Raw genomic sequence first — 72089 nt, 5'->3', positions numbered from 1 at the left:
ATGCTGGCAGCAATGGGGGTAATTTGGTATTGGGCAGGGCTTCATCAAATGGGTGCGGGTGATATACACACAACCTGAGGCTAGAGTGAAGACAGGGAAATGGGTCTCTGAGTGCTGGATAGTCCAGAGGGGCACACAAAAGGGATGCCACCTGTCACCCATGTTATATATCCTGGCTCTTAAACTATTGGCTGTGTAACTTAGACAAGAGTTCTTAGAGGCGGGTGTGAGGGTGGGTGAAACGACCCACCTAATCTCGCTGTATGCCGACGACTTCCTGTTATATGTGAGCGAGCCAGAATATAACCTGGCAATACTGATGTAAGTGTTAGGCAACTTAACTAGGCTTACAGGTATATCATTCAATCAGCAGAAATCGTTCCTGATTCTGCTGGCAGGACTGAGGCACTGCGATCCCAGGGACTTGCTGGAACTTGGGCTTCAATGGGAATGCGTAGCTTTCCGATATCTTGGAATCCACATAGCACATTTTCCTGAGAGAATGCACGCACGAAACACAGAGCAGACTATGGAGGGGATAAAACGATCTATGCAGTTTTGGGGGAAATTGCCACTGTCGCAAATAGGAAGGGCTGCATTGATTAAATTGTGCTGCAGAGATTGCTTTATCAATTTTCCAATTTGTGCCATTATATGCCAGCGGTGTTTTTCCATAGATTGTATTCACTGCTCGGGGTTCTTGTGTGGTAGCGGCAGACAGAAAATAGCCTTGAAGACGTTATGTATGCAGCATGAGAATAGTGGGATGCGGTTGCCACGATTTTAAAAATTATTTCTTGGCCGCGCAATTGCAATTTATGACGTCCTGGCTGTGCGACGATGCCACGCCAGAGACGCAATTATTACAGACTTCAGATATACCAGTCCCACTAAAAGAAATGATCTGGTCAGGTAGACGATTGTCGGACAGCAATGTGTTCCTCATAGAGGTGGGGAGAAAGGTTTGGAAGATGGCGACAAAAATGTTGAAGATACTTAACTCATATTCTTTGCTAGCCCCTGTGGCGCTGTATGCCTGTACTGGAGCTGGAGTTGATTGTGGCTAGGAAATGGGAGGATTCGGACTTAGTGCTAGGGGAGATATCAGTGGCGTAACACAAAATGGGGGGGCCCCCCTGCGAGACCTCCCAATGGGGGCTCCCTAAACTCCGCCCCAACATAGGTATGCCCCGCCCACCAGTTTAGACCATGCCCACCACGATATGCTCCGCCCATACCCATTTGCTCCACTCGTATATTTACGAGCCATTCGTCCCACTCATACCTTGACGAGCATCTGCACTCAAGTACAATGTTCTCACTCTTATTTCTCCCTCTCCCCGTTTTTCTCCTTCTCACTCTCTCTCTTCTCTTTCCCTCCCTCGCTCTCTCTCCCCCACCCACTCTCTCTCGGTTTCCCTTTCTCTCTTGCTGTCTTTCTATCAGGCCAAGAGGTGCCTTTCCGGTGCACCTCGTCAGCCGGTTCTAAACTGCACACCCAGACTAGATGTTCTAGTAGTCAACCCCACCAGAGGAATCAGGCCGGTAAATAAATGAAGAAACACGTCACATGCGCAAAACTAGCAGTCCCATGATTACATGATTGTCTTTTGAACTTTAGCGCGTGCCTGCTCTTCTCTGCGCTTGGCTTTGTCGGTATACCTACCCTCTGCTACACGTAGCTCTGCTTCATCAACTTCTACCGTCCACACACCCCACCCTACCCTATACGTCATATAAGGTAAAAAACAAAGAACATCTTGTTTTCTAGCAACGAACCCATTCACATGTGTATCAAGTCAAGTCATAAAAATTAAAGTGGGGGACTGATCAACAAATGAAATAGGAGGTGATGTCACCAGAAATTAGCATATCAAGGTGAAATATGCACATTTCATTAAATTGGCTTTGCATAACCACCCAAATTAAACAGGACAAATGGCATTTGTCTTTCATAAAATCAACAAACACACAAAAGTTATGAGGGGATATTTTCTTCGAATAGTGTTTTTGAAAATTTTAAAAGGTGTGAATGTTTTAAACTTCAAGAACCAATAAAAATGTTTTCCCTGGGACTTGCAGTACCGAAATGAAACATTTCATCTTTATTTCTTTGCCATTTTTCATCAAGTTATATAGTGCAGTGGTGAAGTGTCTGGCCTACAAACCTGACAACTGTGGTGTGATCACTAATGTCGGATTTAATTCATGAATTCAAAGAGGACATTCAATAGCTGGGGGGGACTGAGTACACCACCTGAATAAAGTGGGTGGACTCCGTCCCCCATAGTGGTTTTTAAAACTTTAAATGGTGTGCATGTTTTAAACTTCAAGAACCAATACAAATGTTTTCCCTGGGACTTGCAGTACCGAAATGAAACATTTCATCTTTATTTCTTTGCCATTTTTCATCAAGTTATATAGTGCAGTGGTGAAGTGTCTGGCCTACAAACCTGACAACTGTGGTGTGATCACTAATGTCGGATTTAATTCATGAATTCAAAGAGGACATTCAATAGCTGGGGGGACTGAGTACACCACCTGAATAAAGTGGGTGGACTCCGTCCCCCATAGTGGTTTTTAAAACTTTAAATGGTGTGCATGTTTTAAACTTCAAGAACCAATACAAATGTTTTCCCTGGGACTTGCAGAACCGAAATAAAACATTTCACCTTTAGTTGTTTGTCATTTTTCATCAAGTTATAAAGTGCAGTGGTGAAGTGTCTGGCCTACAAACATAATTAACAAAACTGATTAAGTGCGTGCAGCATGTCCTTTGCAATGATTTGCAAAACGTTTTTTTGGGGGGTGACGTTTCCCCCTGTAAAACGTTTTTGTGAATCAGGGCAGGGCAGCAGGCCCATAATATTTTACACTCTCAACCAATAAAAAGCACCATTTCCAACAGGCTTACGTTACACATGTATAGTAGACATGGTTGTCCCTTAACTCAATGTACAATCATAATTTACCACCACACGTAGGAGTACCTTTTGCATGGCACCTGTAACAGGCTAATTTCAAATGACGCTCTCAATAGCACGACGCAGACTGCCTTTGTGACCACGTTTGTCTTCACCGCCTGCTCAACCGCATATGAGGTATTTTCTGGGTGGTGTGGAAAAATGCATGCGACTATGTGCTATTTGTAGCTCCCTGTCCCTTTTTAACTGCCTCGGTCAGAAAATACTCCTCGGTCACTGCGTGCAATCAGTAACGACGGCCTTCATGTGGGAATATGGCGCCAATATTGCGCCCCTCCTTACAGGGATTCCTGATGGATTATCAAAGGCAGTGAGAATTCCGTAGGCATTCAAGCCTCTCCACATTCACCAAAATAGATGGGATATACATGCTGTTGCTTGAGGAAACCCAAAGAGCGTATTTCCCACTCTTATCCCATCAGAGAAAGCTTAAACAAAATGGCTCTGATCATCGAAAATGTGTACCCGCGTTTTTTTACTGATCCCTGCAATTTTAAAGCACTATTGAGAATGTTAATTTAAAATGAGGCTATACATCCTTACCTTTGCCAACCATAGCCATGAAGTCCGTGAATATCGTCGTCAACTAAGGTAAGTTATTTTTTTATTTTAACTTAGCAGCAGGGGCAGCCTTACTATGATGGTGCATGCGTGACTCTATTGGCTGGGCTAGGATAGGTAGGGGTGCTCGCAAGCACGTCCACGTTTCTCTGCCACAGCACAAGTCACAACAGCACATTCCGACATGCAGTGTTTTGCTGAGGCCTATGACCTGTCTGAAATGGGGTTTATTTTACATTTCCTTCGATGTTGTTCCAAATCCATAGGCCTAATGTGGAATTTCACGGGGTCGTCCTTTTAATCTTGCGTGATTTTAAATAACGCTCCACGGTTAGCAGAGCACGCCAGAGCAGCTCATGTTAATTCATCCGTTTGAAAACTCAACTGATCTTACGCTGTTGATGCTGTACATTATTCGGTCTGTGCGCTTCTGAATGTGTGCAATTATCAATAGCTGCTTGAGAAATATTACCTCCCGTAACTAAATGCCATTAGAATATGAAACCAGAAAACCATTAAAAATAAAAAAGAAAGTGCAGGCCCTGCAGAGAAAAGTACCTTGGCAACACCTATTCGAAGGAGATGCATTAACACTCTTCATTATTCCTCACGCATTATCTAAATTCGATCCGAGATTATCCTTTTTTTTAAATCACCATTACCATGCATCCGCCTATGTTTACGTGATTATATAGCGAATGACGTGTGGTTGTCAAATAGGAGACCCGCAACAATATTCACGGACTTCATGGCTATGGTTGGCAAAGGTAAGGATGTATAGCCTCATTTTAAATTAACATTCTCAATAGTGCTTTAAAATTGCAGGGATCAGTAAAAAAACGCGGGTACACCTTTTCGGTGCATTTTCGATGATCAGAGCCATTTTGTTTAAGCTTTCTCTGATGGGATAAGAGTGGGAAATACGCTCTCTGGGTTTCCTCAAGCAACAGCATGTATATCCCATCTATTTTGGTGAATGTGGAGAGGCTTGAATGCCTACGGAATTCTCACTGCCTTTGATAATCCATCAGGAATCCCTGTAAGGATGGGCGCAATATTGGCGCCATATTCCCACATGAAGGCCGTCGTTACTGATTGCACGCAGTGACCGAGGAGTATTTTCTGACCGAGGCAGTTAAAAAGGGACAGGGAGCTACAAATAGCACATAGTCGCATGCATTTTTCCACACCACCCAGAAAATACCTCATATGCGGTTGAGCAGGCGGTGAAGACAAACGTGGTCACAAAGGCAGTCTGCGTCGTGCTATTGAGAGCGTCATTTGAAATTAGCCTGTTACAGGTGCCATGCAAAAGCTACTCCTACGTGTGGTAGTAAATTATGACTGTACATTGAGTTAAGGGACAACCATGTCTACTATACATGTGTAACGTAAGCCTGTTGGAAATGGTGCTTTTTATTGGTTGAGAGTGTAAAATATTATGGGCCTGCTGCCCTGCCCCGATTCACAAAAACGTTTTACAGGGGGAAACGTCACCCCCCCAAAAAAACGTTTTGCAAATCATTGCAAAGGACATGCTGCACGCACTTAATCAGTTTTGTTAATTATGTTTGTAGGCCAGACACTTCACCACTGCACTATATAACTTGATGAAAAATGGCAAAGAAATAAAGATGAAATGTTTCATTTCGGTACTGCAAGTCCCAGGGAAAACATTTTTATTGGTTCTTGAAGTTTAAAACATTCACACCTTTTAAAATTTTCAAAAACACTATTCGAAGAAAATATCCCCGCATAACTTTTGTGTGTTTGTTGATTTTATGAAAGACAAATGCCATTTGTCCTGTTTAATTTGGGTGGTTATGCAAAGCCAATTTAATGAAATGTGCATATTTCACCTTGATATGCTAATTTCTGGTGACATCACCTCCTATTTCATTTGTTGATCAGTCCCCCACTTTAATTTTTAGGACTTGACTTGATACACATGTGAAAGGGTTCGTTGCTAGAAAACAAGATGTTCTTTATTTTTTACCTTATATGACGTATATGGTAGGGTGGGGTGTGTGGACGGTAGAAGTTGATGAAGCAGAGCTACGTGTAGCAGAGGGTAGGTATACCGACAAAGCCAAGCGCAGAGAAGAGCAGGCACGCGCTAAAGTTCAAAAGACAATCATGTAATCATGGGACTGCTAGTTTTGCGCATGTGACGTGTTTCTTCATTTATTTACCGGCCTGATTCCTCTGGTGGGGTTGACTACTAGAACATCTAGTCTGGGTGTGCAGTTTAGAACCGGCTGACGAGGTGCACCGGAAAGGCACCTCTTGGCCTGATAGAAAGACAGCAAGAGAGAAAGGGAAACCGAGAGAGAGTGGGTGGGGGAGAGAGAGCGAGGGAGGGAAAGAGAAGAGAGGGAGTGAGAAGGAGAAAAACGGGGAGAGGGAGAAGTGCAGGGAGAAATAAGAGTGAGAACATTGTACTTGAGTGCAGATGCTCGTCAAGGTATGAGTGGGACAAATGGCTCGTAAATATACGAGTGGAGCAAATGTGTATGGGCGGAGCATATCGTGGTGGGCATAGTCTAAACTGGTGGGCGGGGCATACCTATGTTTTGGCGGAGTTTAGGGGGCCCCCATTGGGAGGTCTCGCAGGGGGGCCCCCACATTTTGTGTTACGCCACTGGAGGGGTCCACTCCCTTATAATTTATTTACTGGACTTCTAAAGCCCAAGCTGGATTGCGGCTATTTTGAAACATTGTTTAGCAGAACTTGAATTCTTTCTGAGCTGCTTGGGGAAAGATCTTTGCTCCCCCCGCCCTCCATGGCACTTTAGCTCACAACTTAAGAGCAGGCACCTTATTCTGAATTAGCTCTTGTTAAGATGGATTTATGAACTCTGGCCTGGAGGGGCAGAGGTTCAGAAGGCCAGCCTAGTTTCTTGGAACAGGGTAACCTCTTGTCAAGCCAGACCAATCAGGGTAGCGATGGTGGCGGTCAAGACTAAGTCTCAAGAGGCGTGAGGGTGACTGAAAGACCTCAATTAGCACACAAAGCAAGGACACTTATAAATTACTCCAGACAGGTGTTATATTAAAAATATAGACACATTTATTACAAGGCCTTTGTAACAACGACCATAGCAAAGAATCACAATAATACTAAAGTAAACCAACACATCACAATCAATACAATATATATACAAGACCGAGGGGTCTAAGGAGTTAGAAGCACGAAATATGTAGACCACCTAGATGTGGAGGAAAACAGGCAGTGCAAGTAATCGTTAGACCCAGTTCAACATCAGAAATACACCTAACTAGGAGGCAGTCCAAGCCCTACGAAGAGAGGAGCCTTGTGCTCAATAGTACATGCACGCGCTTGTGCCAATGGACAGAATAGGGTCTCTTCAAGGGTCTCTGACAGTTCAGGAAGGTGAATGAAGCGATGAAGAACAAGTCCCCACTACTCAAGCAAGACCTCCACTTGCGGGCAGAGGCAGGGTGAGAGTGCGGGATGGATCCGCTATTTCGCAACAGCGGTAGAAAAGAAATGGGTTCCTACGCTAGGGGCCACCGGTTGGGGTATGGACTACTCACCGGTCCCCGACGCAGGCAGACCCAGACTTCGCCAGTTCACGTTGCTGGCAGGTTCGGATGCGACAAGCAGGACGTCTCGATACCGTGTAAATTCCGCGGTAGCAAGATTCAGGGTCGAGGGGGTCAGAAATGCAGCAAACGTGCACAGGTCGTTGTCACAGCAGGGCAACACGGCAACCGCGTTTACTCTGGTCTGGGCGCACTCGTCTCACTTCAGACCTGGGAATGCCAAGTGTACGAAATTCGGTGTGAGGGTGCCGTGGACACAGACCTAGTGGTAGGCCAAGTTTCGAGGGCTTCCCCGAAACAGCGGTGGTGACCGAGCAAAGCGTCCCGCGTAAGCTGGTCAGCCCACTGGTTGGCCCAGGGACACTTCCGAAGAGGCTTACTTGCAGGGTCTGATGACGGTGCCGAGAATAGTTGGTCCCACTATTCCAATGGGTCGAAGCGCCTCCGCAGGCCTTCTAGAACGATCAGATGTAGAGGGGTCTTGCAGGACGACAGTGGGCTCAGGGTGCCAAACCTTCCAGCGGATCACCAGCGGTTCCTCGACTCGACTTCTTGTTGCAGGATACTTGGCTCCTTATCCCTTGTTCGTTGTGAACTCAGGAGATCGACCTGGTAGTGGTGTTTTCGGCCTCCTCTTATCCAAAGTTCCCTCTGCGCCAAAACGGAGAGGACCCAATGGGAGATCTGCTCACAAACACTCACTCCATACGTGGACCAATCACGGACCACGGTGGTCCCAGGCATTCAGGACACTCTAGACTCTCTGGCACCCAGGATGTGTATTGGGAACAGACATCCCAGCCCACATCCTGGAGGCACACACCCAAGGCATGCAGAAGCCAGCGAAAGCGTTGGGTTTCGCGGGAGAGTGCATGACCAAATAAGGACTGACACGTGTCGGCTCGACCTGGGGAAGGTGAAGGGGCAAGATGGCCAAAGGACAGGACAAAGAACTGCGTGGCATGGCCATTTTGGAGCCAGGCCACCTATTCGTGCCAAACGCGGTAAGCGCGGATAACATGGCAAAAAAGGGTTCAAAACATAAGATAAACGATAGCTTCCACCAGTCCTGTCCGTGACACATCTGCACAGTTCATGATAAGTCCAGCGAGAGTTTCTAGGGCCTTTGGAATGATTAGAGACCCAAGAGTGCGGTAAAGTAAGTTACATTGCACTCTTGTTACATGTTGCACAAAAGCTGCAACATGAGGAAAGGACTAAGGGAAACAAAGTCTCCCAGTACTGTCTGTCTTAAGGGCATGTCAGTTTCCCCATAAGAATTGAGCGAAAGCCCAGAGGAGTGTGGCGGAGGGCTGCGCTTCTCTGGCAAAGGTTAGATCAGGGTGTAAAACAGCAGCAAAAAAGTTTGGGGGTTGCCACATGGAGGGAAAATTACATTCAAATATGAAATCTTTCCTAACAGCTCTATGTTGACACCTGCAGGTCCTATGGACATTTGATTCTTTTTGAAGCATTTTATCATACTTTTGATGCATTTCTGATGAAAAGCTCATGATGTAGTAAGTGATAGGTGGCTTTTTGGATTTTTGTCAAATGTTATAATTTTTTCAATTTTTCCTTGAATTTTGCATTTTCCCAGGCATCCAATCCTGTCCTGCCCTCATCCCTCTATACTCTACAGTTAGTATGTAGTGTTTTGTTTTGCCCTTCATTTGATATTGCATTGAGAAAGTTTATTTAGGTATTGATTGAAGCAGATGCTTCTATGAGATTACGTATAATGATTTGGTGAGGCAGGTGCTAGGTTGACTAGCATGATTTGTGAGGTTACCTATCACAACCTGGTGAGGCAGGTACTTGGTTTTTAACCTCTTAAGTGCCATTGAGGTTCCCCCCAGTGCCAATGGATTTTTTTTTAAATCGCGGTATTCACCACCCAAACCCGCCAGCATTTCCCCACTCATTAACCCCTTAAGTGCCACCGACGAGCCGGCTCGTCGGTGGCAACCTGGAGCGTTTTTTACCGACGAGCCAGCTCGTCGCTGGCATTTAAAGGGTTAAGGTGACTAGGATTCTTGGAGAAGGTTGATCAGTCTTAGGGCCTCATTACGGGGTTCGCGGAATGGGTTTACCGGCACCAGTAATGGTGCCGGTAAACCCATTCCTTCCGATTACGAGGTTCCCTTGCAGGACCCGCATAGAACGGTCAGACCAGACGTCCTTTGCGGGTCCCGCAAGGGGACCAAGGAGCTAATAACGGGCTGTTATTAACGGGCCCGTTATTAGCTCCATCCCCATTCCCATTGAGCCCTATGGGGGCTCGAATGGGGAATGGTTTTGTGAATGAGGAATTACCGGGTCCTCCAAGGTTGGAATGACCCGGTAATTCCTCATTCACAGACCCCGGATACGATTTTGGAGGCAGCCATGGCGCTAAATGATTTGAGGTAGAGGCAATGACAATGAGTTCAGCCTTTTCATTAATAACTTTGTGCATATTAAGTGTGTAGTGTATAGTGACGACAATAATGGTTATGTTTCTTTATCATCAATTACTCATAATTAAATTATATCTTTTTTTACATAAGAGTGTAAGAAACATTCATTGAGTGTTCATTACCAAGTGACATGTATTTGAACATGAATATTAAGTGTGGGGCATATATTTTAACTACTGTGTATTGATGTATTATATATGGTACATGTCTTTTAATACACAAATGAAGGGTTACTAGATGGTGTGAGTAGTGGACTATCAATACAAATGTGTGACATTGGTAAACCTCTCCTGTGTTGTCAATTGAGAGCAGCCGCCTACTGCAGGGGTTGTTGCCTGCTCTCTTTACTGATGCACAGTGACAGGTACATGCTTTTCTCTACCCCTACTCCTTCCACAGCCCCTGCTGCGGGGTTCATGAACACTCCCCTGAGGGTGGAGGGAAGGCTCTGGAGGTAGGTGTGATAATAATCATGTTACTTTGGCACACCAGGTGGGACCTTGCTCACCTTTCCTACACCCTAGCAATATTCTCCCCACCCGGCTACTAAAGAGGGGTCAGGGGGTTGCTGCATGCTTGCCGATACAAAGAATAAAATACAAACCAGTGAAGAGCAGGGTGTCTTTTCAAGCAAGTCCTGTAGACAGCTATCAAGCTAGGAGGCATTAAAACACTGTAGTGAAGAGCTGGGTGTCTAAAAAATTGCTTAAAGCACTCGAGTGAAGAGCAGGGTGCAAGCAAATACTCTTGACAGCTATCTAGCTAAAAGGTGTTACAATGGCTTTCCCGCATGATAATGTCCCTATACAGGTGAACTGCCGCCATGCAGTAATCCGGTAGTTACAGGAAAGAGGTGTTAGGAATGTCAACACCAACTTTGCAGTGGCAGTGCCTGGAGGATTTCCAGGGGAAACCCTGTTTACATACATGAGCACACCTGGTATCAAGCCAGGAGACATGTTTGAGACCCTACACATTATGAAGGATCTAAAGCAAATACAATACACACCCTTTGGGTATCCTGAAGTAGCATTACAGCAGGTAGACTATCAGAACTGGTTTGAAGGGGGCTTAACAAACCCCACCACAAAGTCTAGTCATGGTCCTTTTACTATTGAAGGGTTAACCTTAGAACACATCCTTAGGTTTCACCCAAATTGGTGGGGGGGGGAGAATGGCCCATATACCCTGGATCACTGACATTCTGGTGAGGCATTTTGACACTGTCCATGCTCCAGCTATAGAATATAGAGTCTTGGGAGCTGCTCCAGCAGAAGTCAGACCAATACTAGTGGAGGAGGAAGGTACACTTCCATTCCGGACCCTTAAAGCCTTACTGGGCACTTTCTCCACAAGGCAAGAGGACATCCCTAGATGTATTACAGTTTACGGAGCCAGCTAGAGGCAGCATATCCTCGGGTCACTCCTCAGCAGAGGAAGTTAGCAATCATAATGCCAACAGGTTGTAATCCACCCATGGAAAACTGTGATAGTTGGGTTTCAGTGTATAGTGTGTTGTACCTTCTTTAATTGGGACACCTTCAATTATAGCACTAACCTCTAGTCTGAAAGAGCTCTCAGGGAGCAGAAACAGCAATGAGTTTAAGTCTGGCAATAGCTGGGGGCAATTATTCCATGGTAGGAGGAGTACTTATGCTCCTTATAAAGCGTGAACCAGTAAGACTAGAAGTCGTCAGACATCTAGAATCACTTCCCAGTCACCAAGAAAGGAAACTCCAGTTTGGTCAGAGATACCTACAGGTCCCTAGGTAGGGCAACCTGGATAAAACCCCTGAAGAAGAGCAAAGGAGGGAATTGGGTGAGAATAAGCACTCTAAAAGAACATCACTTACTGGTAGCACTGGTAACAGACAGGAACCAGGCAGCCATACCTTCTCAGCTAGAGGCAGAAATGAAAGGACTTGGGCTTCCAGTATGGCCCCTGCCAAAGAAGAAAGGGAGACCTTATGCAGCAGAACACTATTTGTAGAAAGTGATAGCAACAGTCCCAGGCAACAAGTTGGTTGGGATAATAGACCCTTTCAGGGCAGAATTGGTGAAAAAACATCTATCAGTTAAGAGACATGGTACAGCTTAGGCAGCCACAAAGATACAGAGATGAAGACTATCCTTCTCCTTCACAGAAAGAGAAGAAACAGGGCTGGGCACCCAAGTGAGAGTAGACGCCCGCCAGGAGGAAGAAGAAAAGACGCAAATTACACCTTTGGGAATGGACAATGGCAACAATGGTGGAAATTCGAAACCTGACTCATAGGATAATACCAGTGACTAAAGATCCAAGGGATTGGTTAGTGGTACAATTGGACTCGACACAAGTCTCCATATACAAAGAAAGACACAAGAAGCTTTTACACCATTTACCTACTAATCAAACAATAAAGGTTAGTGCCCCCACAGGAGAAGTGGTGGTTTAGGAGAATAATGTGCATACAGTCACAATTCATCTTGAAGGGGAACATCAAAGGAAATAGAAGGTTTAAGTTACTTACCTGTAACTATTTGTTCTCCAGCATGGGTCTGGCATGGACTCACATGCTCATAAATATTTCCTGTCAGGCTGGGAATCCTCGGTAAAAGAAAAAACAGTGTCACTTTCACTTAAAAACTGTATTTCGAATGGATTGTGTCCTCCCACGTATTCCTCATCTTAGATATATCCTTAACTTGAGCTTTGCTGCTTCGGAAATTTTTTCTCTCTCTCTCCACCAGAGGGCGCTCCCTCAAGGCCGTGGAGTCGATGTCCCTCGGCGGCATCCGTCGAGCACCAATGTCATCCACTGTATAAATGCCTCGAGCGCGCCCATTTTAGCTTCAGTTCCATTTTTCCGTTAGCTTCGCTTCTGATCGTTACAAACGGCGCTTCAGTTTTTCCTGAGAAAAATGTCATCTTCATCGAGCCCTTCCACACTGAAGACGGGATTCAAGAAATGTCAAAAACGTAGAAAGAAAATGTCTTTAACTGATCCACACAAAAATTGCCTCTGGTGCCTCGGTTCCGACCACGGTATTGAAGACTGAAGTTCGTGCCAGTCGATGACCCATAAGGCCTTAAAACAACATAGAGGTAAACTGGCGATGGGGGAGGGTTCACTGGCGATGGGGGAGGGTTCATCGAAGTCTTCTTCGAAAAGGAGGAAAGACTTGGCTGAGTCTTCGGTGAAGCACCATAAAAAATATAGATCGAGGAACAGATCCGGGAAGTCTTCTTCTTCGTCCTCCAAAAAGACAAAGAAAAGACGGCACCGATATCCCTCTTCCTCTTCTTCCTCGGCATCATCTGAGGAAGTGATAACATGCCCTTCGAAACATGACTCCCCGAGTAAATGGGAAGCATTTAGAGTTTCCATGTTATAAAATGTTGAGAACGCGGCCCAGACACCCTCAAAAAAGTCTAAAGAAGACCATGCCCTATTCACGAGAAACGTGACAGGGGAAGATCTAAAACAAGAAAGTCCGACAAAAAGTTGTCGAGGGTGTCACCCAGGGACTCTTCCCGGTCACCTCATGAAAAAAACCTACCGGTGCAAAAACCGGAGGTAGAAGGAAACAAGATGGCGTCAGGATCTCATGCGTCATCGAGGTCGACATCGAAAACGCCCTCAAAGTCATTGAAGGCACTCGAGTACAAGGGGTCGACAACTCATTCTAAAAAGATCACGTCAAGTATACAGTCGACATCTTCAAAGGCTCCTTCGACAGTGTCCATGGTTTCCACAATTTCCTCGACGATTCCTTCGAAGACATCGAAGGCTACCTCGACAACATCGAAGGTTGTTGTGACAGCATCAACGCCATCGATGTTTTTGTCGACGCCCAAGCATATACCAAGGGAAAAACCTGCATTACCTAAAAAGGTTTTTCATCCTGAAAGTAGACATGATTTTTTTAGGACCATGTCATCAATTCATGAGGGAGAGTCATCAGCAGATGAAGAAATTACCTCTGCTGGTGTTAAATTTGGCACAAGACCTGTTCCTGAGGATTTAGTTGATCCTCAATCTAAAATACAAGATTTACAGGAATACTTACAATCAGCAAGTGGTCTGGATACCTCTCCAGAGTACGAATTTGATAAACCAGACCCAGCAGAACATGCTGATGCGGGCTACAGAAAATTAATTAATAGAGTCGTTGAATTTATGGGATGGGGTAGAAATTCACCAGTCTATCAAAATGATGATATGACTGATATCCGAGCACCTCAGCAAGACCCCATACTTCCATTTCATATTGCCTTCCAAAGGAGAGTTAATTCTGCATGGGAACACCCTGAAGCCATTCCAGCAGTTAATAAAAAGTTTGTGTCGAAATATAGACCCTGTAATTCTGACACAGAATACCTAAGCAAACACCCATCTCCAGAAAGTCTGGTAGTCCAAGCATCTACCTCCACTAGAAATGCTGCATACCCTACAATGCCTCCGGATAGGGACGATAAAAAGTTGATGCATGGTCCAGGAAGATTTTTACGTCAGGGCATATGGCTTTAAAATCCACTAATGTAACTTGCGCCCTGGCAAGGTTTACATATACCCTGTGGGACTGCATGTCAGCGGCAGCTGAACACATACCAGAAGGTGAGGAACATGATGGCTTTCTAGCCATAATAAGGGATGGAAAGGAGGCTTCGGGAGAATGCCTTCAATCAGGTTTGGACACAGCTGACAGTATCAGTAGGTCCATGGCATCTAGCACGGTGCTACATAGTTTTGCGTGGCTAAGAAAGTTGAGTTTTGCACCGGATGTGCAATACAGACTTCTTAATATGCCATTTGACGGCTCGAGGTTGTTTGGCAGCAAGGCAGATGAAAGTTTGGAGACGCTGCAGACCTCCAAAGCGGCGGCAAAATCACTGGGTGCCGTCATAAGACAACCTCAACAACGCCCCTACACAGGCTCCTCTTCCTTTTTGTTTTTATTCCTCAATTGGAAGAGGAAGAGGACAGGCCAGTCAGAGAGGCCAAAGAAAATGTCCTCGGGGCGAGGAAGAGGTGCTAGACCTGCCCCAGCAGCGGCATCTGTCCCTTCAGCTGCTGCTGCAGCTGCTGCAAAACCACTCTGAGGTTTTGTCCCACAAGACCCCAGTGGGAGGCAAGATCTCGCGGCCTCTAGAAGAATGGTGGGGCATTACTTCAGATGCTTGGGCACTGGAAACAGTATCCCAAGTTTACTGCCTTCCTTTTCAAAAGAAACCTCAGAATCACCCACCGGGATACAACTCCGTCAAACATCCGGATCCGCTCCTGTTGCAGGAAGTCTTAACCCTGCTACAGAAAGGTGCAATAGAATATGTACCTGTAGCGGAGAGGAACAAGGGTTGGTATTCCCCATATTCCCTCATCCCAAAGAAAGACGGAGGACTGAGACCCATCTTGGACTTGAGAAACGTGAACAAGTTCCTAAGGAAGGACAAGTTCAAGATGGTCACACTTTCTCAGATCCTTCAGGTTCTCCAACTCCAGGATTGGTTGGTATCATTGGACCTTCAGGTTGCTTACTTTCATGTGCCAATCCATCTCAAGCACCGAAAGTACCTGAGGTTTGCGATTGGCAATTCTCACTATCAGTTTCGAGTTCTGCCATTCGGGGTAACCTTCGCCCCAAGAATTTTCACCAAGTTGATGGCGGTAGTGGCAGTGAGTCTCAGGAGAGGGGGGATTCATGTCTACTCCTATCTGGATGATTGGATGATCAGGGCACGTTCTCCAGAACAAGCCCAAGATCATCTGTACAAGACTTGTCACTTCCTTCAAAAACTAGGGTTTTCTCTGAATTTAAAAAAGGTAAACATGATACCATCACAGAAACTCCAGTTTATTGGAACAGTCCTGGATACTTGCTCGGGTAAAGCCTCGCCTCCCGAAGAGAGAGCTCACCACATTCTGCAGATGGTAACAAAATTCCAGAATGGCCAGTATCTTCCAGCTTTCGATTTTCTCAGGTTGCTCAGCCTGATGGCATCCTGCATTTTTCTGGTGCCAGAAGCCAGATTGAGAATGAGATCCCTTCAATGGGCTCTCAGGACTCAATGGTCCCAATTCTCAGGGGAAACAACAGATCTGTTGCAGGTTCCAGCCAAAGTAGCACAGGATCTACAATGGTGGGCTTGCAGACATCATATCCTCAGAGGAGAATCTTTTTGGCAACCATGGCCGGAGATGACAGTAGTAACGGACGCCTCACTCACTGGGTGGGAAGCTCCAAACAGCGGGTTGACAATCAGCGGTCGCTGGTCTCCATTGGAGTCCAAACTACACATCAACCTTTTGGAGCTGAGGGCAATCAGATTAGCGCTGAAGGCCTTCCTGCCTTCTGTATGGGGGGGAGAATGTCCTGATAATGACGGACAACACGGTGGCCATGTACTACCTCAACAAGAGAGGAGGAGTGGGGTCACTACCACTGTGCAGAGAGGCGATGCAGCTCTGGTTCTGGGCAATACAAGAGGGGATCTCTCTATCTGCAGTTCATCTAGCCGGAGAGCAAAACACAGCGGCGGACGCTCTGAGCAGGCAGAGCACAGTCTCCCACAAGAGGGAGCTAGCTCAGGAAGTCATTCAAGAGATCTTCACCCTTTGGGGAACCCTTCAAGTGGATCTGTTCGCGACCGGTACCAACCGGAAGTGCGAACTGTGTTGCTCAAGGGAATTTCCGCCGAGAGGAGCTCTAGGGGACGCGTTTGTGGTGGATTGGGAGTTTCCACTTCTGTATGCATTCCCTCCAGTCCCTGTGATCCCTCAAGTAATAAGGAGGTTGAGAAAGTTCAGGAAAACCATGATCCTAATTGCCCCGGATTGGGCCAAGAGAACGAGAACCTAGACCTTCTGCACATGTCCATCTGCCCTCCAATACGTCTTCCAAAAAGAGAGGATCTTCTCTCGCAAGAGGAAGGTCATGTTCTCCATCCGGAGGTCAACACACTCCACCTTCACGCATGGCTTCTGAGACGTTGAGATGTAAGGATTTGAATCTTCCGGATGACGTGATGGAGATTTTGCTTTCGGCCAGAAGACCAGCAACCAAATCTCTGTATCTGTGTCGTTGGAACAAGTTCAGTAACTGGTGCAGGGAAAAGAATGTGGACCCGGTTCAATGTAATATTCCCACAATTTTATCTTTTCTATTCCTCAGAGGAAGAATCTTACTTTAAGATACCTTTTAATAATTCAATATTTAAAAGGTCTAAATAATGTGTTTCCACCAATACCTTTTCAAGTTCCTGTGTGGGATTTAAACTTAGTTCTGAAATTCCTCACGTGCATTCCATTTGAGCCTTTACACTCTTGTCTGCTAAGGCTCCTTACTTTGAAGACAATACTTCTTGTAGTATTGACATCAGCCCGCAGGGTAAGTGAGTTACAGGCGCTTTTTCTAGCGGTCCTCCTCACACCATCTTTTATAAAGACAAAATAGTACTTGGAGTTAAACCATAATTTTTGCCAAAAAAATGTCCGATTTTCACCTGTCACAAAAAATAACATTGCCTACTTTTTACCCTCCTCCTCATGCAAGTAAGGAAGAGGAACTGCTACATAGATTAGATCCCAGAAGAGCTCTTAGCTTCTGTATTTCAAGATTGGCAAAAATACATCAGTGTGATCAACTTTTTGTGGGGTACACTGGCTGCAAATTGAGACTTGCTGTAACTAAACAAACATTATCTAGATGGATAATTTTGGTTATAACAGAATGTTATAGATTGGCTGGGAAAGAACCACCAGATGGGCTGAGAGCTTGTTCGATTTGCAGCAGCCACATGCTCATCCATGCATACGTTTATAAAACATTATGCTCTAGACTCGACTACTTCTCAAGGGGGTCTGTTTGCTAAATCTGTACTCCATTCTGTACATGACTAGAAAAAATCTGTACTCCCACCTCCAAAACAAAACTGCTTTGGGAGTCTATCTAAGATGAGAAATACGTGGGAAGACACAATCCATTCGAAGAACAAGTTACTTACCAACTGTAACGTTCTTTCGATTGGATGTTCCTCACACATATTCCTCATCGACCCTCCCAGCCAACCCCACAGTACAGTTTACGTGATTTACACTCTAAATTCATTTAAGGCTTGGGTCAAAAGAGGCACGCCATTAACTACAATCCATTGGCTACAATATACGAAAAAACAGAACTGAAGCCAACAGGCGCGCTCGAGGCATTTATACAGCGGATGAAGTCGGTGCTCGACGGATGCCGCCGAGGGACATCGACGCTGCAGCCTCGAGGGGAGCGCCCTCTGGTGGAGAGAGAGAGAAAACATTTCCGAAGCAGCAAAGCTGATGGTAAGGATATATCTAAGATGAGGAATACGTGGGAGGAACATCCAATCGAAAGAACGTTAGTTGGTAAGTAACTTGTTCTTCTCCTCTAAACCAATAACTGTCCTCTGGGTCATACTGCCCCCATACAATGACAGTCCTCTCCCTAAGCCCCTCCTCTGACAGCCATCTTCAGATTCGGTAAGCACGTACAGTGGCAATATGAACAAGAAGAACCATAGAAGGGTCGGAGGGAGGGTTTCGTATGTGAATCCAAGCCAGACCCTTTCTGGAGAACAATAGTGACAGTTAAGTAACTTAAACCTTTTCCAGCATGGGGTCTGGCATGGATTTACATGCTCATGAATAACGAATACATAGCAGTACAATATTACATAGGAGGTGGCAAGGCTCAACAGAAGCAATTCAATCTTACCTTTTAGAATAGGCTCACTTCAAGTGAACAGGTCGCGTAGCACTGCTTGGCCGACTCTGGACTCCCCCCTGCAATCCCTGTCGACGCAGTAAAACTTTGTGAAGGTGTGCTGGACCTCCAAGTAGCAGCTCTGCAGATATCCAATAGGGGCACACCAGACAGGAATGCCATCGTTGCAGCCATCGCTCTGGTGGAGTGGGCTCTTGGATGGCCAACCGATGGCAGTGCGTGATGCAGCCGGAGAGCCATCTTGCAGTGGAAACCTTGAATAAGGCCTTCCCATTGTTCACAGGACCAACGTTCACGAACAGATGTGAAGTCTTCCGAAAAACCCTTTATACGTGTCACATAGAACTACAGGGCACAAGCAACGTCCAGCGAGTGCAAGGCTCTTTTCCGCCAGCGAAGAAGGTTTCGGGGGAAAGAAAACAGGTAACTCCAGGCAGGCATAGGTGTAATTCCGACAGAACCTTTGGCATGAAAGATGGGTGCGTACACATCACCACCCTCGATTCATAGAAAGTCAGGTACGGTTGCTTGCAGGACAGGGCCTGGATCTCACCTACCCTTCTGGCAGAGGTGATGGCCACAAGGAAAGCTGTTTTCCACAAGAGAAACCTGAGCGGTGCCTGATCCATATGCTCGAAGGTGGCGCCCAAGAGCCTCGTCAGAACCACGTTGAGTTCCCACACCGGTGCAGGAGCCTTCACTGGCAGGAAAGATCTGAAAAGTCCTTGGAGAAACTCCTTGACGAGTCGGTGGGATCAAAGGGAAGATCTTCCTGGTGACCTGGTGTAGCGGGAGATAGCTGCCGGATGGTTCCTAGTCATTGAATCTACTGACAAATGCCATACCATTGAAAAAAATGCATCGAAAAAAAGCATTGAATGCATTTTTTAAAAATACATTTTTTTAATGGGGGGGTGGGGGTTCACCCCCGAACCCCTTTTTTTAACCTTTAAAACCAATTTTTATTATACTAAACCCTTTACCATTTAAAAAAATGCATTTGGTGCTTTTTTCGATGCATTTTTTTCAATGGTATGGTATTCAATGGTTTGGCAGTCGATACAATGACCAGATACCCTGCCGGATGTACCTTGATGGAGGCGTGTGCTAGTCCGGCCTTGGCCATTGATAGCAAGTACAGCAGGATCTGTGGGGCCGTGACCCTCAAAGGTGTAATCTTCTGTGACCGGCACCACGTAGCGAAACGCTTTCACTTGTGTCCGTAGCACTTCAAGGTCGATGATGCCCTGGCTTTTGTGAGGATCTCCATGCAGTCCGCTGGCAACTCATACCCTCCAAACTCTAGGGCTGCAGGAGCCAAGCCCTCAGATCTTCACCCTTTAGGGACGCAGAAGTTCACCGACAATAGATCCCCGCTGTTGGCAGATGAAGAAAAGAGCACACAGACGTCTTTGAAACAAAAATACAACTTTTTCCGTCCAAACAAACATACAAATAGCTCGGAGGGCAAACCTGAGGACTCCCAAAACTGAAGCGTGCAGTAAAAATCTGAAGATCGCTGCCAGAGGAGGGGCTTAGGGTGAGGACTGCCATTGGATGGGGGCAGTATGACCTAGGGGCCAGAGATTTGTTTAGTGGAGAAATACAGTTTTTAAGTGAAAGTGAGACTGTTTTTTCTTTTACAGAGGATGCCCAGCTTGATGATAGGGAATATTCATGAGCATGTGAATCCATGCCAGACCCCATGTTGGAGAAGCACTATTTTGGTCTAATTTGCATATTTCACATGATTACCTTTTAACAGAACATGAGTGGCCCAGGTTATATGTCAGGGAAAGCCCTACAGGGGAGAAGGTAATTAAACCAACCTTGGGAAAATGTAGTGAGCTCATATGCAGCCTCATGGGCTGTTTTAGATGCAGTACAGTCTTACAAAAATAATGTAGCCATTGATTATCCTCCACATACAATGCCAAGTGTATGCAACACCAAAGCCTCAGAAACAATATCCAATCACAGCACAGCCTATACCACATTTGAAAGTAATTGCGAATCAGCTTTGTGGAACAAAGGGTTCTGATACAACAGGCAAGCTGCTACAATACAGCATTAATTACAGCATTCACACCAGGTGGTTCATATCGATTGGTATTAGATTTTAGAATCTTAAATGCTAATCCACGCACAGAGGCTGTACAGAACATGCATAGGTTGTGCCTTTGGGGTAACATACAAAGATACAAATACAAGGCTGTATTGAAAATGGGGATGAATTTATTGTACAACCTTTGGACACCTTTGTATTCAGAGAGCTATACATACATAGCTGTAACATTCAGGGGAAAACAATATGCTTCATTAGACTGCAACAGAGGTACAAAACAAGTCCTGGTCTTTTCTCTAGTACAGCACAATCCCTCTTATAAGGCACGCAAACATGCTAGACATATGTAGATGTCATATACTGTACAGATGATAACTTAGATGAACACTTATAGAAAGTGGACTTGGCCATTAGGACACTAGCAGCTAAAGGCTACATATTTCAATTTACGCTTAAGCAATTGCAGGCCATAATCTGCCTTTTTAATTTTGGCCGAACATATGTGGCAGACGATACAGCATTTGTGAAACCACTACATGACTTGTTGAAGCCCAACTTCCGTCCAACAGACTGGGAGGGAGAGCACACATGCATCCTGCACCATGTCTACCAACAGATGACTCAAAGTATTCCTCTTTAGAACAGGGACAAGGACATAGAAATGACGCTATTTCCTGGTCCAATAACTCTTACATATGTAGTATGTAATAATGGAGAGACAAAACCCATACCAAACTTTTCACATGTTTATACATTTTCTGAGCTACTCCCTGCTCCAGAAGAGTGCTGTTCTAGCCATTGGGACAAGTATTCTGCTGCCTGTGCTGCTGTAACAAGGGAGATTCAACCATAACATTGGTTTTGAACACCAGGATACACAACCAAAATACTTAGGGAATACATCAGCTCAAGTTGGTGAGTTACAAGGCCTCCGCCATGCACTAAAACAAATTGATCCACATAAGCCCACTCTAATTGTGTCTAATTCAGACTATGTAGTAAGAGGTTATAACTTTGACCTCTAATGGTGGCAAGCCAACTCATTTAGAGATTCTAAATGGAAGCCAATCTTGTGAAAAAAAAAATGTGTCAAATAATATGGGACATCTAGAAGGCTATACTCCAACGTCCCGTCCCCTTTCCTCCATACTTTTGGGACATTCCGACCATTGGGATGGGACCGGAGCACCATTGAAGCATCAAAAATAGTGTGTTGTCCTTTTTTTATTTTTATGTGGGGTCACCGCATCTGACGGTAAGCTCCGCCCTGCGCATTACCCTTCAGTCCTTTTTGCCACACGGTCGGGATCAGACGGACTGCACCGCAGGGAATTTTCTTTTTTGTTCTCTTGTCCTTCATCTTCCTGCTCCGGTTCCACTGTCTTCTTTCCTCCATCTATGCCGGAGCATCTGGGATTAGTTTCCTGTTCTTCGTGCGAATGTTGTTTCGCGAGGGCGGATCCCCATTCTTTCTGTCTGGAGTGCTTGGGTCCGGAACATCGGTGGGACTCTTGCTTCTACTGTGACTCCCTCTCCGTCCGGGCACTCCCGAGTAGGCTTGTCAGGTGGGAGGAGGTGTTCCAACGGATTCCTCCTACACTAAGAGCAGTTCATCGACGAAAAAAGAAACCGTCTGGCAAGTTCCTTCCTTTTTAGGGCACCCCAGCCAGGGGACTCCTTCCAGGGGTCTTCGGGTTCCGGGAGGGGCCCAAGTGGCGCTGGTACCAGGGTTCTCCCTGAGGCGTCTAACCTGGATTCCAGAGTTTTCTCCAAGGCCCCCTGTCAAGGGGCTGTTAGGACTGGATATTCATCCGAAGTTCCCCATCTGGGGGCTAAAGCTAAACCCTACATTTCTGGGGCATTTTGACCTGGGTTATTCCAGAGATTTCCAAGTCTGGAACTAAATGCACCAAGCCTAGTCTCGAGGTTTCCTGTACAGTGACTAAAGGTACCGGGGGTTATCTCCAAGGATCCCCGATTAGGAGCTATAACTAAAGCCGGCAAGAATGAGGGGCCTCCTTCAGGGGCTCTGGCTACGGGGTGTGACCCTAAGCCTTCCCACAAACAACCTTGTGGTTGAACAGATCCTGCTGACGGGGCAAAGAAGAAGGGCAAAGGCCCTAAGTCTTCAAGTACCGGCCCTGACGATCTTCCTTTACTGAGGGCTAATTCTTCTGTAGAATCCAAAGGGGCTCAAAAGCGCTCTAGATCTGCTAGCACAGGCTCTACCGAGGTTCCCTGTCACAAGGATAAAATGGATTAAAGAAAGCCCATGAAATCTCTGTGGTGACAATGGCCTCACTGAAACCTGTGACGCAGATCACCTCATTCAGTGATAAAATGGCGGTTCAACCCACGCGGTCTCAGGTGGCTATTTTCATGAGCTCTTTCACATCAACGTTCTAAACGGCTGGTGCAGAGGGGGGTATTTTTGGGGACAAGCAGCATTTTCCACTGAATGTGGACAACAGGAATCCCAGTCTTGCTTCCTCCCTTAGTTTATGTGGTTCCAATTGGTGCAGGGCCATCCTGACAACCAGCCTCTTTACAATCCTGGGGGTATGCCCCACCAGAGTGGCCTCTACCCACTCCTCTGCCTAGACCTTCCTCTGAGGACGCGTTTTTGGCAAATTTCAGACCCTTATGCACTATGACCCGATGAAGGCATACTTTAAGAATCTATTCAAAGAAATGTATCCTAAGCTTCTCGAGCCGCAGCCAGCTCCTATTAGTCCTCAGCAGGTTTCGGTAGTGCCTCCCTATCCTCTTCCAGAGAGGCCCCCTCCTACACTGCTACCACTTCCTCTGCTTTCACCAGTGTTTGAGACGCCAGTTGCGCAAACAAGTATGCCCACGGGGTCAGAGGTACCAGTACTGCGGATCCGTTTTCTGTTCCCGCCACTACTGACGAGGACCAAGCGGACCAGGATAGGGACGACCCACCCCACTCTGTCAGAGCCTTTTATGTCCGGGTTGTGGATATGATGGCCTTGCTGGATATTCCAATACCCGAGCCTCTGGCTCCACAAGAAGGTTCTTTCAGGAGCCTTAACTCTTACGACAAAGGAACACACAGTCCTTTTCCTTCAAAAGGATGTGCTTGCTGAAGCCTGCAATGTCTGGGAAAAACCTAATTCTGGGCAGCACATAAATAGGAAAATTGACGCTCTCTCCAAGCTACACTCGTCAGAGAACATACCTTTGACTGCATGTCCACACCCCTCATCAACAGTGGTGGCAGCAGCTACGCTCCAGTCTAAGCCATCCTCAACATCCTCTACGGCTGCCTCTCGGGTCCTGTCCAAAGAGGACAAACTTCTTGACGTCATTGGAGAAAAAAAGTATTTTCCAATTCTGGTCTTCAGCTGCCCCAGAGGAATAGTCCTTGCAGCTGCAAATGTCAAGCTGTGAAAGGAACGTTCCGAATTCCAGGAATGTAACCCTCAGGACAGGCTAGAAGATTTTAAAGAGGACCTATCCGATCCCAGAGTTCTGGCACCATGGCCCATCATGTAGTCACTTCTACTCGGGGCCTTATGGTTGGCGTAGACATCTCCCGCCAAGCGTGGTTGCATGCTACAATGTTCTCGAAGGAGGTTCAGGACAAAGTACTCGACCTTCCCTTCGAAGGTAAAAAGCTGTTCCACTCCTCCACTGATGAGGAACTCAATAAAACAAAGGCAAGCACGCCAACGGCTAAGTCTTTGCCGGTCCTTGCAAAACCTCCAGCTAAAGAGGCCTATACTCAGAGGTCAGACTCCCAGACCAGGTCCTTCTCAGGTTGTAGAGGCTTTCATGAGTGTCGAACACACTGGGCAGAAGGTTCCTCTGGTGCACCTCCGTGCAAGCAGCAACGGCAAAGTGCCCGATTTTTCTCTCAGTCATCAGCCTCCTCCTCTGCAACTGGAGGTCTTGCCCTCGATAAATCATCCCCATGATGTTTTCCACCGGTCACGCAAGACTCCGGTGGGAGGACGTATATCGTCTCATCTGGAGGCGTGGCAGACCATCAAATCAGATCAAATGGGACCACAAAGACCGGAATTTCCTCTGAGGTTCCACATCTGGGGGCTAAGACTAAGCCCAACCCTTCTGGGGCTGCTTCAACCGGGGTGATTCTTGAGGTTTCTCAGTCTGGGACTAAACATACCGAGCATAGTCTCGAGGTTTCCTGTCAAGTGACTAAAAGTACCGGGGTAAAACCCTGAGGATCCCCAATCAGGGCTTTTTCAAAGACCAGCAGGATCGACAAGCTCCATTTAGGAGCTCTGGCTACCGGGCGTTACCCTAAGTTTTACCGCAAACAATCTTGTGGTCGTACCGGTCCTGCTGTCCTGCTGAGGGGGGGAAATGAAATAGGGCAAAGAACCCAAATCTTCAAACACCGACACTGCCAAGGTTCCATCACTGAGGGCTAATTCTTCTACTGAAATCAAAAGGGCTGAAAAGCGATACACGTCTGCTAGTACCGGCTCTGCCGAGGTTCCCCGTCAGAGAGCTAAAACCGATCCAAAAGCCCCTATAATCCATGTAGTGACAATGGCCTCACTGTTTCACAGATCACTTCAGGCAGTGACAAAATGGCAGTTCAACTCATGCGGTGTCAAGCAGCCATTTTGACAAGCTCTTCTACACCAACATTCTCAACGGCTGGTACAGAGGGGCCTACCTTTGGGGTCAATGCCAGAGTTTTCCTAACAGAGGACAGAATTGTAGATTTATCAACGACAAGCTTTCTTTTCCTGAACTCCTCCCACAGGTCAGCGTTGTGGTTCCAGAGACTCCTGGGCCTGATGACTTCATGTGTTCTAGCCCTACCTCTTGCAAGACTGAAGATGAGGCGCACCCAGCTCGCGCTGCGGAGCTGCTGGTCCCACGCTTTGGACCCAGACTCCAAAATGATTCTGATATCATCCTTCATGACGGCGGATCTCCAATGGTGGTCAACCTCCAGCAACCTTTCAGTGGGAACCTCCTTTCAGAAGCCTTTCCCACAGATTACAGTTAGAACAGACTCCTCCCTCCGAGGGTGGGGAGCGACATTGGGTCACCTTGAGATGTGCGATCTGTGGACGCCCCAGGACAGAATGTCTCATATCAACTACCTAGAACTCCTGGCAGTTTTTCTGGCATTGAAATCTTTCCAGCCTTCTATCAACAGAGTGGTGTGAATTCACACAGAATACTGTAGCTTTGTTCTATGTCAACAAACGAAGGCACCAGGGCGCCTCCTCTGGTGGATCTAGCTATCCAGATTTGGAATTGGGCAGTCCAACACGATGTCTGGGGCTGCTTCAACCGGGGTTATTCCTGAGGTTTGCCAGTCTGGTTCTAAATGTACCAAGCCTAGTCTCGAATTTTCCTGTGAAGTGACTAGAAGTACCAGGGCTAAACCTGAGGATCCCCAAACAGGGCCTATAATCAAAACCAGCAGGATTGTAGTGCTCCATTTAGGGGATCTGGCTTCCGATGTGACCCTAAGCTTTCCCACAAACAATCTCGTGGTTATACAATTTCTACTGAGGGGGTAAAGAAGGAGGGCAAGGGCCCTAAGTCTTCAAGCACCAGCCCTGCTGAGGTTCCCTCAATAAAGGCTATTTCTTCTGCAGAAACTAAAGGGGCTGAAAAACACCCCAGTCTGCTAATACCGGCTCTGCCGAGGTTCCCTGTCAGAGGGCTAAAATTGATTACAAAGCCCCTACAATCCCTCTGCTGACAAGAGCCTCACTAAAACCTGTGATGCAGATCACTTCAGGCGGTCACAAAATGGCAGTTCAATCCACACACAGTCATAATGCAGGAGGCACGTAAGCCTTCTACAAGAGCGCAGTACAAAACTGAATGGCTTTCTTTTCACTGTTTCTTGTCTTTTATATCGGACCTTGCAGCCTCTGGCATCCACGTCCTAACGTGTAGAACATATCTGTAAGTCATTGCAGCTTATCTTTCTACAGATAATTGTTCTTTCTTTTTCTCTGACAAATCTAGTAATCAAAAGGCATTTCGCAGGCTTTCTGCCGGTCAAGCCTCCTCACCCAAAATGAGATTGAAATGTGGTCCTTAATGATTTGTGTCACAAGCCATTTGAACCAATGGCCACTACGGAGCTTCTCTCCTGGAAAGTGGCCTTCTTGATTGCAGTAACCTCTGCAAGAAGAATAAGCGAGTTTCAAGCTCTCTCTGTCGAACACTCGTTCTTGACCTTTCACAAGGATAAGGTTGTGCTTCGCACTCATCCTTGTTTCCTTGCAATGGTCTCAGAGTTGCACATAAATCAATTCATATCCCTACCGATTTTTATTTCCAAACCCGGTTTCGGATGCAGAAAGGGGTCTACATAACCTGGTTGTCAGAAGAGCTCTAAAGTTTACCTTGACAGAACAAGCAAACTTAGAAGTTCCTCACAACTCTTTGCTACTTTCGGGGATCCAAAAGGGAAACCGGCTTCAAACAACGTCCTACTCCTACGTCCCGTCCCCTTTCCTCCATACTTGTGGGACATTTCTCCGTCCTGTGGGATGGGACCGAGCACTTTGTAAAAAGCATCAAAATGTTTCCAAAAATGTGTCCTTCCTCTCTTTCCTGCGCGGGGCCCGGCACGCAGCCGTAACCCTGCCCACTTTGGCTCCGCCCCGCGCATCGCCCTTCAGTCCTTCAGTCCTTTTCTCAGCTCGATCGGGGCCGGACGCACTTGCATCCTCAGAAGATTTTCTTCCCTGTTTTCCTCTCTGGCTCTTACTAGCGTTCGTCTTCTAGTCTGTCTGTCTTTTAAATTAGACTTTCCAAACTGTTCTTCGTGTCATCGTCGCTTTGTGAGGGCGGATCCCCATCCTCTCCGTTTAGAGTGTTTGGGTCCGGAACACCGTTGAGACTCCTGTTTTTACTGTGACTCCCTTTCGGTCTGGGCTCTTCAACGTCGGTTGGAACGGTGGGAGGAGGTGTTCCGACGCACTCCTCCATTTCATTTTCAGGCGTTCATCGACTAGAAGAAGAAACGCCCGGTAAGTTCTTTAGTTTTCAGAGCACCCCGGCCGGGGGATACCTTCCCGGGTTCCTCTCGAGCCGGGAGGGGCATTGATCGCTCTGTCACCGGGGTTCGCCGTGAGGTGCCTGTCGGGCCTAATAATTCTACCAGAGTTTTCTCTGAGGGTCTCCGTAAGTGGCCTGTATACACCGGAGTAACTTCCAAGGTCCCTCCTGTGGGGGCTGTGTGTAGGCCTACTTCTGCTGAGTCACAGGGTGCCGGAGCTTGCTCTGAGGCCTCTCTTTCGGCTTCCCTTAAAAACAAGACCGGGGTGCGCCCCGAGGCCTTGGTTGGGCTTGTGTTTACCGAATGGATGTTCGAGGCCCGTGCCGATAAGGCTATTACCGGGCCTAGGCCCGAGGTCCCTCGTACAGAGGCTAAGGCTACCAGCAGTTCTGTGGGGCCGGGCAAGGCCCTGTCGGTGAAAGCGGTTTCTCACCGTTCCCGCTCTTGTGGTGATACCAGATCTGTTGAGGGGGCAAAGAAGCAAGGTTCTTCTTTTACCGGCAGTGCCGAGGTCCTTCCGTCGTAGGCTCTGTTGGTGGTTGGTATGTCACAGAAACATTCCAGGCCTCATAGTACCGGCTCTGCCGAGGTTCCTTATGTTAAGGCTAAAGTTAAGACCCCTGATCCATCGACGGGGACCCCTGCCTCACTTCCTCACGTGCCGCAGTTCCCCTCAGATGAAGACAAAATGGCGGCCGTTCCCGCCACGACCACGGCAGCCATTTTAGGTACTACCCCTACAACTATGCCATTGGCCTCTGGTGTAGGGTTCGTTCGGTCCTTTGGGTGAACCTAAGGTCACTTCTGCGTATCCTTACCGGCCCGTTTATGATTGGAACGCCCGGATGCCTCTTCCGCACAATGTTTTGTTGCCTGCAGGGGCGGCCCCTTTGATTTATGTGAATACGTCGGCGGAGGGCCCAGCATGGCACCCTTCTCCGTTACGTCCCTGGATTTGTCCACCTCATGAGAGGCCTCATCAGGTTCCGAAGCAATCTCCTGAGGACGCTTTTTTCGGTAAATTTCAAGCGCTTATGCACACCGACCCCATGAGGGAGTATTTCAAAGGGCTTTTTAAGGAAATTTGTCCACCAGCGCCTCCGGCTCCACCGTTCCTCTGGTGGTTCCGCTGGCACCTCCTTTGCCTGTGGTGCCTGCCCCTGCTCTTCCGCCTTTGCCACTGTTGTCCCCAGTGGACAAGGCAGTGCCTGACACGGTTCAGCAGGATCCTGACCTGTCAGATGACCCTCAAAGCGAGCAGGACAACGAGGACCTTCCCCGCTCTGTTAGAGCTTTTCATGACCGGGTACTGGACATGATGAATTTCTTAGATGTTCCGGTTCCCAAGGCACCTGCTCCTCAGGAGGGCGTGCTTTCTGGGGCGTTCACCCTGTCTCCTTTGGAGCGTACCAGCCTTTTCCTGCAGAAGGATGTTTTGGCCGAGGTCCGAAGACTCTGGGAGAAGCCACACTCAGGACTTTTTGTCAATAAAAAGATTGACGCAAGGTACAGGCTGCACTCTTCGGAGGATGTGGCTGTAACGCTCACCTGGTTCCCTCGGAGGCGCGGGTCTTGGCTGGGCGGTGAAACCGTCTTCAATGTTAGGCGTAGGGTTCGTTTGGCTCCCTGGTTTGGCCCCCTTCTCACCGAAAGCTTGATTTGGAGGGTGAGATGTCTTAAATAGGTGAATGCCGGGCTCTCCATCCTGCGTCTTGTGCAGGGGCTCTGGGTCCAGTTACTTCACTGGATTTGGGATCAGCCTCTTGATTGCAGAGGGTAAGTAGAGAGCGATGCCGCCATTAATTGCACAAGCGTATTTTGCATATATCAAAGTCCTTAATGTTCTCTTTTAACGTCCCTTTTCTGCAGGGTTCACTGAGAAGAAATGATGGCGAAAGAATGCCAAAGTTCGTGGAGGCACGTAAGTAGAATGAATGCCACAGTACTTTAATGCGCACCTTAATGTCTTTTCCTTTCAGATGGAGAATGATGAAGGCGCCGGAGATGATGCCCAGGTTTGTGCCGAAGAGTGAACAAGATGATGGAGCATATGAAGGCACGTAAGTAGAAAGTCTGTTCTAGGCCTTTAAACGCACCTTAATGTCTCTCTCTTGCCTTGCAGGTGGCGGAGTGCGGTGCGAGCTGACTTTGGAGCGTACGTCGCACAGGTAAGCCGTTCAGAAACAGAACGTTACTAACCAATGTTCTTTTGTCTTTGCAGGGCTCGATGGCGGAGAAAGAATGCGGCAAATGCCTTAAACACTCCGGTGGATCGGGTAAGTTGAAGCGCTGACCTTGACTTTGCTAATCTGTGTTTTTGTTGTTTTGCAGATGCTGCTGAAGACTGAAGATTGGATTCTCATCAGGTAAATCCGGAGATTTCGCGTTCACAGGAGCCGGAATGGAAGATTCCCTGGAGCTGACACGGTGAGCGTCCTGCTGCTGATGCAGAATAACGCGAAGCACGTTGCACCAATCGGGTGTGGTTTAAATAGGGCACAGGAGTGCTTAGGCGTCTTCTTCCACAGCCTCGCCCAGGTAAGAAAAAGAGTTCCAGTTTCCAGAAGAGTTCCAGTCCTAGGGAGTGGTGCCAGCCCCACCCAGAGGAAAAGTAGTTCCTGCCAGAAGAGGATGAAGACATCATCTTGTCGGTAAGGAAGCAGCATGGTCTGCTGCAGGTAGGTCCACCCAAGCACTTCTGTATTTGCTATGAGCCCGGCGCTTCTTGTGCCAGGGCCAGTCCCCACAATGAGCCTGGCACCACCGGTGCCAGGACAAGGCCCAAAAGGTCCCTAAAGGGACTTGCTGGCGTCTGCAATGAATGTTGTGAGCCTGCTTCCAAGGGCGTTGGGCTGCTCCTGACTCCTTGGAAGCAGTGGTCATGACAGCACCCCCCCTCAAGGCCCCTCCCAAGTTCGTCTTCTCCGGGGGTCTTGGTTTGTCGGGAAAAGTTCGATGAAACTTCTTGACCAGACGGGGTGCATGCACATGTTCCGATGGTTCCCAAGACCGTTCCTGGGGGCCATAACCTTTCCAGTCAATCAGATAGTATAGCTTTGATTTGGAAATCTTGGAGTCTAGGATGTTCTGAATTTCGAACTCCAGTTCTCCATCCACTAGGATAGGGTCTGGAGATTTTGTCAAACGGGTTCCAGGTTGCATGGGTTTTAGTAAGGAAACGTGGAAGACGGGATGAACTTTCATATGAGTAGGTAGGCCCAATTTAACTGCCACTGGATTTATTATGGCAGTGATTGGGTAAGGTCCCAGGTATCGTGGATTGAAAGTACGTGGTCCTTTTAAGGGTAAATGTTTGGTGGACAGCCAGACTTGATCTCCCACTTGATATTGGGGAGCTTCCTTTCGATGTTGGTCTGCACCCTTCTTGTAATGTTCCTTGGCTTGCTGAAGATGAGAAGTGGCTTCCTTAAAGGCTTGAGTGATTGCAGAGTGCAGGTGATCTACAGCAGGTGTTCCAAGAGTCTGAGGTGGATCGAGATTTGAGGTGCGAGGGTGGATTCCATACAAGAGGAAAAAAGGGGTTTTTCCAGTTCCAGAATGGACTGAATTATTATAAGCGTACTTCGCAATCCAGAGGATTTCTTTCCAAGTGCCTTCTGCTTGCTGCAACATGCAGCGTAGATATTGTTCCAGAGTTTGGTTGGTTCTCTCGGTCTGCCCGTCGGTCTGGGGATGATGGCTGGTTGAAAGCCTTACGTCAATTTGGGCTAAGCGACAGCAACTCCGCCAGAAGTGGGAAATAAACTGACTTCCCCTATCCGAAATTAGAACTGAAGGAAAGCCGTGCAACCGAACGATGTTCTCGAGGAATTCCCAGGCTAGAATTGAAGCTGTGGGTAACCCCTTCAATGGAATAAAATGAGCCATTTTAGAAAATAGGTCCACAATTACTAAGATCGTATTATATCCGGAGCATGGTGGTAAATCCGTGATGAAATCCATGGAGAGAGTATGCCACGGGTGAGGAGGAATGTCTATTGGATGTAAGAGGCCTGATGGTTTCTCCTTCTGACTTTTGTTTTGAGCGCACACACCACAGGAGATTACAAAATCTTTAATGTCCTTCCTCCAAGATGGCCACCAGAAATGTCTTTTTACTTTTTCAGACGTTTTAGCAATGCCGGGATGCCCTTGCATTAAGGAGTCATGGTAACATGAGATGACCTGTGATTGTAAATCCGTACATGGCAGATATAATCTACCTTGAAAGTATGGTAAGTCTTTTTCCATTGTAAAATCTTTCCCCTTGAGTTTCCAATCTTTTATTTCTGCCGGAGTTATACGTTTTTTAACTTTTGCTTCAATATCTTCAAGGGATTGTGTGTTAATTAAACCCAGGATTCTTTGTTCCGGAATTATTGGTACGGGTTCAGGACTAGTCGTGAGTTCATCTACTCCCACTCGGGAGAGGGCATCTGCTTTTCCATTCTTGTTGCCTGGTCGGTAAGTAATTACAAAGTCGAATTCGGCGAAAAATAAAGCCCAACGGAGTTGTCTAGAGGATTGAGCTTTGGCTGATTTCAAGTATTGTAAATTGCGATGATCCGTAATGACGGTGACTGTGTGTCGGGCTCCCAGGAGATAGTGCCGCCAGGCCTTAAAGGCGGACTTAATAGCTAAAAGTTCTTTATCGGTAATGGTATAGTTGATTTCGGGAGCCGAAAATTTGCGGAACCAAAAGGCCACAGGGTGCAACTGGTTTGTTTCTGGGTCCCTCTGCGAAAGCACTGCTCCCATCGCGAGACTGGAGGCATCGGTCTCAACAATATAGGGAAGTTCCAGGCGGGGATGTTTTAAAACCGGAGCTGAGATGAATTTAGTTTTCAGTTCTTGAAAGGCTTGTTCGGCCTCCGTAGACCATTCGAAACGTTTGTTTTTTCTGAGAAGGGCTGTAATGGGTTGAACTATTCGAGAGAAGTCTGGAATAAACCTACGATAAAAGTTGGCGAAGCCCAACGTGCTTTGGACTCCTTTTACTGAGGTTGGTGAGGGCCACTTAAGAATAGCGTCCACTTTTCTTGAGTCCATGTGAACACCGTTAGGTGACAAAATGAATCCCAAAAATTCGACCTCAGTAACGTGAAAAACGCATTTCTCCAACTTGGCAAAAAGTCTGTGTTGACGGAGCCTCTCCAGTACCGCTGTGACGTGTTTTCGATGATCAGCCTCAGAGGCCGAGTAGACCAGAATATCATCAATATAGACAACTACACACACATCAATGAGTTCTCTGAGGACGTCATTCATAAAGTACTGAAAAGCGGCCGGTGCATTGCATAATCCAAAGGGCATTACTTGATACTCGAATAATCCATACTTAGTACGAAAGGCCGTCTTCCATTCATCGCCCTCTTTTATTCGTACCAAATGGTAAGCTCCTCTGAGGTCCAACTTAGTATAAATACAGGCACTTTTAACGTGGTCTAGTAGTTCTGGGATCAATGGTAACGGATATCTGTTCTTGATTGTTATCTGATTCAGGGCACGGTAATCTATACATGTTCTCAGGTCTCCCTCCTTTTTTGGAACGAAGAACAGAGCTGAAGAGGCTGGGGACTTTGAAGGACGGATAAATCCATTAGCCAGGTATTGGTCCAAATATTGCCTTAGGTGAAGATTTTCTGGTTCGGTAAGGGCATAAATTCGACTGCACGGAGGAGTGGATCCCGGAATCTGGTCTATCTGACAGTCGTATGACCTGTGAGGAGGCAGGGTGTTAGCTTGATCTTTCCGAAAGACATCATGATATTCCCGGTATTCAGGAGGCAATTGTGGAGTCTCAGAGGAGGTTGCTGCCAGCTTGTTGGGAGGCTGAGGATAACAGGTGGGAGCGCATTCTGGAAACCGAATTGTCTTTGCTCGCCAGTCGATTTGAGGATTGTGCTTCTCCAACCAAGGGATTCCCAGAATAACTTGAAACTGCGGGGCCTTGATCACGTCAAACACGATCTTCTCTTGATGTCCATCTTGGCCTACCAACGTCACTTCCAAGGTGGTGTGAGTTACTGGTCCGGAAGCTATTTCCGTACTGTCCACGGTGGTAATGACGTCTCTCACCGTTTTAGGACAAAGAGGTAGATTCATCCTGGCGGCCATTTCACAATCCACGTAATTGCCGATCGCGCCACTATCAATGTATGCTTTTATGGCATGCATACGATTAGGCTGCTCTGGACTCACGAGGACCAAAGGCATGACGAAATGCGAGGTCAAAGAACTGGTTTTAACGCTCGGCAAGCGGACCTCTACACTTGTCGGGCGAGGTCGTTTTCCGACTCAGAACCTTCGGCACCTTTATCGGATGCTCCTACCATCTTCTTCTTTGGTTTCACCGGGCAATCTCGAAGAAAGTGTCCTGAATTTCCGCAATAGAGGCATAATTGCAATTGTCTTCTCCTTTCCCGTTCCTTTTGGGTTAGGGGTCCTTTCACGACCCCAATTTGCATGGGTTCCACGGAATCATTTCCTTTAGCGGAGCTCTGTGGTCTTGAAAAAACACGAGATTCAAATCTGGAACGATCGGCCTTCCGATTCTGTAGCCTGTGATCTAATTGAACCACCAGATCGATATATTCAGAACAGTCTTGTGGCGGATTTACCACCTGGGCCAGAACGTCTTTAAGTTCCCCTCGCAGGCCTCTGTAGAAAAGCGTGATTCTCTTATCTTCCGGCCATCCGGTTTCCACCACTAGTCTGTTAAATGACGCAATGTAAGCCAAGAGGTCTTGATTACCCTGTCGTAGTGAAAGAAGTTCATTATCCAAGGCCTGACCCTGGGAGTGTCGTGCGAACAATCTCTCCATACTAGCTTGAAAGTCTTGGAAGTTATGAAGAACAGGGTCATCCTGAGTCACTAAAGGTATAGACCAATCTGCGGCACTGCCACTAAGATATGAGAGCACGAAGGCCACCTTGGCCTGGTCCGTTGGGAATGCGGCGGGTCTACACAAAAAGTGCAAGCGACACTGATTGAAGAATACAGCGAATCTCTTCGGATCACCAGAAAAACGCTCTGGCGGGGCCAAAGGTACATTTCCTGGTAGATTAATCTGCACCGGATTAGTGGAAGTAGTTGGAGCATGGCTCCCTCCCGAGGCGGGCAGAGGAGTTTGTCCCGCTTGGGCTTGTAACAACTGTCTGGCAAGATCATCAGTTCGCTCCTTAGAAACAACTAACTCTCTCCTTAAGGCATTCGTTTCCTGGCGTGCTGCGTGTACTTCTGCCCTCAACTCCCCAAGCAACTGGGCCAATTGGTCTGTGTCTGAGGTTTCCATTGCGCCTGGGCGGGAAATATGCGGTAAGGCTTCGCGTTCTGTAACACTCACCTGGTTCCCTCGGAGGCGCAGGTCTTGGCTGGGCGGTGAAACCGTCTTCAATGTTAGGCGTAGGGTTCGTTTGGCTCCCTGGTTTGGCCCCCTTCTCACCGAAAGCTTGACTTGGAGGGTGAGATGTCTTAAATAGGTGAATGCCGGGCTCTCCATCCTGCGTCTTGTGCAGGGCTCTGGGTCCAGTTACTTCACTGGATTTGGGATCAGCCTCTTGATTGCAGAGGGTAAGTAGAGAGCGATGCCGCCGTTAATTGCACGAGCGTATTTTGCATATATCAAAGTCCTTAATGTTCTCTTTTAACGTCCCTTTTCTGCAGGGTTCACTGAGAAGAAATGATGGCGAAAGAATGCCAAGGTTCGTGGAGGCATGTAAGTAGAATGAATGCCACAGTACTTTAATGCGCACCTTAACGTCTTTTCCTTTCAGATGGAGAATGATGAAGGCGCCGGAGATGATGCCCAGGTTTGTGCCGAAGAGTGAACAAGATGATGGAGCATATGAAGGCACGTAAGTAGAAAGTCTGTTCTAGGCCTTTAAACGCACCTTAATGTCTCTATCTTGCCTTGCAGGTGGCGGAGTGCGGTGCGAGCTGACTTTGGAGCGTACGTCGCACAGGTAAGCCGTTCAGAAACAGAACGTTACTAACCAATGTTCTTTTGTCTTTGCAGGGCTCGATGGCGGAGAAAGAATGCGGCAAATACCTTAAACACTCCGGTGGATCGGGTAAGTTGAAGCGCTGACCTTGACTTTGCTAATCTGTGTTTTTGTTGTTTTGCAGATGCTGCTGAAGACTGAAGATTGGATTCTCATCAGGTAAATCCGGAGATTTCGCGTTCACAGGAGCCGGAATGGAAGATTCCCTGGAGCTGACACGGTGAGCGTCCTGCTGCTGACGCAGAATAACGCGAAGCACGTTGCACCAATCGGGTGTGGTTTAAATAGTGCACAGGAGTGCTTAGGCGTCTTCTTCCCCAGCCTCGCCCAGGTAAGAAAAAGAGTTCCAGTTTCCAGAAGAGTTCCAGTCCTAGGGAGTGGTGCCAGCCCCACCCAGAGGAAAAGTAGTTCCTGCCAGAAGAGGATGAAGACATCATCTTGTCGGTAAGGAAGCAGCATGGTGTGCTGCAGGTAGGTCCACCCAAGCACTTCTGTATTTGCTATGAGCCCGGCGCTTCTTGTGCCGGGACCAGTCCCCACAATGAGCCTGGCACCACCGGTGCCAGGACAAGGCCCAAAAGGTCCCTAAAGGGACTTGCTGACGTCTGCAATGAATGTTGTGAGCCTGCTTCCAAGGGCGTTGGGCTGCTCCTGACTCCTTGGAAGCAGTGGTCATGACAGTGGCCTTGTCTTCTTGTCCACCTCCCTCCTCCACAGTGGTGGCTGTGGCCACGTTGCAGTCAAGACCTGCAGCATCCTCTTCCGCGACGGCTACTCAGGTCTTGGGAAAGGAGGACAAGTCCTGGACTCCCTAGGGAGGAAAATCTTTGCCAATTCGGCCTTGCAGCTCAGGCAGGCCAATGCCAAATTGATTTTGGCGGGAGCTAACATGCGGATGTGGAAAGGTCTGTCGGAGTTTGAGGAGCACGGTCGAGAAGTTGGAAGATTTCAGAGGTGGCCTTTCCAATGCCAGGGTCTTGGCCCAGGATCTCCTGGAGGTTGTGGCTCATCACGTAGACACCTCGGCTCGGGGCATGATGCTCGGGGTTGATACCTCGAGGCAAGCGTGGTTGCATGCCACTAAGTTTTCGAAGGAAGTGCAAGACAAAGTATTGGACCTTCCATTCGATGGTAAGGAGCTTTTTCATTCTTCTACTGATGTAGAGCTCACCAAAACCAAGGATAGAACTCAGACGGCTAAATCATTGTCTGTTCTGGTTAAAGCTCCTTTCAAACCGCAGAGACTGTTATCGCAGAGTCGACCTTCTTCTGGTTTCAGGGGCTTCCTCGACCTCAAATCGCGCAGAGTGGATACTCCTGCGGGGAATAACCGCCGTAGACAACAGCGTACGCGGTATTTCTCCCGCTCCTCAGCCTCTTCATCAGGTTCAGGTGACGCCGCCACCGATAAACCTGCCAAATGAGGTTTTTCCGTGCTCGCACGAGACCCCGGAGGGAGGACGCATTGCGTCTCATTGGGAGGCGTGGCAGACCATCACAGAAGACAGATGGGTCTTGTCAGTCGCTCGGGCGGGCTTCCGCTTACCTTTACCCCCTACCCCACACCTCAACCCTCCTTTTCAGCTGTCGGGCTCACCCTCCCTCAAGGCCGAGGTTCAGAAACTTCTGCTCCTCAGAGCTGTGTAACCCGTTCCCCTTGGGGAGCGAGGGGAGGGCTTCTACTCCCGGCTGTTTACAGTGCCCAAACCCAACCAGGCTGGCCTGCGCACCATCCTAGACCTTTCCCAGTTCAATCTTTCCTTACTCCAAGAGAAATTCAAGATGATCACGCCCGGCCAGATTTGCTTCTCGTTGCAGGCGGGCGATTGGCTCGGCGTGGTGGACCTTCAGGGTGCGTACATGCATATCCTGATTTGGGCTCCACACAGGAGGTACCTCCGTTTCTCTTTGGGAGAGGAGCACTTCCACTTCGGTGATTGCGGCCTATCTTCGTCTTCAGGTTATCCATGTGTATCCTTATTTGGACAATTGGCTTTTACGCAGCCCTTGTCCGCTGGCGGCAGCGGGCAACCTCCAGTCTCTCCTTCAGCTCCTGCTCCATCTTAGGCTGTTGGTGAACTGCTGGAAATCCTCCATGACGGTCTCTCAGGACCTGATTTTTCTGGGTTTTCGTTGGAACACGATCCATTTGAATCAATCGATCTCCCTACCTGTCTTTTTTCCGAACCCCCCCCCCCCCTCTGAGGCGGAGAGGGTTCTACACTGTCTTCATGTCCAAAGAGCTCTTAAGTTCTACCTGGATAGGACTTCCGAGCTTAGAAGTTCTTCTCAACTTTTTGTGACTTTCGGCAACCCTCAAGGCAAGCAGGCGTCTAAGACAACTATTTCTAGGTGGATTGCCGCCTGCATCAGGGAGTCTTTCACTGTCCAAAAGCTGAAACCTCCTTAAGGTATTCATGCACACCTAGTGCGGGTCAAGGCAGCTGCGGTTGCTTTTCAGAAGTATGTTCCCTGGGAGTCCATCGCTAGGGCAGCTACTTGGGCCTCTCCATCTGCTTTCTGTAAGCATTACTGCCTCAATATGAGTTCTAGGGCGAATGCTCAGTTTGGTCAGGCTGTGCTGAAGAACCTTTTTCAGTAAGGGGTATTTCCATCCACCCGTAGTTCCTGTAAGGAGTGCTTGGGAATCTCCCACAAGTATGGAGGAAAGGGGACGGGACGTAGGAGTATTACCAGGTTACTCACCGTAGTGACCACCTTACTCCTAGTCCATAGTCCCCTTTCCTCCATACGCCCGCCCGCCGTCCCCTCTAATAAGGTTCCTCTGTATTGGTAATGGGTCTCTGACCCGGCAAAGAAAAGGACTGAGGGGCGATGCGCGGGGCGGAGCCAAGGTGGGCGGGGTTACGGACGCATGCCGGGCCCTGCGTAGGAAAGAGAGGAAGGAAAAATGTTCGGAAAAATGTGGATGCTTTTTACAAAGTGCTCCGGTCCCGTCCCACAGGACGAAGAGATGTCCCACAAGTATGGAGGAAAGGGGACTATGGACTAGGAGTAAGGTGGTCACTACGGTGAGTAACCTGGTAAATCTCACACTGGATCGCTTCGTGCATCTCAGCGGCTTTTACAATTCAAGGCCTTCAGCCCCAAAGGGCCTTCATGCACATTTGCTCTGTGGCAAAGCAGCTGCTGTTGCCTTCCAGAAATGCCAAGGTGCCTACGTGGGCTTCTCCCTCAGTTTTCTGCAGACACTATTATCTTGACCTGAACTCCCGGCCTGATGCCCAGTTCGGCCAGGCAGTTCTTAAGAACCTGTTCCAGTAAGAGAAATGTCCATCATTCAGTTTTTTTGGTCAGTGCTTGGGAATCTCCCAAAAGTATGGAGGAAAACAGGCGGGATGTAGGAGCCGTCCCCTCTAAAAAGTATCCTCTATTTTGCTAATGGTCCTTCGACTTTGGCAATAGAAAAGAACTGGAGGGCGCCGCGTAAAACTATACAAAGGAAAAAAGTTATTTTTGATGATTCAAAAGTGCTCCGGTCCTGTCCCAATGGACGTAATGTCCCAAAAGTATGGAGCAAAGGGGACTATGGACTAGGAGTAAGGTAGTCACTATGGTGAGTAACTTTATTAGACCTCTCATCTGGGGTATGCATACAAAAGCACACAGAACAGATACTGTGCACAGTGCAGGCAATGCGCTTGCTGATGAGACTGTAAGACAGCAGACTGCATACAAAGTGGTAGCAGCAATAACACGCTCGGCCACATACATAGAGGAGGATCTAAAAGCATGTTTAGATGAAAACAGTCCTAACCCTCAATGATTTCACCACAACTTATAACTATACTGTAAAAGAGAATACAGTGATAGTAACTATACCCAAGTCAAAAGGAGGCCCTGTTCACAGGGTACTACTGAATAAGCAGGATAGATCAAAATGAATCTTAACTGCACATGCAAGTGTTGCCTCAACCCACTTTGGGATTTTAGCTGCTCTCTTGCAGAATAGATACTGGTGGCCAGGGCTTAGTAAAGCGGTACAACAGTACATTGCAAATTGCCCAATTTGTTTATAGACAACAATGGGCAATTCCTGCAATCCACCAGTTAGCACACTAACAAGGACAACAAAGCCTTTTGATTGCATATATTTGGACCACGTAGGTCCACGGATACCCATCAACAAGTATAAATATTTGTTAGTCATGGTGGACTCGTGCACTAGGTTCACTTGGCTAATTCTTTCAGAAGAAAACAGATTGTAAAGAGGTCATAAAGGGTTTTCTGTCCTTAGTAGCTATGAAAGCACCACATTCGCTCCAAGCTGACAATGGGCCAGCCTTTTCAGGCAAAGCCTTAAGAGAGACCCTGTCAAGCTGGGGCTGTACTCTGCAAGTCTCTAAACCTGTTTTGCCCACAAGCTAATGGTGTCAGAGAGCGCCAATCGGATATTAAGGCAAGCCTTGACTAAATGCATGCTTTATTCTGGTGGTAATTGGGTGAGGTACGTTCCCATGGTGCAGTGTAGCAGAATCTACCTTGCCTTCCTCCGTGTTAGGGTAAACCATGGTATGAGTTGCTGTTTGGCACTCCAATGTATATGCCTGATTTACACAATTCTTGTAAGTTCTCTCATTAAGCCAGACCTGCTGCTCCTCATAAATATCCTAAGACTCCATCAATGCTGAAGAAGCACCATAACATCAAGACAAAGAAGTCACAGACTGACCTTGAAATCTGGGGACTAAGCCCTAGAGAAGATTCATGAAGACTCATGACAAAGAAGCACTTGGACCGTGCTACCGACCTCCTTTGAAGGTACTACGGGCCGTGTTATGTTGGTAGCACTCATATAAATAAAGTACTGAAGTGTATAGGCTCAAGAACAGCAGTCCTACTAGCCCTGCCTCCTGAGGAAGGTACTTGACAAGTGTCCGTCAACCATCTTAAGCCAGCTCCAGATGGTTCTGCCCCTGTCACCCGAGGGAGGAGAGACTCTTTCTTGAACAACCTGACAAGCAGTCAAGAATAGATGAAAATGTGAAGTTAACAAATACTCCAGAAACCTCCACATCCTATGAAAACATGTCTAGTTTTCCGGGAACTGAAGAGCCAAAAACAAGGCTAGAAACAAAGCCAAGCACGAGATCTGTCATGAAGATAAAGATTTTTTGACCATCTAAAGTGCACAAAAACGTGCAAACTTTCTGTTGAAACAGTGATCCTGTTTTACATTTTGCTGTGGATAAGCCTTCCCACCTTTTTGTCTTATTGACTTAGGGACATTTTATTTATCCCACTGGAGATCCCAATGATCAGCCAACCGTTGAACATTACAACCTTAGAAACAGCACACACTCCAAACCCAATACATAAAAGGGAGGTGCAGGCTGATGTCGGAGGAGTCTTTAACCAAATAAGCATATACCCACTAGAGTTAGAACCGTTCTGGACAAGCCCGTATAACCCTGTCATGGGCCTAATATGCAACTCTAGGTACATACACTATTGGTGATAGATGAATCTAGGCTAGTGGCCCCTACGATGCACATCACAGACACCTATAGGAACCTGTTGAGATCCAAGATAGAAGCTTTTTCTCAAGGAGCTTTGTTAATTCTCCAGCATTGGATCTTTCATGGATTCACATGCTTAGAATATTCCCCGTCGTCAGGCTGGGAACCGTTGGTATATTTATTAAGACGTTTTCCATAGGAAAAAATGTCGACACTTCTGTGTCCCATCTACGTCATTTTGGGCTGCGTACGCCTGACCCAATAGGACGTAGGGGTATAAATAGCTGCGCCCCCGTGGCTCCCTTCAGATTTCAACCGTCCAAAGTAGCGGGAGCACCTTGTGTTTGTTTCTACTTTTGTACAAGGTTGAATTCTACTCTTGAGAGTGTTTTCGTAAAAATGTCAGGAAAGGCGTTGTTCCGCCCGTGTGCCACGAGCGGACTGAAAAAAGTCTATGAAGGAGATGGGCACATGGATTGTTTGTACTGTCTACACCTACACCACTCGACGGACAGTTGTGAGATCTGCAAATGTTTCTCACAGAAAACGCTAAAAGATTGGAATAGACGTCTGGTGACGTGGCTAAATGAAGGAACTTACCCTTCATCAGAGGTAGGGTCGGCGCCCAGCCTAGCATCCAGGCCTAAGTCATCAAAGGCGGAATCCCATCGCCGGTCTGTGTCGGCAGAACCTCCGACGAAAAAAACGTGATCGATGGAGAAGCGCCCCTCAGAGAAACACCCGGCGAAAGAATCTTCGTCGAAACATGGGCAGGATCGCCATCTAGGAAAGTCTTCTTCTTCTTCTTCGTCGAAAAAAGGAAAAGATACTCTAAAGACCTCCTCCTCAGGAAACCATCACAGGTCCTCCTTGAGTAGAGACTCGACGAAGCATAGATCTTCATCAAAAAAGGCGCGATCGCCGAGAGAAGCTGCGTCACAGCCTACACCATCGTCGACTGAGACTCCGTCGTTGACGAGATCGTTACCTTCGACGCAGGTAACGCCTGCAGTGGCCCCGGTGAATACGACGGCGATGATAAATGTCTCCAAATTGACATCGTCGACGGTGGGCACTCCAAGGGCATGGCAGCCAGAGGAGTACGATGCGGTTCTGCCAGAGGCCTTATTGCAGCCGGAGGCGGCCTTCTCAATATCATCCGTGGAGGAGGATCGAGAACGGATCGCTGGTCCAGCAGATCTAGGATTGCAAGGAATTGGTTTGTCGACGGTCTCGGGAGGGCAAAGTGCCCCCGCTTCATCGTCTTTATTGAACCCTCGATCTGTACTATCCTTGCAAGTGTTGTCCACGCTACAGTCCCTTCTGAAACAGTTGGATGTGAGGCTACCCCTCGTAGGTGCACCTTCGGGGTTGCCGGCGATACCTACCGTCGATGAACCGGGTCCTTCTAAGCGGTTGACGGAGAATCCAACCTCCCGTCCAGTTAGCGAGGAACCACCACGCACAAACCCGGAGGAAGGGGAGTTACAGGATTCAGAGACAGAACCTAGAGACTTTTTTTCGGATGTTTCATCATCCCCTTCGAGGGATCCTACATGGGAGTCAGAGGCGGAGATGGAAACACCTAGAAGCCCGGCTAAACCATTGCCGCCAGACGACATCGGCACTTTTCAGTTTGGTCTGACTTCTGAAGAAGAAAAGAAGGAATGCTTCTTGTTCGACCATATGGGGAAAAGAAGGAAGTCAGTCTTCTCAGTTCCCATTCTGAACCACGTCTGGCAAAAAGTCTTGAAGACCATGCGCCACCCGTTTCAGAACCAGCAATAAAGGGCAGATTAGAAAAGAAATTCAAAGCTCCAGACTCTACGCCTAAATGCTTGACCTCTCAACCTTCTCCAGAGTCTGTAGTGTCGGCGGCAGCAGCTAGCAAGGCCATATCGCAACACAAATGTTCTACCCCTCCGGATAATGAGGCTAGGAGACAGGACGCGTTTGGCAAGAAGGTTCTGTCCATAGGAGCGACGACGGTTAAAGCAGCTAACTCGCTGGCAATTATGGCAAGGTACGACAGGGAGGTGTGGCATCGTTTGGCTCCTATCCTAGAACACCTTCCTAAGGAGCATAGAAAGTCGGCTATGTTACTGATCAGTGAGGGGGAAGAGGCATCGAACCACTCGATTAATATCGCTGTGGACTTGGCGGAGTCCGGGTTCAAACAAATAAATAACTGAGTGGTTTTGAGGAGGCAAGCCTGGCTGAAATGTACCAACTTTAGACCGGAGGTCCAGTATAAGGTGCTCGATGTGCCGTGTGAGTGAGACCAACTGTTCGGAGAGAAAGTGGATGAGGCCTTGAAAGGTATGAAAGAAGATACGGACACAGCCAGGTCGCTAGGAGCCCTGCAAAGTGGAAGAAACTTTCGATCTTTTCGTCCCTTCCACGGAGCATCAGGAAATTCCTGCTTTATCGCATCTAAAGACCGAAACTTCAGTAGGCCATCATACTCCTCCCAGAGTTATAGGCGTGCGGTCCAGGCAACGCGAAGAGGCTGAAACTACCAGGCTTTGAGAAAAAGGGGATATTCCTCGTCAGCAAAAGACAGATAGTCAAAGTCCCAGCAATGACAAGTTTCAGTACTTCCTGGGAGGAAGGGTATCCCATCGCGTCGACGAGTGGGAGAACATAACAGATCGCTGGGTATTGGACATGATAAAACTAGGCCACTCGTTGCAGTTCAAGGAAACGCCGTCACAAATTCCACCTGTGTATTCGGCGCAACCTCATCTTCGCATATTACAACAAGAAGTGGAGCTTATCCTGCAAAAAGGGGCTATAGAATTCGTCCCGGTGGCTGAGAGAGGCAGGGGAGTTTACTCTTGTTACTTTGTGGTCAAGAAACCCAATGGCAAATGGCGACCCATTCTGGAGCTTCGGGCTCTCAACAAGACCCTAACATATCTGAAGTTCAAAATGCTTACGCTTCAGGAGATCATTCGATCCGTACAGCCGGGAGATTTTCTGGTGTTGTTAGACCTTCAAGACGCATATTTTCACATTCCTATGCGTCGATGACACAAAGTTTCTGCGGTTCGTAGTCGGTCGGAGCCATTACCAGTTCAAAGTACTTCCTTTCAGACTAAAGTCGTCTCCCTGGACGTTCACAAAATGTTTGGCTCCAGTGGCAGCTTGGCTACGAAGAAAAGGTCACCACGTTTACCCTTACCTGGACGATTGGCTGATAAGGGGCTTGTCACCGACCATAACACAGGTAAGCCTACAGGCCACCATGCAACTTCTGAAATGCTTGGGTTTTACAATCAACTTCGAGAAATCCTCATTAACGCCCTCAAAGAACTTGGTATTTCTGGGCGCGGAATTCCAAACTCAATCAGGGCTAGTGAAGTCCTCCTTGGAAAGAATTCAAAAACTAACACAAAAGGTGAAAGAATGGAAAGTGGGCACCAGGGTGTCAGTCAGAAATTACATGTCACTGCTGGGGGCCTTGGCGTCCTGTATTCCGTTGGTAAACAATTGCCGTCTCTTCATGAGGCCGGTACAGGAGTTTCTGGCAGACCGATGGTCCCAGAGTCGAGGCTTGTGGTCAGACAAGTTGATCATCACCAACGACCTTCTGCGGGCACTTCAGCGGTGGCAGCTCTCTGACAATCTGATGAGAGGGATGCCCCTACAGGAACCGGATTTTCAAGCAACGGTGGTAACAGATGCATCGCTGAAAGGATGGGGAGCCCATCTAGGGACCCCACAAGTTCAAGGTCAATGGTCCACGGCAGAGTCTACTCTTCACATAAACATGCTGAAGTTAAGAGCGGTGCATTGGGCTCTGAACTCCTTTCTACCGCACATACGAGCATCGGTCATCAGAATACTAACGGACAATACAACAACGATGTTCTATCTCAGGAAACAAGGAGGTACACGTTCCAGGGCTCTCTCGAGCGAAGCTCAGAAAATATGGCATTGGGCCCTCGAACAGAATATGAACATAATGGCTTACCATCTTCCAGGGGTAAAGAATATACAAGCAGACTCGCTCAGCAGGGAAATGAATCAACTGCACAAGTGGGAACTGGACGATCCACAACTAGCAAGCATCTTCAGAAAATGAGGTCATCCATCCCTTGAGTCTGTTTGCAACCCGAGAGAACAAGAAGTGCGCACATTACGCGAGCGGGTGGCCTCAACCCGGATCAATGGGGGAAGTGCTTTCCTTCCCGTGGACGAACAGGTTCGCTTACGCTTTCCCTCCGTTTCCGCTCATTCGGCGGACACTCCAGTGGATTCACAAGTACCCATGTTGGGTAATTGTAGTGGCTCCTTACTGGGTGAGACAGTCGTGGTTCTCGGACCTTCTCCAGCTGTCGATAGCAGAACCAGTGAAGTTCCAGAAGATTCCGAACCTTCTATCTCAGGACAAAGGAGAAGTTTGGCATCACGATCCAGACTCCCTCAACCTGACAGCCTGGCTCCTGACTTCTCGAGTTTGGGGACCTGAACATTCCATGTGAGTGTCATCTAATCTTACAGGCGGCACGGGCTCCGTCCACGAACGCTTCATATGCAGGTAAATGGAAGAGGTTCTGTGTGTGGTGCAGGGATCATCCGGGGGTAGACCCCTTAAGCATCGGCACAGAGCAGATTCTTCCTTATTTGCTACACTTGGCGGAGCAAGGATTGGCTTTTTCCTCCATTAAAGTTAATTTGGCGGCCATCTCGAGATTTACTCTGAAAAGGCACTCAACGCCGCTGTTCAGTGATCGACTAGTAAAAGATTTCCTGAAAGGCCTGTTTCGGACTTTTCCTCCAGCCAAAAATGTTCCACCTAACTGGAGTCTCAATCTGTTATTGTCAGCGCTAGTGAGGGCTCCTTTCGAGCCAATGGGGGTCATTACGACCCCGGCGTTAAGGGGTTAACGGCGCCGTAAAAGGCTGCAGCGCCGTTAACCCCTTGACACCTTACTAGGAGGTCCCTTTGCGGCTCCCGACCTGAAGGGCTGGTCTGGACCAGCCGTTAAAGTAGGGACCCGCAAAGGGACCTTGATGGCAATTACGGTACCGCAATTTGCGGAACCGTAATTGCCACCTTCCCCATTCCCATTGAGCCCTGTGGGGCAAAAATGGGAATGGGGAAGGGCCATGGAGAAAGGGGGAATTACCGCCCCGCCAACCTTGGAATGGGGTGGTAATTCCCCATTTCTCCATGGCGGACTCCAGCATGGACCATGGTGTTAATAGCACCATGGTTTAGCGCCGGAGTCCTAATGAGGGCCAATGTCATCGTCATCTTTGAAGTTTTTGTCATTGAAAATGGCTTTTTTTTAGTAGCCATTACATCAGCAAGAAGACTTTCGGAATTAGAAGCATTGGTCATTGATCCACCATACTTGCGGTTCTACAAAGACAAAGTAGTATTGGCAACCAATCCTCACTTCATTCCTAAAGTCCCGACCACATTCCACAAACATTCTTCTATTGTTCTACCAACGTTCTTTGGAGCAGCCTCTTCTGTGGCAGAAAAAAACTCTCCACATGTTGGATGTAAAAAGAGCTTCGAAGTTCTATCTCAGTCGTACTCAAGGTTTTAGACGTTCGAGGCAGCTATTTGCAGCTTATAAGACTGAGATTGAAACTCTAAAGCACCTATGTGTGGGGTGTCCTAATTTGATATGTGTCAGAACTCAAGCTTTCTCTAGGATAAGGTACTCATCGGAAGAAGATTTGTGGAGGAGAATTTTAAATTGTAATGAACTAAGTTTGAGTATTCATGTTTTAGAATTTTTAAAGAACGCTGCAATACTTTTAAAAGTTTTTGTCTATTGTGGGACATTTTCTCTGTTTATGTGATTTGGTGAATTGTATGAAATGGGTATTTTGTAATGAACTGTATGATTATGCATTTCTGGTTTTATGTATACTTCTTTTTATGTAATGTGTTAAAAGTACAATTGTACTGTGGAACACAATAAAATAAATTTGTAGTTTATGGACCTTCGGTGAAGGGAAAGCAGATCTCTAAACAAGGACTACCCCTCTGGGTGTCGTCGACTATTGCTTTTTGTCACTATAAAGCAGGAAAGCCTCTGGAAAGACGCCCAAAAGCTCATTCAACAAGATCCACCTCGTCATCGGCGGCATTATGGTCTGGAATTCTTGGTGAACATCTGTCAAGCGGCATCTTGGTCGGTGCCGCACACATTTACTCTGCATTATTGCCTAGAGCAACAGAATGCAGCAGATATGCAGATGGGACGAACAGTTGTTCGGCACCTGTTTCAGTAAGGTAAAGCTCACAAAGGGTGTATGCTATTGTCAATATGCTACATATTTAGTTATTGTCAAGGTACTGTAATGGGGATTTTTAGGTATACCTAACTGCATGTGTGGCTTGGATAGTCTTGATTTGCATTGCACACCTCCAAGTTTAGGGGTACTGCTGTATAATCTATTCTAGGCATGTGAATCCATGAAAGATCCAATGCTGGAGAAGGGAGTAGTTTCTTACATGTAACTCCATTTCTCCAGCATTGGTATCTTTCCTGGATTCACATGCGCCCGCCGGCCTCCCCTGAATGCAAATTCTATATGTCCCCTCTACTTTGGGGGATAAAATCTGAAGGGAGCCGCGTGGGTGGGGCTATTTATATCCCTACGTCCTATTGGGTCGGGCGTACGCAACCCAAAACGACGTAGATGGGACACAGAAGTGTCAAAATGTTTTCCTATGGAAAACGTCTTAATAAATATACTGAGGGTTCCCAGCCTGACGACAGGGAATATTCTAAGCATGTGAATCCATGCAAGATACTGGAGAAATGGAGTTACAGGTAAGAAACTACTCCCATCCCGAAGATTATCTAGAAAGCTAGATGACATGGCAGACCATGTATGTTTTGTGAAATATTTTGACACCTTCCTTCTCTATAAGCAGAAACCTGTGCAGTGGTTATACACAACCCTCTGGATACATATTCCCCCCACCTCCTAAAGATGACCAGGCCAGTATATGTGGTCTATGATGAATCATTATATGCCACAATGACAGAAAATATATGGCAAGACACAGTTACTCTGAACACGTCATGTGGGGGGGTTACTCTTGGTAAGTGCATGGAACACACATGCTAAATGCAGCATGTAGACATCCACATATGATGTTTTATCAATCACACTAATTTTGCGGTAATGTGTAGTCCAACCCATTTACCCACGTATCTAGGTTGGGAGACCAAGGAGGGTGGCTTTTTGTGGACAACTAAAAATCCTACCTACGCAATAAAGGAAGGTAAATATGAACATATTACAAATGCCTTGGCATTGCAGTAAACTGGAATCTTGGAGGCAATGAATGTCATAAATGACACGAAGGCCTAAGCGAAGGGCCTTGCACAGCTTGGCCTTCACAAAACCTTTCACAAACCTATGCTAATTCCATAGGCAAAGCATGCCAACTAATGGCAAACCAAGAACCTTTACATGGGGTTGTTAGTGTATTAGACACAAGGGGAAAGTCGAGTAATTGGTCAGCAATGCTAGACAGGTGTCATGATCTCTGCTTCCAAAAGATCAGGACTTGCCCGACTCCCTTGGAAGCAGACCCATAACCCCGGTTCCGAGTGCCAGCCAGTCCCAATTGGGACCTTTTGGACCCTGTCCTGGCGCCAGTGGCACCAGGCTCATAAAGATGCCCAGTCCCAGCGCTGGAAGCGCCGGGCTCATAATGCTTGGGTGGACTTACCTGCAGCAGACCATGCTGCTTACTTACCTGCCAGTTGAACCCCTGATCCTCTTCTGTTTGGGACTACTTTTCCTGTTGGGTGGGGCAGGAGCCACTCCCTAGGTTCAGAACACTGGAACTCTTCTGGAAAGCAGGAACTCTTTTCTTACCTAGGCGTGGCTGTGGAAGGAGACACCTAAGCACTACAGGAGGCTATTTAAACCACACCCGATGGATGAATCTTGCTTTGCGTTATTCTGCATTCTCTGCAGCAGAACGCTCATCGTGTCTTCTGCTTCTGATCCTGGGCCTAAGGGAACAAAGGCTTACCATCCTGGAATCCAGTCTTCAGCAGCACCTGTAAAGACAAAGAAAGAACAGGTTAGCACTACGGTCTTCAGTGGCAGCGCATCTCTTACCTGGTCCATCGGCTGTCACCAACGCCTAGCGCTGCATTCCGGCATCTGAAAGACAAAAGCTTACCAGCTCTTTGCACGCTCCGGAGGCCTTCGGCGCTGCATCCCGCATCTGAAAGAGAAAAGAAGGTGCGTTTAAAGACATTGGGCAACTTTATTACTCACGTGCCATTACTCCTTCCCACGCCGAATCCAGTGGGTATTCCAGCACCCTTCAGCTTCTCTAAAGCTCCGAACTTGTACCTGCAAGATAAAAGGGACAGTTAGTGCGCATCTGGAAGCAGGCTACAAGCGCTTACTTACGTGCTTCCAGGCGCTTCTATTCCTCACGCGGGTTCGATCCTCAACTCTCATCAGCCCGCCATCCGCCATCGCCGGAACCCTGCAAAACAAGAGATATCATTACAAAAGACTTTTAAGACATTTGAAGTACCCAGAACTTACCGTTCGTGCAGTTAACGACGGACAGCAGTCCTCTGAGGTCAAGAGGCCTGCACCCTTATCCAGTGAAGAAACTGGTTACGGCACCCTGCCCCGAGGAAGATGGAGAGTTCGGCGTTCATTTACCTAAGGTGAGGGCGTTAACCTTTGGGGTTCTACAGGAGAAGAGAAAGGGAAGAGGAGAGAGGAACCCAATAACCCCAGTTCATTAATCCCATATTTTCTTTCTGCAGACATCTTACTCTTCGAGTCAGACATACAGTGCACAGAGGTCCAGCCCAAAGAGCCAACCGTGTGTTACACATCACCTTTGAAGATACGGCATTCACCCAGTCAAGACCGGTGCCTCTGCGGGAATCAGGGGAGCGTTACAGAACGCAAAGCCTACAGCAAAACTCCCACCCAGGCGCTATGGAAACCTCGGATACCGACCAGCTAGCCCAGTTACTTGGGGAACTAAGAGCAGAAGTGCATGCAGCCTGTCAGGAAACGAATGCTCTAAGAAGGGAACTGATTATTTCCAAGGAGCGAACAGACGATCTCGCTAGACAATTGCTACAGTCACAAGCCGGACAAACTCCGTTACCCGCATCAGGGGCAAATCTTCCTTCAACATCCTCTACGAACCCAGTGCAGATCAACCTACCTGGGAATGTACCTCTGGCTCCGCCCGAACGATTTTCTGGTGACCCAAAGAGGTTTGCAGTATTTATTAATCAGTGCCGGTTGCACTTCTTATGCCGGCCAGCAGCCTTTCCAACTGATCAAGCTAAGGTAGCTTTCGTGCTTTCGTACCTTAGTGGCAATGCGGCAGACTGGTCGATCCCTCTAGTTAATCAAGATGATCCGGTTCTCCATGATTTTCAAGCTTTTCAGCTCAGTATGGAAAAACTGTTTGCAGAACATTCACAGGGGCAGGCCTTGGACAATGAGCTCCTTTCATTGAGACAGGGTAATCAAGACCTTTTGGCTTATATTGCGTCTTTCAACAGACTGATAGTGGAAACTCGATGGCCTGAGGACAAAAGGATTACGCTGTTTTATAGAGGTCTACGTGGAGAGCTCAAAGATGTGTTAGCCCAAGTAGTGAATCCCCCGCAAGACTGTTCGGACTATATTGACTTAGTCGTTCAAATTGACCACAGACTGCAGAACATGAAGGCCGATCGTTCCAAGTTTGATGCTCGAGTATTTTCGAAACCACCAACTCCTACCAAAGGAGTAGACTCCGGGGAACCCATGCAAATAGGGGGCCTGAAAGGACCACTAACACAAAAGGAGCGGGAAAGGAGAAAACGGCTGCAATTATGCCTCTATTGCGGAAACTCGGGGCACTTTCTTCGAGACTGTCCGGTGAAACCAGCCAAGAAGGCAGTAGGAGCTGCAGTTACCAGGGTCACAAACTCTGAGCAGGGAAACGACCTCGCCCGACAAGAATAGAGGTCCTCTTGCCGAGCGTTAAAACCAGTTCCGGGACCTCGCATTTCGTGATACCTATGGTCCTCATTAGCCCTGAACATCCGGATCGATTACATGCGATTGAAGCTTACGTCGACAGCGGTGCCATCGGCAATTATGTGGATCATGAAATGGTTTTGAGGATGAATCTGACTCTTTGTCCAAAGGCTGTAAAGGACATCATTACTACGGTGGATGGTACGGAGATAGCCTCCGGACCAGTAACGCATACCACCCAAGAAGTGACGCTAGTTAGTCAAGATGGACACCATGAGAAGATCGTGTTCGATGTGATCAAGGCCCCTCAGTTCCAGATTATTCTAGGAATTCCTTGGTTAGAGAAGCACAATCCTCAGATCGATTGGCGAGCAAGAACGGTTCAGTTTCCAGAATGTGTCTCTACTTGTCACCCTCGACCTGGTGTTGCACTGGCAGCAATTTCCTCGGAGGCTCCCCAGTTACCTCCTGAATACCTAGAATTCCAAGATGTTTTCCGGAAGGATCAGGCTAACTCTCTACCTCCTCATAGGTCTTATGACTGCCAGATAGACCTGATACCTGGATCTACTCCTCTTTGTAGTAGAATTTATGCCCTCATCGAGCCTGAGAATCTTCACCTCCGACAATACCTGGATCAATACCTAGCGAATGGGTTTATTCGTCCTTCCAAGTCCCCTGCTTCCTCAGCTTTGTTCTTCGTTCCAAAAAAAAAAGGGGACCTTAGAACTTGTATAGATTATTGCGCCCTGAACCACATCACCGTTAAGAATAGATATCCGTTACCTTTGATCCCTGAACTCCTGGACCAAGTCAGAAAAGCATGCATATATACAAAGCTGGATCTTAGAGGAGCCTACCACTTGGTACGAGTAAAAGAGGGCAATGAATGGAAGACGGCCTTCCGCACCAAGTATGGGCTATTTGAATATCAGGTCATGCCCTTCGGACTTTGCAATGCCCCGGCCGCCTTTCAATATTTTATGAACGATGTCCTCAGAGAGCTCATGGATGTGTGTGTTGTTGTTTACATTGACGACATCCTCGTTTATTCTTCATCGGAAACTGAACATCGGAAACACGTGAAAATGGTCCTCGAGAGATTGCGTCAACACAAACTTTTCGCTAATTTGGAAAAATGTGTTTTCAACGTGACTGAAGTTGAATTCTTGGGATTTATATTATCACCTAGCGGAGTGCGTATGGATTCAAAGAAGGTCGATGCAATTCTCAAATGGCCATCGCCATCCTCCGTAAAAGGTGTTCAAAGCATGTTAGGCTTCGCTAACCTTTACCGCAGGTTTATCCCCGAATTCTCTCGAATAGTCCAGCCCATCACCGCCTTGTTAAAGAAAAACAAACGTTTTGAATGGTCTACCGAGGCGGAACAAGCTTTCCAGGATATGAAGACTAGATTTATCTCTGCACCGATCTTAAAACATCCTCGCCCAGAACTCCCCTACATCGTTGAAACTGATGCTTCGAGCCTTGCCATGGGGGCAGTTGTATCACAAAAGGACCCAGTAACCAATCAGTTGCATCCCGTGGCATTTTGGTCCCGCAAATTCTCGCCTCCTGAAATCAATTACACTATTACTGATAAGGAACTTCTAGCTATCCAGTCCGCCTTTAAGGCTTGGCGGCATTATCTTCTGGGGGCCCGACACACCGTTACTGTGATTACAGATCGCCGAAACCTGCAATATTTGAAAACCGCAAAAGCTCAATCCTCTAGGCAACTCCGTTGGGCACTATTCTTTGCCGAGTTTGACTTCATAATTACCTATCGACCTGGTACAAAAAACGGTAAAGCTGATGCCCTTTCTCGGATGGGAGTGGAAGAACATTTGATCAATCCTAAACCTGTACCTATCATTCCCGAACAAAGAATTCTAGGTGTAATCGCCACACAATCCATAGAGGAAGTTAAGGATAAAGCCAGGCTACTGGTAACTCCAGCAGACATACAGAATTGGCATCTGCAGGGAAAGGACTTTACGGTGAAGGACAACCTATTATATTTCCAGGAACGGTTATACCTGCCCAGCACAGATTTACAGAAAAAGGTAATCTCTTGTTATCACGATTCTTTAATGGAAGGACATCCCGGTATGACCAAGACCTCGGAAAAGATCAAGCGCTACTTCTGGTGGCCGTCTTGGAAAAAAGATATCAGAGACTTTATAATGTCCTGTGGAGTATGCGCCCAAAACAAGAGTCAAAAGGAAAAACCAGCCGGCCTCTTACGCCCTATTGACATGCCGCCTCGCCCTTGGCATACGCTTTCTATTCACTTCATCACCGATCTACCTCCATGCTCCGGATACAATACGATCCTAGTAATCGTGGACCTATTCTCCAAGATGGCGCATTTCATTCCACTCAAAGGCTTACCAACAGCAGCAACTCTGGCCCGAGAATTTCTCGAAAACATCGTCCGACTGCACGGTTTTCCTTCAGTTCTAATTTCGGATCGAGGTAGTCAATTTATTTCTCATTTTTGGCGAAGTTGCTGTCGGTCGGCTCAAATTGATGTGAGACTTTCGACCAGCCACCACCCTCAAACCGACGGACAAACCGAGAGGACCAATCAAACTCTGGAACAGTATTTGCGCTGCATGCTACAACAAACTGAAAAAACTTGGAAAGATATCCTTTGGATAGCCGAATATGCCTACAATAACTCTGTCCACTCGGGAACTGGGAAGACCCCGTTTTTTCTTTTATACGGTAGTCACCCTCGAACCTCGGAGTTGGATCCACTCCAAGATCTTGGAACACCAGCAGTAGACCACCTGCATTCTACAATCACCCAAGCCTTTAAGGAAGCTGTTTCTCACCTTCAAAGGGCTAAAGAACTATACAAGAAAGGAGCAGACCAGCATCGGAAGGAAGCACCCCAATATCAAGTAGGAGATCAAGTCTGGTTATCCACCAAATATCTACCTCTAAAAGGACCACGCACATTCAACCCAAGATACCTTGGTCCCTATTCCATCACTACCATAGTAAATCCAGTAGCGGTCAAGTTGGACTTGCCCCCTCACATGAAGATACATCCGGTCTTCCACGTCTCTCTATTAAAACCCGTGCAACCTCAAACCCGACTAACTACATCTCCAAAACCTATTCTAGTTGATGGAGAACTCGAGTTTGAAGTCAAAAGCATCCTGGATTCCAAGATCTCCAAATCTAAACTATTTTACCTGATTGACTGGAAAGGCTCGGGAACTGGGAACAAGAAAGATCCTGGGAACCTGCAGAATATGTCCACGCGCCTCGTCTAATCAAAAGATTTCATCGAACATTTCCTAACAAGCCCAAACCCCCGGAGAAGCCCGGTTTGGGAGGGGCCTTGAGGGGGGTGCTGTCATGATCTCTGCTTCCAAAAGATCAGGACTTGCCCGACTCCCTTGGAAGCAGACCCATAACCCCGGTTCCGAGTGCCAGCCAGTCCCAATTGGGACCTTTTGGACCCTGTCCTGGCGCCAGTGGCACCAGGCTCATAAAGATGCCCAGTCCCAGCACTGGAAGCGCCGGGCTCATAATGCTTGGGTGGACTTACCTGCAGCAGACCATGCTGCTTACTTACCTGCCAGTTGAACCCCTGATCCTCTTCTGTTTGGGACTACTTTTCCTGTTGGGTGGGGCAGGAGCCACTCCCTAGGTTCAGAACACTGGAACTCTTCTGGAAAGTAGGATCTCTTTTCTTACCTAGGCGTGGCTGTGGAAGGAGACACCTAAGCACTACAGGAGGCTATTTAAACCACACCCGATGGATGAATCTTGCTTTGCGTTATTCTGCATTCTCTGCAGCAGAACGCTCATCGTGTCTTCTGCTTCTGATCCTGGGCCTAAGGGAACAAAGGCTTACCATCCTGGAATCCAGTCTTCAGCAGCACCTGTAAAGACAAAGAAAGAACAGGTTAGCACTACGGTCTTCAGTGGCAGCGCATCTCTTACCTGGTCCATCAGCTGTCACCAACGCCTAGCGCTGCATTCCGGCATCTGAAAGACAAAGGCTTACCTACTCTTCGCATGCTCCGGAGGTCTTCGCACTGCATTCCGGCATCTGAAAGACAAAAGCTTACCAGCTCTTTGCACGCTCCGGAGGCCTTCGGCGCTGCATCCCGCATCTGAAAGACAAAAGAAGGTGCGTTTAAAGACATTGGGCAACTTTATTACTCACGTGCCATTACTCCTTCCCACGCCGAATCCAGTGGGTATTCCAGCACCCTTCAGCTTCTCTAAAGCTCCGAACTTGTACCTGCAAGATAAAAGGGACAGTTAGTGCGCATCGTGAAGCAGGCTACAAGCGCTTACTTACGTGCTTCCAGGCGCTTCTATTCCTCACGCGGGTTCGATCCTCAACTCTCATCAGCCCGCCATCCGCCATCGCCGGAACCCTGCAAAACAAGAGATATCATTACAAAAGACTTTTAAGACATTTGAAGTAACCAGAACTTACCGTTCGTGCAGTTAACGACGGACAGCAGTCCTCTGAGGTCAAGAGGCCTGCACCCTTATCCAGTGAAGAAATTGGTTACGGCACCCTGCCCCGAGGCAGGTGGAGAGCTCGGTGTTCATTTACCTAAGGTGAGGGCGTTAACCTTTGGGGTTCTACAGGAGAAGAGAAAGGGAAGAGGAGAGAGGCACCCAATAACCCCAGTTCATTAATCCCATATTTTCTATCTGCAGACATCTTACTCTTCGAGTCAGACATACAGTGCACAGAGGTCCAGCCCAAAGAGCCAACCGTGTGTTACACATCACCTTTGAAGATACGGCATTCACCCAGTCAAGACCGGCGCCTCTGCGGGAATTAGGTGAGCGTTACAACAGGTCACCTAGAGAAGGCTAGGGCCAAATAGGACGTGAAAGAAGCTGAATTTACCTGGAAGAAAATTGTCCTGGAAATCCAAGGACTGGCTAGACTGCCCATCGAGATGAGTCATTTTTCAGCCAATGACAACTTCATTCCATTGCAGCAGGGAATCTACAAGCTAAAGAGATGTGGTAGTAGATAGGATGAACAACGAGCAATGTTTGATCTTCTGAAGATCATACACACTCTCTACAGGTGTTCCAGCCTGGTCTATCAAAATATGGCCAGAGCAACTGACAGAACTGAATCTGTCAAGACAAGCTCAGCGACAGACCATTTCAGGGTCCATCTACACTTTGCGGAGTGTACTCAAGAAGGCATTCTATGGTGTATCAGCATGGGACAAAGACTCATTGTCATGGACACTGCATGGGATCCTGAATATTCCTATGCCAGCATAAACACCTATATTGTGTGAAGAACTGCAGTCCTGGGGCACCATGCATCAAGTAGAGAAGCAATGGATTCAAACTCTCTATGGGGTGCTTGCGTGAATCATGAGGACTCTACAGTAGAATTATATTCCCTGAACACCTGTATTGCTCTTCCCCAAAAAGTGCACGGAACAACCATAAATCACCAATGCAATTATAGAGCAAATACTTCAACCCATAAACAGAGAGAGACAATAACTCACAGCCACGCACTCTTTAGAAGATAATCAGCTCTTTACGGCTATTTATTCAAAGATTACAAGTACATAAAAATAACTCATAAAAATAATAAGAACATAGATCACAGAAAAAGCAAAAGTCAAAAAGAAATACATCACTGTGAGCGTAACAGAATTCCTCATCTCGCCCAGCAGCGGCTGGAAGACCCCGGGAACAGCCAGGCCGAGAGTACCACAGCTCACAGGAAGGCCAGACGTAATCGTCCTTCTCTGGCTGAAGTCTCACCTGACCCCCTCCGGGCTTCCGCATATATACACACTCCACAAAGGGGAGTTAATTCTCGAACATTCTGGAAATTGCACTTGCGCAGTTGAGGAACAGCCGTCGGTTGCCAGCTGGGTCAATCGAGAGCTCCTCCCAAGAAGCGCAGTGCCTCCCTTCTCTAAAAACATGCTCCACGGAGAACAGTAGCAAACCATAACAACGTTAACTTTCCCAGCAGAAATGGCCTTGACCGCATACCAGGTTTAGAAAAGCATGTTTGTCTCAGCACTGTGAATCTAACACTCAGCAAAATGTGTGCAGCGTTTCACTACGGTATATGAAGTAAATATCCAACATGGCTCCGAGCGCTCCCAGAATGCATTGGGCACCTGCGCCATTTTGGATCAAGCATAAAGCAAGCATAACAATTCCACCCTTTGGATATTTATCTTCCATATTCCGGTGGCACAGGAACCGGTCTCTGAAACCTACGAAATGTTAAGACTAAATTGGGAATACATTGAATGCAACAACAATAAGCAATTATAATAGAAAATATAATACAAATGCAAGCAAAAATGTAACTTAGTGTACCCCCAATATCAGGTATCCATGAAAATAACCAATCCCACCAATTTCTATTATGATCTTGAGACACTTGAGAAATGAGATCCCTCAAACCTCCAATATGACTTTCAATAGATCGTGAGTGGTCACTTAAATTGAAACAACACATATCTTCAAAGGCATTACACCCTAAATTATGTTTTAGCAATAGGTAATCAACAGCAGCTCTGTTCTGCAAAGTTGCTTTTCTAATAACTTGACTATCAAGGAGTAATTCTTCTAAAGCCTTCTAAGTATGATTAAGTCTTTTAACTACTAAACACGCTAATTTCATCAAAGATTTGTAACCTCCAGCAGCTAATCCCCAAACACCTACTAATGAAAGGGTTAATGCTAGAACCTCAGCTTCTGATAACAAATGTACATGTGAATCACAGTCAGGAGATAGCCCTACAGATTCGAAAGTTGACCTTTTACCTCTAGTTATCGCTGAGTGTAAAGGAAACATCATTAGTCCTAATAGAGTTAAAGCACATGGACCTTCAGAAATGTTAGCTGGAATATAAGTATATGTAATGTTACCACATGAAAAGAGCCATCCTGTTGGAAGTTTCACATGATTCAAATGACTAGCAGTTATCACTGTATGATTGCAGGACATAGTATTATTTACACTGGTGCATTTGCGTGACATTCGCGAACATAGTCGCCTCTCAAACACGGTGTTATTGTACTGATTGGTCAACTCTATTTGTCGGCATTTGCCAATTTCTTGTGCTTTGCACGTCATAATATAACACACATCACCTTGAGTTATGTTGTAAGTGATAACACGTGTCAAATTTCTCCATTTTCTGTCAGTCTCTTGGCAGAACCGACAATATTCGTAAACTGAAAAAGATTGTCTAATGTCTGAGTCTTGAACTAAAGAATCATTATGTGTGACGCCGAAGATATGCTTTAAAACTGGAACAGGCGTCAGCACCGCTACTAAACATGTAGTCAATAAAGCTTCAGCATTGGGCACAATAGTAAGACAAAAGTGTGATATGTTCAGTACTTGCTGTGCCAGATAAATCCACATATTCTCCTCTTGGGTAATCATAGGAGAGTGTTTCCGTCTTCCTACGATCGCATCTGGCACGACTGGCATCAAGGTTGTTTTCACTGGCTCCTGATGGGTTTGTTGCATTTCACAAATCCATGTCTTCGGTCTGGCGGGCTTGTCGGCACTGGTATAGGGTTGCTTGCGGACAACATAATACATCACTGTCAGTATCCCCTTGATCGCTGGTACAGATGTGACATTTTTCGGTTGTAACAGCAGATCGTTTAATTCGCCCAAATGTAGTCCATTTAGTGCCACAGTTACACCAACCAGACCCAGGATCTACAAAGCAAACCCAGAAAAGAGATATCAGTGTTGCACATCACTCTCTCAGGTAACATTTGTCTGCGGGTACATATTGCCATTTCTTTCTACCAGGCTCCACAACTAAAACAACTTGATCTTTGCCTGATGCAATGACATCTGCTGGCACCGGTGGGCCACTTGGCTTTTCAACCCACACCTTTGCACCCGGTACCATACTGTCTGAAGAGCCAAAACCACAATCCCCACGGGTAGTAAACACTGTAGGAGGCTCCCCTTTCTTAATCATGGACAATTTAATGGGAAGGACTATCAATTGAGCCACTCGATCACCCTTGTGTATTGATAACAATTGATCCCCACTATTCATTAGGATGACTTTAATCTCGCCTTGGTAATCGGCATCAATTACCCCTCCCAACACCTGAACGCCCTTCAATGCTAGGCCATATCTAGGGGCAATCCATCCCATATGCTCTGGGGGAATCTGGACTCCAATCCCTGTTTCAATTACAACTATTCCTCTTGGATCTAATCTGATTTCTTCATTGGAATGCAAGTCTACCCCTGCTGACTCTGGAGTTGCTTGATAGGGGGCTAAAGAACCTGGAGTGATTTCCCAGTATAATAGTGTTTCTCTGGCTGAATTGGGTTGAACCTGCAAAGTAGGAGTCATTAATCGCATCGAAGGAGTTTCATGTTCATACACAGGCCTATTGTTTAACACTTGTACCGCAACAAACACACGATCACGCCAGCCTGCCAAACTGCCGTCTCCAGATTTGCGCAACTGTCTTTTCAGTAACCTATTCATTCATTCAATTAGCCCTGCCGCAGCTGAATGGTAGGGCACGTGGTAGATCCACTCAATGCTCTTTTCCTGACAAAATTCTTGGATTAATTTGCCTTTGAAATGTGACCCATTGTCACTTTGAATCTGCAAAGGCACTCCATAATGTAATATGATCTGATCTAACAACCTGATGGTGTTCAATTGGGTTGCACGTTTGCACGGCAAAACCATCAAATATCCCGAGTAGGTATCCACAATCGTGCATGCATACTGACAACCTCTGCTGATTGGCATAGGACCGATATAATCAATCTGCCAAATTCGACCTGGTAATTTTCCTCTTCCCAATGTGCCTTGAACAATTTGAGGTATCGGTCTATGTAATTGGTGTTGGCAAACGGGACATTGCAAAATAATGGTTTTCACTACTTCTAAAGGAAGACTGATGCCTCGAGCTTGTGCCCACCTGATAGTAGCTTTTTCTCCAAGGTGCCCACATTTCTGATGGGCCCATTTGGCCAAACCCTCCATATCGTCTTCCCGAGCCTCTGCATCTTGGTGTGTTCATCTGCAACAGAATTAAACCAACGTTCTAATGAATCTGTGGCACAATGCGTGTCCACATGATATACAGTGACTTCACTTTGTAACAACATTTCTGCAATATCTTGCCACAGTTCTTTTCCCCACAACTCTTTTGAATGAATCTTCCATCCATTCTTTTGCCAAGTTTGCAACCACACTGCCAATCCATTCGCCACTGACCATGAATCTGTGTACACATAACATTGACCAGGGGTCTCTTGTTTTAACGCTTGGTAAACTGTGTAAAGTTCTGCGAACTGACTACTCTTCCCTTTCCCTGTCGTTGTCAACATCTTTTTTGTTTTGGGATTGTACGACACTGCTTTCCAGTACCGCTCAGTTCCCACGTATCGCGCTGAACCATCTGTGAACCAAGCATGCTCTGTTTGCTCCACGGTCAAACCACTGTAAGGGACTCCCCATTTCACAGGAGACTCACGTTTTTCAGGCACCTCCGGTGGTATGTAATCTGAGGGCGGTATGTTGGCTACTTGCTCATGTAATTTTGCCACTCCACCCTTTCCTGATTTGGCTCTGTCTTCAATATACCATTTCCACTTAATTATTCTGGCTTCTTGAGCATGTCCTATATGATGCGTTTTAGGAGACCTCAGTACCCACTGCATGATTGGTATTTCAGGTCTCATAAATACATCATCACCCACCGTCATCTGCTCGGTATCAATTGGAGCCCAATAACCAGCAATTGCTTCTCAAATGGAGTATATGTGTTACCAGCATCGGGCAATTTACGACTCCAAAACCCTAATGGCACACGTTTCCTGTCTTGTTTCTGCCACATACTCCAGTTAGCATAATTGTCTTGCACAGACACATTTAATTCCACTTCGCCTTCCTTCAAGGGCCATAAATCAAGCACCTGCTGCACGGTGTCTTTCGCCATCTCAAAGGCTCTCTGCTGCTCTTCCCCCCCACTGAAACTCATATTTCTTTCATGTCACTTTGTAGAGCTGGGCCAATATCTGCCCTAAATGCGGAATGTGCTGTCTCCAAAAGCCAAACAGTCCTATAAACTGCTGAGCTTGCTTTTTGTTCGTTGGAGTGGTGAATTCAAGTTTTTTCTGTTGAGCTTTTGGCACCATTTCTCGATGCCCATGATGCTACTGAATCCCTAGAAATATTACTGTTTCAGCTGGACCTTGAATTTTACTCAGATTAATCTCCCACCCTTCCTTTTTTAATCCTTCCATAAGGACATCTAGCTGACTTTGCACACTGTGCTCATCCTTGCCTTGGATCAAAATATCATCAATGTAATGAGAGATTTTTATGTCAGGTTTGCACAGTATCTTGTCTAAGTGCTCTGCCACCAGCCAGTGACAGATAGTCAGGCTATGCATGTACCCCATGTGTAGTCTCGTGAAAGTGTACTGACGTCCACCCCACGTAAATGCAAACTGTTCTTGACACTCATCAGCAATTGGCACAGAGAAAAATGCATTAGCTAAATCGATCACTGCATACCACGTCCCCTCAAACTTTTGTACATTTTCGATCAATGTAATAGCATCTGGGACTGCGGGTACTAAGGGAGGAGTATGTTTATTCAACTCCCTGTAATCCACCGTCATCCTCCACGACCCATCTCCCTTTTTAATAGGCCAGAGCGGATTGTTCCATGAGGTGATAATAGGGCGTAATACACCCGCCTCCACGTACTCTTTAATGGTGTCTGAGATTTCCTTGTGCCCCCCAGGAATGCGGTATTGTTTCATTGCTACCCGCTTGGTTGCCACTGGTACTTGCACTGGGGGCATCTTCAATTTGCCTATGGTAATGGGTGTACAAATTAATGCACTCACCCCAAACTGGTACGTTTTACCGCCAAGTCCCAAGGTTAGCCCTTCCAAAATGTCAAAGCCAATTATATATTCAGGCATCTGGACAATCAACACTTGGTATTTCTGCCTCTTTAAATTGCCTATTTTCATCTCCACTCGCGTTTGCACTGCGGGGGTCTCCTTTCCCCCTAAACCTGTAATCGTAAACTGTTTGCCTTTAAATCGTGTCGGATTACCATGAATCAAAGAGGCCTCCGCCCCGGTGTCTATCAATGCTTGCACCACTTGTGTATTACCTGGCCCCCAAATAATCTTAACGTCAACATGAGGCCACCTATCCACTTTTATGCGGGCAGACGCTGCCTGAGCTTGGCCAAAGCCCTAGTCAAACTTCGAATGAGTGTGACTGGACTCCGCCTCTAACATCGCACTCACCACCTTTCTCAAATCAGCGTATGTCGGCTGGTACGGGAAAGGTGTCCCCATAGACCCTTCGTTATGTTCTTCCACAGGGGGAGCAGAAGGTGAGGTGTCCCCCTGTGGCGTGGTGACTACTTGTTTCTTAACCTGTTTATAGCACTCTTTGGCTGCAAGTCCTCCTTTTTTGTATAATTCATACATTACTCTGGTTTCAATGCCATCAATTTCTTCGTGTGGCACGCCATCTTTTAGCAATGCCAAAAACATGTCTTTTTTAGGGACACGCGGGAGTCTCTGCTATCTTGCCGCCTACCTTCAGTTCTTTTCTCACTACACCCCTCTCTTTCCCGCAGCTTGTTATCGCTCTGTCCCATTCTCCCAAATCTGCAAGTTGCCGAATGGTATCTGCTACCTCATCAGTAGCCTTGTCCGTCATACCTACGACCAAAGTCATAATGACACTTTTGTATGCGGGTGGCGCAGTTCTAATCACCATGTTTCGAGTTGAAACAGGGAGCGGCACGGCTCCCATGTGATCAGGTGCATCTATGTGAATCGCCTCTTTCATAGCATGCTCTCTGACTTTTTGAATTGCCTCTCTCAACGTATACCACTTAGTTTCTTCACTGGGCCAATCTGTGGTAATAGGGTATTTACGGTTACATGCTTGGGCTACCAGGTGCAACAAAGACACCTGCGTATCTTGACCATTTGCATCAGGGGCGGTCCTGCTCTTAAACCTCCTGTACATTGGTGTCAATTGACAGGGGTAAAAAACGTGGTGAATCAGTAGAATCTACCAACAACCCTGCAACACCCCCATCTAGTAATCTCACCATCCATGTCAATAAAGCCTCCCCTGATTTTTGCCTCAAACGGGTAATAATTTCCCCATCCTTCTGTTGTGTGTAATCCTCCAGCTTGGTTAAATCAACCATTCCGCCAGCAGGATTCTGCATGTGTAGTCCGGCTCACCGTCTTCTAACAGGCTTCGCCGCCACTGTTTTCTGTTTCACCTCTGGTTTGGGGTCAGACTCATCTGCGGAACTACTTTCTAGACTGGTCGAATCAAAAATATCACCATCCCACTTGTCCGGATCCCAGTCTACTCCAGCGGTAGCGAATACAGTTGCCTCCTTTCTTTTGTTGACCCCTCCCTGCCTTTTCCTATACTTATACCAGGCTACTTGTACTGCTGCCCTCTCGGCCACCACCTGATATGTGTTGGCCTTATCTTTAAACAGTTTCATTTGAATCTGGTGCATTAACGCAGTCTGCCGTTCTGAAGCTAGCTCTCTCTCTAATCGCAAAACCTCATTTTTCATTTCCACTTTCATTTGATGTATTTTCCTAACCCAAACTCGCCTATCTAATGCCGCACATTCTTTGCCACGTACTACTGTAACTTGTTGCAAGCATGCAAATACATCAGTCGGATCGGCATCTCCCAATCCTTGATCCCAAGTTTCACTTAAACCGGCACCACATGCCCATGCCTGAGCCAATTTATCATATGGACTCTTAGTCCAACCTGGGATAACAACATCAGAACAGTAACCGCCAGCGGCAACGTTCTTTTTCTTGAACAAACTATTCATTATCGCAGACAAAACAAAACCTTGTAGAACCTATATATTTTCTTCTCCACACTACAATCACTCCCACAAGCATTCAAACACTTACAAAGGAGAAAAAACTTCACTATTCAAAAACTTCACTTACACGACAACCAAATCCTATCTACGTTTCAACAGATTCTTGGACACTCGGAACAATTCATCACGAGCAATCCTGTACGTGACGCCAAAAATGTATTGCTCTTCCCCAAAAAGTGCAGGAACAACCATAAATCACCAATGCAATTATAGAGCAAATACTTCAACCCATAAACAGACAGACACAATAACTCACAGCCACGCACACTTTAGAAGATAATCAGCTCTTTACGGCTATTTATTCAAAGATTACAAGTACATAGAAATAACTCATAAAAATAATAAGAACATAGATCACAGAAAAAGCAAAGAAGTCAAAAAGAAATAAATCACCGTGAGCGTAACAGAATTCCTCATCTCGTCCAGAAGCGGCTGGAAGACCCCGGGAACAGCCAGGCCGAGAGTACCACAGCTCACAGGAAGGCCAGACGTAAGCGTCCTTCTCTGGCTGAAGTCTCACCTGACCCCCTCCGGGCTTCCGCATATATACATACTCCACAAAGGGGAGTTAATTCTCGAACATTCTGGAAATTGCACTTGCGCAGTTGAGGAACAGCCGTCGGTTGCCAGCTGGGTCAATCGAGAGCTTCCCACAAGAAGCGCAGTGCCTCCCTTCTCTAAAAACATGCTCCACGGAGAACAGTAGCAAACCATAACAACGTTAACTTTCCCAGCAGAAATGGCCTTGACCGCATACCAGGTTTAGAAAAGCATGTTTGTCTCAGCACTGTGAATCTAACACTCAGCAAAATGTGTGCAGCGTTTCACTGCGGTATGAAGTAAATATCCAACATGGCTCCGAGCGCTCCCAGAATGCATTGCGCACCTGCGCCATTTTGGATCAAGCATAAAGCAAGCATAACAACACCCCATAAAAGATACCAGGACATTCTCAAGATCAGCCCATGTGAGCAGAATTCAAACTCAACCAAGTACATGCTGAGTTCAATTGAAATGGCTACCTTTGGTAGCAAAGCTCTACCATTACCTAATGGGTCCTACATTGTGAAGTTCATTGATTCATGCTGTTGTGTGCCTGTGGGGATTGTCAGCTTGATCACTGTCTCAAACGTAGTGAACTGTTGCAGTTCTATTCTACAATTCTATATCCACCAATGCAGACTGAACTAATGCAGTTGGATGGGCCTGAAGTGAAGCCATCACTACTGAAGTTCCTGCAACTAACTCTAAAACTGGCATATCTCCTGGATATGAAAATACGCAGCACTAGCACCAAAGTGACTTTAGCAGAAGCATCAAACAGAAGCACTGCAGTTGGCCAAAAACCTACTGGAAGAATACCAGAATGGCGAAAAAAGATTCAAGCCCTGTTGAATAGCTCCTTCCTAAGATCCATCTATTGGCTGACAAATACAGTTGTTTTTTAGACTTCTTTGAAAACTTAGGCACTGGGATCACACCTGTGCTCTACATCCTTGTAGCTGGGTTCATCCTGACCCTGCATACCAGTTTTACTTTGTTGTGACAAGTAGCAGTGAACTTGTCAATGCACTAAAACTGTATCCTAATAACAGAAGAAAACCGGAACTTTTCTTGTGGCAAACATCTATCCATCTCTGATTCACCAGCGACTAGCATCGTCTGAAGGTTGTCTGCTGACTTAAACCTGTTGCAGCTAGCTCATCTCAAGAAGACATTTTTGTTTCAATATTTAGTAACTAGTGAAGATTCTGAGTGAATACATTTGAGCAAATAAGTACTCTGCTATATTTTACATGCTCTTTTGTCTCATCACTCTTATTCCCATGATACCTATAATACCTCCACGGTCTACGCCTCATGGGAGGGGGCCAAATGTATTACTATGTTTGCCTATATTAGCCATTCTTAAAATGGCATGTGGTCTGATCTGCAGACCAGGCCTTCTTGCTAAACGCACAGTGCGATGAAAACACTTCCATGTTTAGTGAAATGCAAGCCGCAAGATACACTTTTGCATGTTGTGATGAAGTACAGTAGAATAACCTGGGCGGCGCGCCAACGGTCTTGAGCCGGGTACATCGCACTTTTATTGTGTAAACAACGCAGTTTTCGTCTACCCAGGCCTTTCTGGGCAGAGCGCCAATGTTCTCGCAAAGTACAAAACCTAGATAATGGCGAACTACAAAATGCATTCCTTTCTGTAGTTTTAAACAGGATTCTGTAGTTCGCGGACACATTTATTGAAACAACTCCTAGGGCTGAATGATGACATGTCCATGGCCAATATTCACACAAGAAAGGTGCAGTCAGCTAAAACATATTTGCTGTCACAATTCCTAGTAGCCGATGATGCTTGTGTCCTCCATATTTTGTTTAGAACAATTTTCAGTGCTGGATGAATTTTGGTGATTATAGACATGGAATAGGGAAGGCCCAAAAGGGGTAATAATACAGTAAGCTCAACCACTGCACACAGCTGTTTGGGACAGCGGAGCAGGAAGACCAGGAGGCAGATGGCTGGAAGGAGAGGAAGAGCAGCAAGGCTTTCCGGATGGGCAGAGGGTTCCACTCCCTCCTAATTCTTTTACTGGACGTTTGAAGCCCCAAGCTGGATATTGGCTATTTTGATTTTTTATTTAGGACAAAACTTGAATTCTTTCTGAACTGCTTGAGGAAGGATTGTTGCTTTTTCCCACCAAGACAGCTCAGCTCACAGTTTAAGAGTAGGCTCTATATGAGCACCAGTAAGTGCAATGGACATTTCATTCTTTTTGAAGCATTTGATCCTACTTTTGATGCATTTTTGATGAAAAGTTCACAGTGCAGTAATAGGTGGCTTTTTGGAATTTTTTTCAAATTTGATCATTTTTTACAATTTTTCCTTGAATTGTAGATTTTTATCGGGAATTCAATCTTGTTCGGCCCTCATCCCTCTGTCCTCTACAGTTAGTGAGTATGCTGTATTTTGTTTTGCCCTTCATTTGATATTGCATTGAAAAAGGTATTTAGGTATTGATTGAAGCAGATGCTTCTATGAGATTGCTTATCATGATTTGGGGAGGCAGGTGCTAGATTGCCTAGCATGATCTATGAGGTTACCTATCATAACCTGGTGAGGCAGGTAGTTTATTTTTAAGGTGAATAGGATTTCTTGGAGGAGGTTGATCATTCTTAGTCTTGATTTGAGGTAGAGGCAGTGACAATGGTTTCAGCCACCATTTCATTAATAACTTTCTGCATATTAAGTGTGTAGTGTATAGAGTATTGATGTGTTATATATGGTACATGTCTTTTAATACACATACGAAGGGTTACTGGATGATGTGAGCAGTGGACTATCAAAAAAATATATGCAACATTGGTAAACCTCTCCTTTGTTGGCAATTGAGAGCAGCCGCCTACTGCAGTAGTTGTTGCCTGCTCTTGTTACTGTTGCACAATGACAAGTACATGTTTTTCCCAACTCCTACTTCTACCACAGTCCCTGGGGGGTGGAGGGGAGGTTCTGGAAGTAGGTGTGATGAATCACATCACCACACAGCACCCTCAGCTGTTGAAAAAGCCTCAAGACTACAAGCAGGATATCTGTAAATCAAAGATGAGGAATCCGTGGGAGTATCATCCAGAAGAAAGAACATTACCAGGGGTCATTTTTCCTCTTCAATATCTATGGGGGTGGCCGGGCAATTTCATAGGCAACAGAAGTTTATACAATTCAGGCCATCCTATCTGCTATTTATGGTGCAGAATTGTAGGGATATGTTGATATTAACTACTTAGTGAAGCAAGAAAACAGGATTTTGTAACCGCTTTTTGGCCTTCCAAACAGAGCCCCAAAAGTCCCTATTAAAATGGAGCTGGGAAGGCTTGGTATCTAGTTTGAACTTCATGTGTATTATGAGTGATTGGTGGATGTTTCAAATCAGCACGGGGTAACAAAACTCCCTTGATTTCTATTATATCATAGAAACAGCTGAGAAACGGAACTTGTCATTGGTCTGGAGTAATCCCAACAAGCTCATTCCACACTATAAAAGTATGTTACGGCAGGCTTTTTGCACAATGGTTTTAGAAAGATATATGGACTTCTAATTTTAAAAAGTTAGTTGTGGAATACCTCAAAACAAAACGTAACGGTGGTCCAGAGAAATATTTAGATAAACCGTTCTCTTAATTTTCAAAATCGCTGTTGGTTAAACGAAGATGAAGCATTTTACCACTACAAAGCCACAAAGCTTTAAACCACAATGGTATGGTGGCCTGTCTGGTAAATGTATCTATTGTAAAACCTGGGAGGAAAATATTAAACATTTCATATGTATTTGCCCATCGTACAGTAGACCAAGAAAACCGTTACTGAAACCTTTGTTCAAAAACTAATGGGGATGCTTTAAGGCTAGTTAGAACAAACTCAGATGAAAATGGCCTAATTGCCACACTGAACTTTTTGTAGGAAGCCTGCAAAATGTGCTTGAAAGGTATAAACAGAAGTGAAGATTTAATGAATAATTTTTTTCTTCTATGCAATGGATGAATAGGCATGTAATGCTTTTCCCAGTACTCAACTGATAATAGTTTTGAAGCATTTATTTAAATAAATGGAATGATTTGTGTTCTTGTCAGGAATCATAACATCATTGCATATACATGATATTTTTCAAGACCGCAAAACACACTTCATAGTATTCCTTTCGATCCTATAATCATAATGTCCATGCATTTCCTGGGATTAAATCTGAGAAAGAACAGTTAACAATCTCCCGCCCCCAACACAACCCCAGCAAACTCCCCCCTTGGCCCCATCCCTCGACCCGGGTAGCTGTTGGGTGGGTCCTCTACGCAAGCATCTCAGCATGCAGATGAGTACTATCCTTATATTGTCCGGAAGTCAACTGCTATATCAGCGCACTAGTCTGGGCCACTCGGGTCGAACACCTACCTCTGTGTGGTGGCCATATTCACCGGTGGCGCCCGCTGCGGCCTTCCCTTTTATGCAGTCAGGTCTAATATTTACGCAGGAAGGAGGCCCATTCCATCTCTCTGGACGGCTTGCAATCAAGAGGGGCTCCAGTCAAGTTTTCCATGCCATAAATGCCCCCTGCCTTCAGCACCCATTGTTCTTCAGTCAGCAGTATCAGCTGTTTCCAGCATATTACTACACATGCACGGGCTGCTGCAGTAGGAAATGTACCATATGTGGGAGCCGCCTCTAGTCCTTATCGTTGGCTTCTACCCCCAAAAGTACCAGAAACATGTTGGGTCTCTCGATTCCGTCTAGGGCCTTTATCCAACCCAAGACCTCCCTCCAGTAAACCTGCATATTGGGGCAAGCCCATCACATATGCCAGTAGTCCGCGTTTTGCCTACACTTCCTCCAGCATCTTGGGTTGACCCCCGGGAACATGTTAAGAGAGGCAGACCAGGTCGAGCTGCCACCTGTACAGTAATTTAATGTTGTGCAGTATGAATTGGCACGCTATGGAGGTGCGGTGCGCCTTCTTGCACATCGTTTTCCAGTGGTGTTTGTCAAACTCTACGCCTAGGTTTCTTTCCAAACTCCTTTTCTATGTGTCAATCTACCCCTGTGCACAGCTAGCAGTGGTTGGTATAAACTAGAGATTAAGCCCTTTGTGGCCTGAGTCGTACTGAGCATGGTCTTGTTTGCTGTTAGGTCCCTTTGGAGGTGCTCCTTCCATTTTGGCAACATTAGTTAACCCTTCAACTTAAATACCAGGAGAATCACAATGTGCAGGCTCTATTCCATAGCCTCCAGCTCAACGAATTCTGTCCCTTTTAGAACCTGTTCCACCCTCTCCAGACCCGCTTTGTACCAATCCTGGAAGCAAAGTGGGTCCTGTATGTTGTACCTTATCGGGGGCACCCATATGGTGCTCAGTGAAGCGAGGGCCATGTTGTGACCCCATCCAGGTCTCTTTTTGCCCACCAAAGCGCCCACAGGGGGCCTAGGATTGTCTGGTTCTGCACTTTGCGTGGGATCTCTGAACACATTCTCTCACCGTCACAGTGCGCAGGAGGACGTTTTCTATGGCTACCCATTGTTTGTTGTTGTCCACATGTAAGTGCGGTACTCGTGTCCTGATCTGGGTAGCCCCATAGTAAACCTGCATGTCTGGGAGCCCAACCCCACTCCTCTCTTTGGGCTGAATCATGATATTGTACGCTACTCTGTTTGCACCCTTCCCAAAGGAACTTGTTAATCCTGTGTTTCAACTCTCAGAAGTGTTTTTCTGGCATGGCTATCGGCAGCATTTGGTACAGATACAGCACTTTTGAGTGCAGGGTAATTTTGGCTGCGTTAAACCTCCCTAGCCTGGATTTGGCTGCATTAAACCTCCCTAGTCTGGACAGCGTGAACCATGACCATGCCTGCATGTCTGTGAAGAGCTTGTGTAGGAGCAGGGGGAGGTTGGCCTCATATCAGTCTGCTAAATTTCTAGTGATCTGTACTCCCAGATATTTGCTTTTGTGCCTCTCTATCAGGATACCCAGCTCTTATAGGTCGCCAACTGCGGCATGTCCCTCTCTGCTACTGGGGAAGAGGGTCGATTTGGCAGTGTTGACCTTGAACCCTGATACTCTTCCGAAGTCCGCCATTAGTTCAGGCATCCTTCTAGTGGTGTTTACTATGTCGTGCTCGTGGCGAAGCACATTGTCGGCGTATATGCCCAGTTTGTATTCCAACTCACCTACCCTTATGCCCTTCACCCTCTCGTTGCATTGTAGCTTAATACCAAGTGGCTCCATTGTAACGATGTATAGTAGAGGGATAGGGCTTCTATGAGCTTCATCTGCCTATTTTTCCAGGCCCCTTCCCTCATTAGAACCCCCCCTCCCTCCATGTGGCCTTACCCACCTCCCAGACTATGTTTACAGCCAGTTCCCCTGTGTTGTATGTTTTAAAATATTCTGCTATCTCCGAGCGGAGCTGCTCTTCAAAGACTGTGTTGTGTCACAGGGATTCATTGCACCGCCACTTGTTGTCGGCCCTGCTAGTCCCCACTATGTCAGTCTCTGTGCGCACCATGTCGTGACGAGTCCAGCCCACCGGTCTGTACTCTCGCCCAATATGGTCCCTGTTCAATAACACATAGTCGATCCTTGTGTAGGTGGAGTGCTGTGTTGATGTAGGAGATCTATCCCTTCTGGTCGGGTTGGGATTGCCTCCATGGGTCTATGCGCCTCCTCGCTTATATGGCCAGACCCAGGTTTCCCCATCGCTCTGTGCCTTCTGTGTACTGTAGGTTTTTCATCAAGGCTCTGTCCAGTCTCTTGTTTGTTCAGGAATTGAAGTCGCCCCTTATTATTGTGAGGTCTCTCCCTAATACCGTGACCATGTCCAGCGCCACTGCATTGAAAGCCGCCTGGCACTGGTTGGGCGTGTAGCTTGTGGCCAGCGCCACTTTGAGGCCATCTAGGTCGCCCTGCACTGTTAAGAGCCACCCCTTGAGCCACTTGGTTACCACCATCCCCTTCAGGTTTAGGCCCTTGTGCATTATCATACCATACCAACAGCCTGACCAGTCTCCGACTTTTCATTCTTTTCCATGGGGGCGTCCTTGGGCCTCTCTGTGGTTGAAGTGATGCAACACCTGCTCTGCCTCCTCTGCCGATGTTGTCAACCGACTCTACCTCAAACAGCAGGGCAAAGCTGTAAGGCCAGCGGTATCTGATCCTTTGCTCTGTGAGTCATTTTGTCAGTGGGCGGCAGTCTCTCCTTCTGGACAGTGTCATGCCTAAGGGGTCTTGGAAGATTTTTATCCTGGAACCTTCAAACTCTTAATCCTGGAGCATCTTGGCCGTGGTTAGCAACTCCACTCTATCCTCATACCTGAGAAATTTTGCAATGATAGATCTTGAGCCGCTGCCAAAAGGCTCCCCCCCTCTGTGGGCGTGCTCCAGTTGCACTTCCCTGGGCCTTCCAACTTGAACAATAGGTCCACAATCCCCTGCAGCTTGCGTTCCACTGGCTCCAACATTTTATCCTCCTTCCCCACAAACCTTATGTTCCTCCTCTTACGATTTGAAGGTCTAGTTGCTCCAGGTCCTCTAGCTTCAAGGCCGCTTTTTCCTCATGCATCTCCAGTTCTAACAGCGGGCGTCGAGGTGCATTTCCAGCAAGTCAGCGTTCAATTGATTGGATTCTATGCACTCCACTTGGCCCTCAATCATGATGTCTCTCTCCTTTAGGGAGGTTTGTATGTCATTCCGCAGGACTCTGATCTC

The sequence above is a fragment of the Ambystoma mexicanum genome, chromosome 12 (genome assembly GCF_040938575.1).
Source record: "Ambystoma mexicanum isolate Mex_15411 chromosome 12, UKY_AmexF1_1, whole genome shotgun sequence".
NCBI lineage: Eukaryota > Metazoa > Chordata > Amphibia > Caudata > Ambystomatidae > Ambystoma > Ambystoma mexicanum.
Note: the sequence above shows the minus strand (reverse complement) of the source record.